This window comes from Panulirus ornatus, chromosome 5 (assembly GCF_036320965.1).
Source record: "Panulirus ornatus isolate Po-2019 chromosome 5, ASM3632096v1, whole genome shotgun sequence".
In the NCBI taxonomy this organism is placed as follows: Eukaryota; Metazoa; Arthropoda; class Malacostraca; order Decapoda; family Palinuridae; genus Panulirus; species Panulirus ornatus.
Genome location: NC_092228.1, coordinates 31,128,574 through 31,200,662, shown reverse-complemented (window position 1 = coordinate 31,200,662; position 72,089 = coordinate 31,128,574). Strand labels below are relative to the sequence as shown.

Sequence of the window (72,089 nt, the reverse complement as noted above, 5' to 3'; positions counted from 1 at the left end):
GCCCTTCACTGAAGTTCCCATTTGCTCCCTTGTCTTACGCACTTTATTTACCTCCTTCCAGAACATCTTTTTATTTTCCCTAAAATTTAATAATACTCTCTCACCCCAACTCATATTTGCCCTCTTTTTCACCTCTTGCACCTTTCTCTTGACCTCCTGTCTCTTTCTTTTATACATCTCCCACTCAATTGCATTTTTTCCCTGCAAAAATCGTCCAAATGCCTCTCTCTTCTCTTTCACTAATAATCTTATTTCTTCATCCCACCACTCACTACCCTTTCTAATCAACCCACCTCCCACTCTTCTCATGCCACAAGCATCTTTTGTGCAATCCATCACTGATTCCCTAAATACATCCCATTCCTCCCCCACTCCCCTTACTTCCATTGTTCTCACCTTTTTCCATTCTGTACTCAGTCTCTCCTGGTACTTCCTCACACAAGTCTCCTTCCCAAGCTCACTTACTCTCACCACCCTCTTCACCCCAACATTCACTCTTCTTTTCTGAAAACCCATACAAATCTTCACCTTAGCCTCCACAAGATAATGATCAGACATCCCTCCAGTTGCACCTCTCAGCACATTTACATCCAAAAGTCTCTCTTTCGCGCGCCTGTCAATTATCACGTAATCCGATAACGCTCTCTGGCCATCTCTCCTACTTACATACGTATACTTATGTATATCTTGCTTTTTGAACCAGATATTCCCAATCACCAGTCCTTTTTCAGCACATAAATCTACAAGCTCTTCACCATTTCCATTTACAACACTGAACACCCCATGTATACCAATTATTCCCTCAACTGCCACATTACTCACCTTTGCATTCAAATCACCCATCACTATAACCCGGTCTCGTGCATCAAAACCACTAACACACTCATTCAGCTGCTCCCAAAACACTTGCCTCTCATGATCTTTCTTCTCATGCCCAGGTGCATATGCACCAATAATCACCCATCTCTCTCCATCAACTTTCAGTTTTACCCATATTAATCGAGAATTTACTTTCTTACATTCTATCACATACTCCCACAACTCCTGTTTCAGGAGTACTGCTACTCCTTCCCTTGCTCTTGTCCTCTCACTAACCCCTGACTTTACTCCCAAGACATTCCCAAACCACTCTTCCCCTTTATCCTTGAGCTTCGTTTCACTCAGAGCCAAAACATCCAGGTTCCTTTCCTCAAACATACTACCTATCTCTCCTTTTTTCACATCTTGGTTACATCCACACACATTTAAACACCCCAACCTGAGTCTACGAGGAGGATGAGCACTCCCCGCGTGACTCCTTCTGTTTCCCATTTTTTAGAAAGTTAAAAAATGCAAGGAGGGGAGGATTTCTGGCCCCCCGCTCCCGTCACCTCTGGTCTATATATGGCTCTGAGTGGTCGAGGTGGTGTGCGAAGTGAGAGGGTTAGGGAGAATGATTTGGTAAACAGAGAAGAGGTAGTAAAAGCTTTGTGGAAGATGAAAACCGGCAAGGCAGCAGGTTTGGATGGTATTGCAGTGGAATTTGTTAAAAAATGGGATGACTGGTTGGTACGGATATTCAGTGTATGTATGACTCATGGTGAGGTGCCTGAGGATTGGCGGAATGCTTGTATAGTGCCATTGTACAAAGGCAAAGGGGACAAAGGCGAGTGCTCAAATCATAGAGGTATAAGTTTGTTGAGTATTCCTGGGAAATTATATGGGAGGGTATTGATTGAGAGGGTCAAGGCATGTACAGAGCATCAGACTGAGGAAGAGCAGTGTGGTTTTAGAAGTGGTAGAGGATGAGAAACTGGAAATAGTTTAGAGACGTTGTTAACTCAACAGGCTGCTTCTTACTGACACATAAACCTGAAGGTTTTCTAGAAGATAATCATTTGTTCACGTAGTCTCATACTCGTTATCTTATCTAGATGATAATCATTCGATCATGTAGTCTCATACTCGTTATCTTACTAGACGATAATCATTCGATCATGTAATCTCATACTCGTTATCTTATCTAGATGATAATCATTCGTTCATGTAGTGTTACATTCGTTATCTTATCTTGATGATAATCATTCGATCATGTAGTCTCACACTCGTTATCTTACATTTGCTCAAGTTGAATTTAAGCGACCATATGTCGTCTCAGCAGCAGATCAGAATATACTGACCGTGAGGCCGAGTGATATTAGGTTCATAAACAAAATGATGGCGAGTTTCGCCCTTAAGTCACTTTTCAAGAGGTGGGCGTGCAGAAGGCGCCGTCCAGGCAGCGAGGAGGGGGGATCAGCAATATGAGGGAGGAGACCCTCCCCCTCCAGAGAGATGTTTGGCCCATATAGGTTTATGGGAAACTAGTCTCAGCAGCACAGTGGGCAGACGTGGTATCTCCGTTAAACACCGCCTCAGCTGGCCTGCTGATACGGACGCTGGAGTAAAAACACCATAGGAATGTTAGAGGCAACATGGGAACTTGAATGAGTTATGTGGATGACGTGTTGGTTTCAATCCTAAGGAGAAACAACGCCCAAAGGACTCTGACCGCAGAGGAAAACATACATTTCAAAGTAAAAGAGAAAGACGACAACAAACTGCTGTTCTTGAACACACTCGTATGGAGAATGAAAACGGACCAACTCAGCTCACGACAGTGGATCAAGTCAGGCATGATGCTGTTTCTTCCAGTGGACACTGAGGATAAGCTGGACAGATATTTTTGGAGGAGTTCAAGCCGATAACGAAAGCCTTGAGGAACTTCAATATTCCTGGAATGTGTTGATGAAGCTGACGAACACAGGGAGAGTCATAAGAACAAGCAGAGACAGCGAAAGAAGAGAAGTGGCGAATTGAGAAGAAAAATATATAGTGGTTACGGGCGCTAGGGAAGCAATTCCCATTGGGAATTATTTCAGCGACGCTCCCTTAGACGTAGTGATAGGATCAAGAAGCACTAAGATGAGAGATATAGTTAAACACAAAAGCAAATAAAAGAGAGAAGTATGGTGTGCAGAACTCCGCGGGATGATGCAAATAAGAGAGGTGTAGGAGAGGTAAGTAGAGACGTGGGAATAAAGGAGAACATAAGAACGACGTGAGGAACGATGATACGAACAACGCAGTAGTGGTACATGTAGAACTAACAGGACATCTCCCTCCCCAGATGGGAGGAGGCACAAATTATCTAAGAAGGTTTGGACGTAGGAAAGAGAAAGACAGTGGAAGCAACCTGCATACCACTCAAGCACAACACTAACACAGTAGCAGGGAAGTGGTCAAAGGCAGCAGTTATACCTGTGGGCGTAGCTTGCTCGAATGTGAGCGAGCAGGCGAGAGGTACTGACCAGTCAGGGAGCGCCATACCACAGCAACCGGAAACCTGATCCAATACCATTGTACATACCCCCGTGTGAGACACTTACGTGTCATATTCCCCAGAGGGAAACAACTGTTGAGACATTGAGGATTAAATCCTAATTAGCAGCTTGCGTCTCACTGATACTGTCCTACTGATGTGCGAGAATGAACTTACTTCCCGACACTTGGGTGAGTGTTACATACTTTCCTGGTCAGTGGCTGCCAACTATGCGTATTACTTAAGCAACAGTAAGAAATGAATCCTATTTCTCAAAAAGCCAGTGAAGTGTTGTGAGCCAGGAATCCTTGGTTTTATAGCTCATGATACGTGTTTGATTCGTGTTTTTGTATTACTGTGAGAGAGTTTTACACTCGTGTTGCCACGTCTCTTCAGCTCATAAGTGCATATATGTACCATCTATGTATGTGTGTAAACACACTCCAGCATAAGCTAGGCTCCCATTTATCGACCAGTCCCGAGGAAAGCAGGAACACCTGGTGTGGGTGTAGGCCGACTGCCATACCAAAGGTTCGAACCCATGTGGGTTCGACCCCGGGCTGGCCCATTCATGGTCAGTAACGCCAGCCACCACACTGCGTACCTCCATAACTGTATGAGGGATGCTGTGCCCCTGAAGGCATACCTATTCTACATCAACAAATGTGTAAATTATACATACATTCAGAGAAAAAAAATCATATGGAATATGTTTTAATCGAATATAATGAACAGATCAAAGAACGTTTTTCTTTAGATAAGTTCTTCGTAATCAGATTATTAAATTATCCTTGTAACATAAAGAATAATGCTGTAAACAAACTTGATTTGCTGCGTTTAGTGGGAGATTTTTGTTCCGATTTCAGAAAGTAATACAAAAACAGTCAGATAAAACCAACACTGATACTGATCTTTAACACAGGAATGGTGGAGTACTGCCGTTCCAATACATGTATGTAGGCTGAGTGTATTTTTCAACAGTAATGCTGTGCTAACACCAGCAGTTTAGCTGTATCCAGTATCCGCACCTCCCTGTGTCCTCATTTTTCTCTGCAGTTTTTCCGCTAGTGTTGGGACTTTTCTGTAGATTGCCACGAGACTCTTGTATGTTCTCCCTTTACCATATAAATGATGCATAGAAACTGGAGATGATCAATTACCCACATCCCAGTAATGCTGCTAATTCTACTAAGATTTCTCTAATGTACCTTACCAGTAGATCTCAGAGCAGTAAATGGCTATTTTTTTTCAGTTACAATGCAAATATTGGCTGACGCGTAGATACAGAAGTCCGTCAGGTTACCACGTTGTAGACAAGGAAGGAAACAGTGCTTCTACAGAACCTTGGATGATATTTATGTCTTTATAATCCATATGTTCAGTGCAAACACAAATTGTACAAGTAGATGTACTTGATGTAGAAGCAGAAGTAGGTCATTCCAGAGGTTCACGTACTGGCTACGTTAAATGATGTAGGAGTAGAGGAAGACGGGCTGGTTGATGTAGTTGTAGCTGTTGTAGAGATGTTTGTGCTGGTTGATGTAGAAGCAGAGTTGATTGTTGTAGGATGAGTAATACCTATTCATGTGGAACCAGTGATAGTGGTTGCTGTTGTAGGAGGTGTGTTTGCTGAGGTAGATGCAGATGGGTATGTTGACCCAGAGGAACATTATGTATGATATGTTGTATTTGATGATGTATAACATACCATTGTTGTTACAGAAGGGGTCGCCCTGGATGATATGGAAGTAGATGTAGTTGTTACTGCAGGAGTTATGCTGGATGTTGTAGAAGCAGAAGTGTTTTCCTTTTGTTATAAGAGAATTCAAACAACAAACAGACAATGGGTCCTAACGAGGCTGTTTGTGAAAGTGGAAGACAACAGAAACTCATCAATTAGTGCAGTATGAATAGACAACTATCCAGATGTTTCACAGAGAAAACCTATATACTGTTCATGTAACTAAGTAGGTCTAGATAATGTCTGTCGTGGATTTGAAGCAAAATATGCACGAAGTCTCTTCTGTATCGTGACTATGGCACTGTCTTCTCAACTACGTACTCTAATTATTGTAGAAGGAGTCGTGATGGATGGCATAGAGGTGGATGTAGTTGTTACAAGGGTTGTGCTGCACAATGTAAAAGTAGATATGGTTGTTGCTGAGGGAGCTGTGCTAGATGGAGAAATAGATGTAACTGTTGTAGTAGACGGAGCACTGCTAGATGAAACCTGAGGTTGTGATTCTTGTAGAAGATGTGCTACATTATGTGGTTGTAGTTGTGTTTGTTGTGGAAGTTGCAATGGATGATTAAGAAGATCTAGACCTTTTTCTCCCATGCATCTTTTTCACAGTATGTCAAAATGTCATTTCCCCACTTTCCAAAATTGTCTGACTCAAATGTGCATTCCAAATAATATGATAACTGAAAATCTTTTATTCTTTCTATATTAGTACATATACATTTACTTGGATTATCTTTATAGTGGAGTTTTACAAATTTAATAGCAACAGAAAATGTTGATGGATTTTAAAACTTTAATAAAAGTATCTTTTTTATATTCATAACTAATTACTCAAAACATTAAACTGAAGCATAGTTCAATACACAAAAGTTCACATAGAATACTAGGTTATTGTAATTCAATCAAAAAAAAGTTCAATAAAATACCAAGGTATTGTAATGCAATAAACAAAAAGTTCAATACAATACTAGGGTATTGTAATGCAATGAACAAAACGTTTAATAGAACACCAGGGTATTGTAATGCAATCAACAAAAAATTCAATACAATACCAGGGTATTGTGATGCAATCAACAAAAAGTTCACATAGAAATCAGGGTACTGTAATGCAATCAACAAAAAGTTCACATAGAATACCAGGGTATTGTAATGTAATCAACAAAAAGTTCACATAGAATACCAGGATTTTGTAATGCAATCTACAAAAAGTTCACATAGAATACAAGGGTTTTGTAATGCAATCAACAAAAAGTTCACATAGAATACCAGGGTTTTGTAATGCAATCAACAAAAAGTTCACATAGAATACCAGGGTTTTGTAATGCAATCAACAAAAAGTTCACATAGAATACCAGGGTATTGTAATGCAATCAACAAAAAGTTCACATAGAATACCAGGGTATTGTAATGCAATCTACAAAAGGTTCAATATAATACCAGGGTATTGTAATTCATTTTATTCTGATGAACTTTACAGTCAATGAGAAACCTGTGATTGTCTTTTCTTCGCCAATTCTTAGATACGCGGAGGAGTGCGTGAAAGGGCACAATACATATCATTTTCAACCTCCAATATACCTCGTTGCTTCGTTTTCATTTGCAACAGTTGAAAAGCCTGACTCTCAAAGATATGTCGACACAAATTGAAGCAATGCATGGACGGCTCTTTCTGCCACTTTTGACTAGGAATCGCACATCGAGGGACACAATTCTGTGCATGATTTCTCATCGAACATATCTCTTGTGCTCCTAAATCAGTCTTCAGCTACAGAAATTCATCTTGACAATCATCAAAAACTTTTACAACTGACAATTTGAATGGGTTTCCCACTAAATCCAACTCATCATCGTTGAGTTCAGGAAAATATCGGTTGAAATTCATTTTCCAGTGCTGTCAAATGCTGCATAATTATTATTTTTTCTTCTTTTTTTGCAAATTAAGGAAACACTTGGTCTTCACCACCAGCAACAAGAAGTGATACCAGTTTCTCATACATCGCAACATTTTTTCATCTTGACCTTCCTCTTCCAATTTTCCAGCTCACTCATGAAAGCTTTCAAGGAATCCATGAATTTTATGATGTATTTTTTCTTTCCTTGCATCTGTGGCATTCAGTAAAGTGTGATGTCCTGCAGATTACACAGTGCAAGAATTTTTTTTTTTCTTAGTTCCTGGATGATAAGTGCTGTTTTCTAATTAACTGTATCTAAGATGTATAGAAAATGGCTATTATTCCCTTGAAACTTTGCTTTTGTGATCAGTACAGGAAAATATTTAAATAAACCCATTTTTCAGAACATTCCAGATAGATTCAGTGTTGTGTAACTGATACACAACTTTCTAAAAATTCTAGTCATATAGATAGTAGTCAGAGTGGGAGGAAGAAGCTGTATATCCAGATTACAGTGTCAGAGTTGCAGCTGAGGAGAGAAACCCATACTTCCCCAATCATAAAGACTTCAACGACTTGATCAGAGATCTTGGTCTCACAAAGTCCAATGCTGAGCTTATGACGTCTAGGTTCAAGCAGTGGAACTTGTTGGATGAAGGTGTACAAAGTGCACATCAGAGGAAGCCTCACCTGTTTGTATTCAGCTTCTTCACCCGTCAAGATGGACTCTGCTTCTGCCACAATGTAACCAGTCTGTTCCAGGTAATCGGAATCGCCCGTAACCGGGACAAGTAAGGCCTCTATATTAACATCTCATGCAGGAGCCTCAAAGCCGTGCTGCTTCATAACGGGAACAAGCACCCGTCACTTCCCCCGGCTCACTCGGTGCACTTCAAGAATACAACAATGTTAAGACCTTGCTGGACGCCTTGAAGTATGATGAGGACACCTGGGAGGTCATCGGAAACTTCAAAATGGTGGCATTCCTGATGGGTATCCAAGTTGGTTTTACCAAGTTTCCCTGCTATCTTTGCCTTTGGGACAGCAGGGACACAGGCGGGACTGGCCACAGCGGACCGAATTCTCTGTGAGGATGAACAGCGTCAAGTAGGAGCCACAGGTGGACCCCCGGAAGGTGTTGATGCCACCACTGCACATAAGATCAGGACTTATGAAATAATTGGTCACACCTTTAGATAAGGAGTCTGCAGCCTTCAAGTACCTTCAAGACTCCTTCCCTAAGTTGTCTGAGACAAAGGTCAAAGCCGGTGTCTTGGTGGGACCACAGATAAAGAAGATCCTGGAGTGCAAGGAATTCCCCAAGAAACTCACTAGGAAGGAGAAAGCAGCTTGGTACAGCTTTGTCTGACTGGTTCGTGGCTTCCTGGGCAATCACAAGACAGAAACCTATGTGAGCTGGTTGAGACTATGGTGAAGAACCGGCAAAATGTGCTGCAGGATGTCCCTCAAAGTCCATATCCTTGACGCTCATCTTGATCAATTCAAGGAGAACATGGCAGCGTATTGGGAGGAGCAAGACGAGCGCTTCCACCAGGATATACTGGACTTTGAACGTAGCTACCAAGGAACATATAACGAGAACATGATGGCTCATTATATCTGGGGTCTGAGTCAGGAAACGGATTTACATTACAATCGTAAATCTCGAAAAACTACTCAATTCTAAGTCTTTTGTGATCACTTTTGTTTAACAATAGTATAAATACAAGTTCATTTTGATTCATGTGATGTTGTTTTTCTGACTTTATGTCAATAAAAATATGCAAAGTCGCCCGTTGTCCAATCGGGAAAAGGTAAATTTCAGAATATCGCTGTCCTGGTCACAAAAGCAAAGTTTGAAGGGAATAATAGCCATTTTCTCTACTTTTCACACATAAGCAACTGGGAAATAACATTTACTACCCAGGAACAATAACTGTGTTATACAGTGTTATGTACAATCTGTGGAATTGTAGTTTGTAGAAAGATCAATATTCCAACATTCTGCCAATCTATGTTCCCAATCCCCCAACCATCCGAGTTGGAAACCCCCGTTGATGTACTTGTTGTGGAAGTAGTGCTGGATGATGAAGTAGATGTAGACGATGTACTGGATGATGAAGAAGTAGATGTACTTGTTGTGGAAGTAGTGCTGGATGATGAAGTAGCTGTAGACGATGTACTGGGTGATGAAGTAGATGTAGACGATGTACTGGATGATGAAGAAGTAGATGTCTTGTTGTGGAAGTAGTGCTGGATGATGAAGTAGATGTCTTGTTGTGGAAGTAGTACTGGATGATGAAGTAGATGTCTTGTTGTGGAAGTAGTACTGGATGATGAAGTAGATGTCTTGTTGTGGAAGTAGTGCTGGATGATGAAGTAGATGTAGACGATGTACTGGATGATGAAGAAGTAGATGTACTTGTTGTGGAAGTAGTGCTGGATGATGAAGTAGATGTACTTGTTGTGGAAGTAGTGCTGGATGATGAAGTAGATGTAGACGATGTACTGGATGATGAAGAAGTAGATGTACTTGTTGTGGAAGTAGTGCTGGATGATGAAGTAGATGTAGACGATGTACTGGATGATGAAGAAGTAGATGTACTTGTTGTGGAAGTAGTGCTGGATAATGAAGTAGATGTAGACGATGTACTGGAAGATGAAGAAGTAGATATGCTTGTTGTGGAAGTAGTGCTGGATGATGAAGTACATGTAGACGATGTACTGGATGATGCGGATGTAGATGTCTTGTTGTGGAAGTAGTACTGGATGATGAAGTAGATGTAGGCGATAAATTGGATGATGAAGTAGTAGATGTGCTTGTTGTGGAAGTAGTACTGGATGTTTACGTAGATATAGACGATTAATTACATGATAAAGTAGATGTGCTCGTTGAGGAAGAAGTACTGGATGATGAAGTAGATGTAGACGATGTACTGGATGATGAAGTAGATGTAGACGATGTACTGGAGGTTGAAATAGAATTACACGATTTACTGGTTGATGAAGTAGATGAGCTTGTAGTAGAAGTAGTACTGGATGATGAAGTAGATGTAGATGATGTACTGGATGACGAAGTAGATGAGCTTGTTGTGGAACTAGAACTGGATGATGAAGTAGATGTAGACGATGTACTGGATGAAGAGGTAGATGTGCTTGTTGTGGAAGAAGTACTGGATGATGAAGTAGATGTAGACGATGTACTAGATGATGAAGTAGATGTAGACGATGTACTGGATGATGAAGTAGATGTGCTTGTTGTGGAAGAAGTACTGGATGATGAAGTAGATGTAGACGATGTACTAGATGATGAAGTAGATGTAGACGATGTACTGGATGATGAAGTAGATGAGCTTGTTGTGGAAGAAGTACTGGATGATGAAGTAGATGTAGACGATGTACTGGATGTTGAAGTAGATGTAGACGATGAACTGGATGATGAAGTAGATGTAGACGATGTACTGGATGAAGAAGTAGATGTAGACGATGTGCTGGATGATGAAGTAGATGTAGACGATGTACTGGATGAAGAAGTAGATGTAGACGATGTGCTGGATGATGAAGTAGATGTAGACGATGTACTGGATGATGAGGTAGATGTGCTTGTTGTGGAAGTAGTACTGGATGTTGAAGTAGATGTAGACGATGTACTGGATGAAGTAGATATGCTTGTTGTGGTAGAGGTAGTGGATGATGAAGTAGATGAGGACGATGTAGTGGATGAAGAAGTAGATGTAGACGATGTGCTGGATGAAGTAGATGTAGACGATGTGCTGGATGATGAAGTAGATGTAGACGATGTACTAGATGATGAAGTAGATGTAGACGATGTACTGGATGATGAAGTAGATGAGCTTGTTGTGGAAGAAGTACTGGATGATGAAGTAGATGTAGACGATGTACTGGATGTTGAAGTAGATGTAGACGATGAACTGGATGATGAAGTAGATGTAGACGATGTACTGGATGAAGAAGTAGATGTAGACGATGTGCTGGATGATGAAGTAGATGTAGACGATGTACTGGATGAAGAAGTAGATGTAGACGATGTGCTGGATGATGAAGTTGATGTAGACGATGTACTGGATGATGAGGTAGATGTGCTTGTTGTGGAAGTAGTGCTGGATGTTGAAGTAGATGTAGACGATGTACTGGATGAAGTAGATATGCTTGTTGTGGTAGAGGTAGTGGATGATGAAGTAGATGAGGACGATGTAGTGGATGAAGAAGTAGATGTAGACGATGTGCTGGATGAAGTAGATGTAGACGATGTGCTGGATGATGAAGTAGATGTAGAAGATGTACTGGATGATGAAGTAGATGTAGACGATGAACTGGAGGATGAAGTAGATGTAGACGATGTACTGGATGAAGAAGTAGATGTAGACGATGTGCTGGATGATGAAGTAGATGTAGACGATGTACTAGACGATGAAGTAGATGTGCTTGTTGTGGAAGTAGTACTGGATGATGAAGTAGAAGTAGACGATGTACTGGATGATGATGTAGATGTAGGTGATGTGCTGGATGATGAAGTAGATGTACTTGTTGTGGAAGAGGTACTGGATGATGAAGTAGATGAGGACGATGTACTGGATGAAGAAGTAGATGTGCTTGTTGTGGAAGTAGTACTGGATGATGAAGTAGAAGTAGACGATGTACTGGATGAAGAAGTAGATGTGCTTGTTGTGGAAGTAGTACTGGATGATGTAGATGTAGACGATGTACTGGATGATGAAGTAGATGTAGACGATGTGCTGGATGATGAAGTAGATGTAGACGATGTGCTTGATGATGAAGTAGATGTGCTTGTTGTGGAAGTCGTACTAGATATTGAAGTAGATGTAGACGATGTACTGGATGAAGAAGTAGATGTGCTTGTTGTGGAAGTAGTACTGGATGATGAAGTAGATGTAGACGATGTACTGGATGATGCAGTAGATGCGCTTGTTGTGGAAGTAGTACTGGATGATGAAGTAGATGTAGACGATGTACTGGATGAAGAAGTAGATGTGCTTGTTGTGGAAGTAGTACTGGATGATGAAGTAGATGTAGACGATGTACTGGATGATGAAGTAGATGTAGATGATGTACTGGATGATGAGGTAGTAGATGTGCTTGTTGTGGAAATAGTGCTGGATGACGAAGTAGATGTAGACGATATACTGGATGATGAAGTAGATGTGCTTGTTGTGGAAGAAGTACTGGATGATGGAGTAGATGTAGACGATGTACTGGATGACGAAGTAGATATAGACGATGTACTGGATGATGAAGTAGAAGTAGACGATGTACTGGATGATGAAGTAGATGTAGAAGATGTGCTGGATGATGAAGTAGACTTGCTTGTTGTAGAGGAGGTACTTAATGATGAAGTAGATGTAGATGATGTACTCGATGATGAAGTAGATATAGACGATGTACTGGATGATGAAGTAGATGTCGACGATGTACTGGATGATGAAGTAGATGTAGACAAGGTAGTGGATGATGAAGTAGATGTGCTTGTTGAAGAAGTGGTACTGGATGATGAAATAGATGTAGACGATGTACTTGATGAAGTAGATGTAGACGATGTACTGGATGATGACGTAGATGTAGACGATGTACTGGATGATGAAGTAGATGTAGAAGATGTACTTGAAGAAGAAGTAGATGTGCTTGTTGTAGAAGTTGTACTGGATGATGAGGTAGATGTAGACGATGTACTTGATGATGAAGTAGATGTAGACGATGTCCTTGATGATGAAGTGGATGTAGACGATGTGCTTGATGATGAAGTAGATGTAGACGATGTACTGGATGAAGAAGTAGATATGCTTGTTGTGGAAGAGGTAGTGGATGATGAGGTAGATGAGGACGATGTACTGGATGAAGAAGTAGATGTAGACGATGTACTGGATGATGATGAAGTAGAAGTGCTTGTTGTGGAAGAAGTAGTGGATGGTGAGGTAGATGTAGACGATGTACTAGATGATGAAGTAGATGTAGACGATGTACTGGATGATGAAGTAGATGTGCTTGTTGTGGAAGAAGTACTGGATGATGAAGTAGATGTAGACGACGTACTGGATGATGAAGTAGATGTAGACGATGAACTGGATGATGAAGTAGATGTAGACGATGTACTGGATGAAGAAGTAGATGAAGACGATGTGCTGGATGATGAAGTAGATGTAGACGATGTACTGGATGAAGAAGTAGATATGCTTGTTGTGGAAGAGGTAGTGGATGATGAAGTAGATGAGGACGATGTACTGGATGATGAAGTAGATGTAGACGATGTACTGGATGAAGAAGTAGATATGCTTGTTGTGGAAGAGGTAGTGGATGATGAAGTAGATGAGGACGATGTACTGGATGAAGAAGTAGATGTAGACGATGTACTGGATGAAGAAGTACTGGATGATGAAGTAGATGTGCTTGTTGTGGAAGAAGTACTGGATGATGAAGTAGATGTAGACGATGTACTGGATGATGAAGTAGATGTAGACGATGAACTGGATGATGAAGTAGATGTAGACGATGTACTGGATGATGAAGAGGTAGATGTGCTTGTTGTGGAAGTAGTACTGGATGATGAAGTAGATGTAGACGAGGTACTGGATGATGAAGTAGATGTGCTTGTTGTGGAAGTAGTACTGGATGATGAAGTAGATGTAGACGAGGTACTGGATGATGAGGTAGATGTGCTTGTTGTGGAAGTAGTACTGGTTGATGAAGTAGATATAGACGAGGTGCTGGATGATGAAGTAGATGTGCTTGTTGTGGAAGTAGTACTGGATGATGAGGTAGATGTAGACGATGTACTTGATGACGTAGAAGTGCTTGTTGTGGAAGTAGTACTAGATGATGAGGTAGATGTAGACGATGTACTTGATGATGAAGTAGATGTGCTTGTTGTGGAAGTAGTACTGGATGATGAAGAGGTAGATGTGCTTGTTGTAGAAGTAGTACTGGATGATGAAGTAGATGTAGACGATATACTGGATGATGAAGTAGTAGATGTGCTTGTTATGGAAGTAGTACTGGCTGATGAAGTAGATGTAGATGATGTACTGGATGATGTAGTAGATGTGCTTGTTGTAGAAGATGTACTAGATGACGTAGAGGTAGATGTGGTTGTAGAAGTTGTACTGGATGACGTAGAAATAGATGTTGTAGACACTGTAGACACCGGAGTTGTGGATGTTGTAGAAAGTATGGTTGAAGATGTGCTACTTGTTGAGGAACCCATTGTGGTAGTGGAGCTGGTTACAGTAGTGGTTGATCCTACTGTTGTGGTTGGACTTGTTGTCGTGGTTTCTGCGTTCGTTGTAGCTGTGAATATAGAAGGCTTATTGTTATCTGCCACACAGTACAACCAACACGTTGAGAAATTGCAATAAGGTCAGCATGCACCATTATGCTGTCCAGTGGTTAAGAACTGTACTAAGGAGGCGAAATCTTGTACTCGAAATGTTGAACTACAGTGTAATCCTTAGTAGTTTCAAATGGCTTGGGGATTAAACTCAGTATTCAAGAAATTTGATTATTGTCCTCAAAAGGAATTAATGTCCTGAGGCAGTTCAAATGTCACACTGAAGGTGAGGAGATATATTACTGTTGCTGTGTAACAAGTTTACAAAAGCAGATCAACAACAATAACGTAGGAAAAACTTGAATGTCAGGTAGGCTGACGGTGGTAAACAAATATGCAAACAAGAATTGGCATAGTTAGAGATAATTTTATATAACATATTCACTAAGGTGAATAAGGTCATTAAACACGTAGTCAATGTTTTAGATGAAAACCAGAGTGTGAGGATGATAGGTCTATACCTGTATCTTCCTAATTCTTCTTTGGCTATTTTTGGTCACTTTCATCTCTATTTAATCTTACTCTTATTAAACCTGATCATCAGAAAGAACCATCTGGAATGGAAAACTGACAGTTTATGGGTGAAAGCATCTAACCCAGATGAAAACATGATTAATCTTTCGTCTGATTCCTTAACCACTTCCATGGTTCCATCCGCTGCCAGATCCACTCCCACATATTTAAAACACTTTACTTACTCCAGTTTTTCTTCATTCAAACTTACCTCCCAACATAATTGTCCCTCAACCCTGCTATACCTACTAACCTTGCTCGTATTCATATTTACTCTAAGCTTTCTTCTTTCACACACTTTACCAAACTCAGTCACCAACTTCTGCAGTTTCTCACTCGAATTAGCCACAAGCGCTGTATCATCAGCTTTGCGTAAGATGAAATCCGGCAAGGCGGCGGGTTTGAATGGCATTGCAGTGGAATGTATCAAAAAAGGGGGTGACTTTGATGTTGATTGGTTGTTAAGGATACTCACTGCATGTATGACCATGGTAAAGTGCCTGAGGATAGGCGGAATGCATGCATAGTGCCATTTTTGTACAAAGGCAAAGGGGATTAAGGTGAGTGCTCAGATTACAGAGGTATAAGTTTGTTGAGTATTCCTGGTAAATTATATGGGAGGGTATTGATTGAGAGGGTGAAGGCATGTACAGAGCATCAGATCTGGGAAGAGCAGTGTGGTTTCAGAAGTGGTAGAGGATGTGTGGATCGGGTGTTTGCTTTGAAGAATGTATGTGAGAAATACTTAGAAAAACAGATGGATTTGTATGGATGGATAAAATTCTTTATCGAGGCCAGAATGTAAACGAAATATAGAAATGCTAAAAAGATAGAAAAACAATAGGAAAGAAGAAGAATGTGATCCAGGTCTTCGAGTATAAAGCCCGGTTGTTTTTGAAAGGGTTACATTGTAGCTATCGGAAGAGGTATGAGAAGGCAAACATTTCCAAAACATGGCGCTCTAAATAAGAAAATAAACAAGATAATGGACCACACTTAAGTGTAGTCAGCATACTTACGAATACAGCATTGGCAACCATTCCCCTTACAGCCGTTATCGAGAACCTCGCCCTCACAGGAGGAGCCCGTAGCTTGACAGAAGCCATTCTTCCTCTCACAAGATGGCTTTATGGTGCAGTTTAGAGCTGTGTGAAAGACCAAGACAAGGTAAGTGAGTGCTGGTGATGGTGGAGTGAGGAACATAAGTGAAGGGATTGTAAATGTTCCACTCTTGGGTTCTGAACTATAACATTTGAAATTAAATGTTTGACTTTCTTTGAGACAAGAATCAAAATCAAATTGAAACTCTAGCATTATAATTCCCTCCATAAACTACAGCTAATTTAATGAATGAGTTTTGAAAGATACTACAATGAAAACAAGCGTATACACTTTAATCCTTGACCTCTCCACCCGTATGTACACGGTGTTCGGGTAAACTCTCCATCCGTATATACGCAGTGTTCAAATAACTTTTCCATCCGTATATACACGGTGTCTACGTATTTTCTCCACCCGTATATACACAGTATTCAGCTAACCTCTCCAGCCGTATATATACGGAGTTTAAGTAACCTAGCCAACCGTATATAAAAGGTGTCAGGTAATCTCTCCATCTGTATGTATACGGTGTTCACGTATGTTCTCCATCCGTATGTACGCAGTGTTTATGTAACCTATCCACCCGTATAAACACTGTGTTCGGGTAACCATTTCAACAGTATATACATGGTTTTCAGGAAACCTCTCCATCTGTGTATTCACGGTGCTCACGTAACCTCTCCATCCGTATATACGCAGTGTTCACGTAATCCCTCGACTCGTATATGCACGGTGTTCAGGTAACCGCTCCACCCGTATACACATGGTGATAAGGCAACCCTTCCACCCATATATAGAAGGTGTTCTGGTAACATCTGCACCCGTATATTCACAGCGTTCAGGTAACCTTTCTACCCGTATATATACGGTGTTCAGGAAACCTCTCCATCCGTATATCCAAAGTGTTCAGGTAACGTCTCCACCCGTATGTACACAGTCTTCAAGTAACCTCTACACCCTTATGTATACAGTGTTCAGGTAACCTCTCCATCCGTATATAACTTGTGATAAGGCAATCTCTGCACCCACATATACACGGTGTTTAGGTAACCTCTCCAACCGTATATACACGGTGTTCAAGTAACCTCTCCACCCATATATACACAGTGTTCAGGTAACCTCTCCACCCGTATATACACGGTTTCAGGTAACCTCTCTACCCGTATATGCTTGGTGATAAGGTAACCTTTCCACCCGTATATACACGGTGTTTCAGGTAACCTCTCTATCCGTATATAAACGGTCATTAAGAAACCTCTCCAGCAATATATAGACGGTATTAAAGTAACCTCTCAATCCGCATATACACGGTGTTCAGGCAACCTCTCCACCCGTATATACATGGTGTACAGAAGCTAAGATACCCAATAAATATATTTAACCAGTGTCAGAATACAGCAAGAAAAAATTTCTATAGTGGCCAAAATGATAAGCCAGAACGTGAAATTTTCCAAAGAATCCATGTTTTTCCCTTCCATGACAGCTCTCGAATGTGCTCACACTCTCAAAAAACTTCCTGTACAAGTCGCATCAAAATATCACAACACCATTAAGAAAGCCGTTATCAAAAATAGCCCATCAAATAACGAAGGCATTGTTTATAAAGTGCCATGTAAAGACTGTAACCAATTTTGTATTGGAGAATCGGGGAAAGATTTGGAGACTCGGATCTCACAACACAAGCCTAGTGTTAGAATAGCCCAACAGAACAACGGCTGATTTCAACATAAAGCTGCCTATGATCACCATATCGACTGGGAAGGAGCTAAGGCCAAACAAAAATCAAATTGTTTCGGCAAAAGAAATGTAATTGAATCATGTTCGACCTCCAGCACATTTGATCATAACGTAATTATGTCTTTTGGTCATTCTAAATGTGACAAACTGTTAACTAAAATGGTTATTAAGAACTATCCACCAAAATAACCCTGTCCACACGCCATATAAGGAGAGGAAGGTCAGATGTCAGGTCACACAACTAGTGACCACCCGCACTGCACGGGAACTAATGACGCTCCGCCTCACTGTTACCTCTGTGCTTTGAAGGACCTCAACACCTGTATCAGCCCCACTCAGTCTGAGGATGTAATAAACGAAAGTACTCACCGTTTATATTTCCTCTTTACAGTAGTGATGATTGTTGCATATATATTTTCAATTATTCTATTTATCATAGTTAACCACCATCTCCCGCGTTACCGAGGTAGGGCATGGAATCAGACGAAAGAATGGCCCAACCAAACCTACATACACATGTATATATATAAACGTCTACAAACGCACATATACACACCTATACAACTCAACGTATACATACATATACAAACACAGACATATACACATAAGCACAAAACTATCCATGTTTACCCCAGACGCTTCACATGACCTGGTTCAATCCATTGACAGCACGTCGACCCCGGTATACCACATCGTTCGAATTCACTCTATTCCTTGTACGCCTTTCACCCTCCTGTATGTTCAGGTCCCGATCGCTCAAAATCTTTTTCAATCTATCCTTCCACCTCCAATTTGGTCTCCCACTTCTCGTTCCCTCCACCTCAGACACATATACCCTCTTGGTCAATCTTTCCTCACTCATTCTCTCCATGTGACCAAACCATTTCAATACACCTTCTTCTGCTCTCTCAACCACACTCTTTAATACTACCGCAAATCTCTCTTACCCATTCATTACTTACTGTATCAAACCTCTTCACACCACATATTGTCTTCAAACATCTCATTTTCAACACATCCACCCTCCTCTGTACAACCCTATCTAAAGCCCATGCTTCACAACCATCTAACATTGCTGGAACTACTATTCCTTCAAACATACCTATTTTTGCTCTTCGAGATAACGTTGTCGCCTTCCACACATTCTTCAACGCTCCAGAACCTTCGCTCCCTCCCCCACCCTGTGACTCACTTCCGCTTACATGGTTCCATCCGCTGCTAAATCCACTCCCAGATGTCTAAAACACTTCACTTCCACCAGTTTTTCTCTATTCAAACTTACCTCCCGATTTACTTGCCCCTCAAACTTACTGAACCTAATAACCTTGCTCTTACTCACATTTACTCTCAGCTTTCCTCTTTCACGCACTTTACCAAACTCAGTCACCAGTTTCTCACCTGAATCAGCCACCAGCGCTATATCATCAACGAACAGCAACTGACTCGCTTCCCAAGCCCTCTCATCCACAACATTCGACATGCCCCACTCTCCAAACTCCTAAGTGAGAGGATCAGGGAAAATGATTTGGTAAACAAAGAAGAGGTAGTGAAAGATTGCGGAAGTTGAAAGCCGGCAAGGTGGAGGGTTTGGACGGTATTGCTGTGGTATTTATTAGAAAAGGGGAGACTGTGTTGTTGACTGGTTGGTGAGGATATTCAGTGTATGTATAGTTCATGGTGAAGTGCCTGAGGATTGGCGGAATGCATGCATAGTGCCATTGTACAAAGGCAAGGGGGATAAAGGTGAGTGTTCAAATTACAGAGGTATAATTTTGTTGAGTATTCCTGGGAAATTATATGGGAGGGCATTAAATGAGAGGTTGAAGGCAAGTACAGAGCATCAGATTTGGGAAGAGCAGTGTGGATTCAGAAGTGATAGAGTTTGTGCGGATCAGGTGTTTGTTTTGAAGAATGTATGTGAAAAATACTTGGGAAAAGAAATGGATTTGTATTTAGCATACATGAATCTGGAGAAAGCATATGATAGAGATGATAGAGATGCTTTGTGGAAGGTATTAAGAGTATATAGTGTGGGAGGTAAGTTGCCAGAAGCAGTGAAAAGTTTTTATCGAGGACGTAAGGCATGTGTACGAGTAGAAAGAGAGAAAAGTGATTGGTTACCAGTGAATGTCGGTTTGCAGCAGAAGTGCAAACCGACATGGTTGTTTGATTTGTTTATGGATGGGGTTGTTAGGGAGATAAATGCAAGAGTTTTGGAGAGAGGGGCAAGTATGCAGTTTGTTGTCGATGAGAGGGCTTGGGAAGTGAGTCAGTTGTTGTTCGTTGATAATACAGCGCCGGTGGCTGATTCGGGTGAGAAACTGCAGAAGCTGTTGACTGAGTTTGTTAAAGTGTGTGAAAGAAGAAAGCTGAGAGTGAATGTGAAGAAGAGCAAAGATATTAACCTCAGTAGGGTTGAGGGACAAGTCAACTGGGAGGTAAGTTTGAATGGAGAAAAACTGAAGGAAGTGGTTTTAGTTATATGGGAGTGGATTTAACAGCAGATGGAACCATGGAAGCGGAAGTGAGTCACAGGGTGGAAGTCGAGAACGTTATCTGGGAGAGCAAAAAATGGGTATGTTTGATGGAATAGTGGTTCCAACAATGTTATATGGTTGCGAGGCGTGGGCTATAGATAAGGGTGTGCGAAGGAGGGTGGATGTGCTAGAAATGAGATGTTAAGGACAATATGTGGTGTGAGGTGGTTTGACCGAGTAAGTGATGAAAGGGGAAGAGAGAGCAGAGGAGGGTGTATTAGATGGTTTGGTTACATTGAGAGAATGAGTCAGAAAAGATTCACTAAGAGGATATATGTGCCAAAGGTGGAGGGAACGAGAAGTGGGAGACCAAATTGGTGGTGAAAAAGATTTTGAGCGATCGGGGCCTGAACATCCAGGCGGGTGAAATGCATGCAAGGAATAGAATGAATTGGAACGATATGGTATACACGGGTCGACGTGCTGTCAATGGATTGAAACAGGGCATGTGAAGCGTCTGGGGTAAATCATGGAAAGTTTTGTGGGGCCTGGATGTGGAAAGGGAGCTGTGGTTTCGGTGCATTACACAGGACAGCTGGAGACTGAGTGTGAACGATTGTGGCCTTTGTTGTCTTTTCCTGGCGCTACCTCGCGCGCGCATGGGGGGAGGGAGTTGCCATTTCATGGTTGGCGGGGTGGCGACGGAAATGGATGTAGGTAGCAAGTATGAATATGTACATTTGTGTATATGTATATGTCTGTGTATGTATATGTATGTGTACGTTGAAATGTATAGGTATATGTACGTGCGTGCGTGGGCGTGTATGTATATACATGTATGTGTGGGTGGGTTGGGCCATTGTTTCGTCTGTTTCCTTGCGCTACCTCACTAACGCGGCAGACAGCGACAAAGTATAATAACTGAACAAATAGAATATATGTATTACTTTCTTCATGGTTGAAAATTTGATAATTGGTTTGTATGCTTATCCAATGAAGGTGTGTGTGACTTCACCACACTTCCTCATCTCAAAAATTCAAGACATTCCCATAAAACTGGCTTTCATCCCGCCATCGTTTATTTCAAGACTTGTTTCTATATGGCTGGCAAGGTAGATACCCACACTATGTGCAACCATCTTAGTTTATTGATTTTCTTTTAAACTTAAGTAGGCCTAATCAGGTCATTTTAAAGTCGGGACGGAATACTTTATTTTTTCTCTAACATCCTAGACACAGACGAAAGTCAACACCAAAGCCAGGCTTTACATGTATCATAAGAAAAAATCAAAGAGATAGAAAAGGAGGGACAGGTAAAAAACAATCTCAGAAACTTGAAGAAAATGAATGATATACTAGAGGTGGATCGAGGTTATTGGGAAAGACATAAGAAGGCAAAGCGCTCCAAATCTTGGCATTGTAGGAAAGAAAACATGCGTATATCACATTAAATAACACTGAAGCGTTCACAGCATACTTACGAAGACAGCATTGGCAACCATCCCCCTTACAGCCGTTAGCGAGAACCTTGCCCTCACAGGAGGAGCCCGTAGGTTGACAGAAGCCATTCTTATTCTCGCAAAATGGCTTTATCGTGCAGGTTAGAGCTGTGTGAAAGACCAAGACAAGGTAAGTGGGTGCCGGTGATGGTGGAGTGAGGAGAATAAGTGAAGGAATTATGAATATTACATTGAAAAAGATATATATATATATACATATATATATATATATATATATATATATATATATATATATATATATATATATATATATATATATATATATATATATATATATATATATATATATATATATATATATATATATATATATATATATTACTATTACTATTACTATCGGTGTCATCAGTGACAAGCCGTGCATCACAAAATTCCACACCCTTCCTTCCTTCACCTTAGGCAACCACACCAAAGACGCAGACACATTACTACTGCCTTGCTTGCCTGCACCACTTGACTACTACAGCCCTGCCTGCACGCGTGTATACATGTCATACGACAACATCAGTAGCAGCACAGAAAAAGAAGTAGCAGAAACACAGTACAGGGGCAACACAAAGATGTGCCAACAATGGGTGGCGGGTGAGGAGGAAGAAGAAGAACTTTGCTGTGATGATGCAGAGGACTTGGACACAAAATCAACAACACCAAAAGTAAGTCCAACACCACCACCACAACCTCCTTCACCTCGTCCAGTCCTGCGCCTGAACCCAGGCCCGCTTCCTGCACAGGCCCGACTGGCTCAATCCTCAGAGCCAATCCTTTTCCCGAAGTTACGGATCCCTGGGGATAGGGGAGAAAGAATACTTCCCACGTATTCCCTGCGTGTCGTAGAAGGCGACTAAAAGGGAAGAGAGCGGGGGGCTGGAAATCCTCCCCTCTCGTTTTTTTTTAATTTTCCAAAAGAAGGAACAGAGAAGGGGGCCAGGTGAGGATATTCCCTCAAAGGCCCAGTCCTCTGTTCTTAACGCTACCTCGCTATCGCGGGAAATGGCGAATAGTATGAAAAAAAAAAAAATATATATATATATATATATATATATATATATATATATATATATATATATATATATATATATATATATATATATATGTATATATATATATATATATATATCTATATATATATATATATATATATACATATATATATATATATATATATATATATATATATATATATATATATATATATATATATATATATACACATATATATATTTATTCATTTTGCTTTGTCACTGTCTCCCGCGTTAGCGAGGTAGCGCAAGGAAACAGACGAAAGAAATGGCCCAACCCACACACATACACATATATATACATACACGTCCACACTCGCAAATATACATACCTATACATCTCAATGTACACATATATATACACACACAGACATATACATATATACACATGTACATAATTCATACTGTCTGCCTTTATTTATTCCCATCGCCACCTCGCCACACATGGAATAACAACCCCCTCCCCCCTCATGTGTGCGAGGTAGCGCTAGGAAAAGACAACAAAGGCCCCATTCGTTCACACTCAGTCTCTAGCTGTCATGTAATAATGCACCGAAACCACTGCTCCCTTTCCACATCCAGGCCCCACAGAACTTTCCATGGTTTACCCCAGACGCTTCAGATGCCCTGGTTCAATCCATTGACAGCACGTCGATCCCAGTATACCACATCGTTCCAATTCACTCTATTCCTTGCACGCCTTTCACCCTCCTGCATGTTCAGGCCCCGATCACTGAAAATCTTTTTCACTCCATCTTTCCACCTCCAATTTGGTCCCCCACTTCTCCTCGTTCCCTCCACCTCTGACGCATATATCCTCTTGGTCAATCTTTCCTCACTCATTCTCTCCATGTGACCAAACCATTTCAAAGCACACTCTTCTGCTCTCTCAACCATACTCTTTTTATTTCCACATATCTCTCTTACCCTTACATTACTTACTAGATCAAACCACCTCACACCACATATTATCCTCAAACATTTCATCTCTTGCACTTTTCTCTTGACCTCTTACCTCTTTCTTTTATACATCTCCCAGTCATTTGCACTATTTTCCTGCATAAATTGTCCAAACGCCTCTCTTTCTCTTTCACTAACAATCTTACTTCTTCATCCCACCACTCACTATCCTTTCAAATCTGCCCAACTCCCACATTTTTCAAGCCACATCTTTTGCGCAAGCCAACACTGCTTCCCTATATACATCCCATTCCTCCCCCACTCCCCTTACGCCAGTTGCTCTCACATTCTTCCATTCTGCGCTCAATCTCTCTTGGTACTTCCACACACAAGTATCGTTTCCAAGCTCACTTACTCTCACCACTCTTTTCACCCAAACATTCTCTATTCTTTTTTGAAAACTTCTACAAATAATCACCTTCGCCTCCACAAGGTAAAGATCAGACATCCCTCCAGTTGCACCTATCAGCACATTAACATCCTTCACGCGCCTATCAATTGATACGCAATCCAATAACGCTCTCTGGCCATCTCTCCTACTTACATACGTATACTTATGTATATCTCTCTTTTTACATCAGGTATTCCCAATCACCAGTCCTTTTTCAGCACATAAATCTGCAAGCTCTTCACCATTTCCATTTACAACACTGAACAACCCGTGTACACCAATTATTCACTCAACTGCCACATTATTCACCTTAGCATTCAAATCACCCATCACTATAACCCGGGCTTGTGCATCAAAACTGCTAACACACTCACTCAGATGCTTCCAAAACACTTGCCTCTCCTGATCTTTCTTCTCATGTCCAGGTGCATAGGCACCAATAATCACTCATCTCTCTCCATCTACTTTCAGTTTTACACATATCAGTCTAGAGTTTACTTTCTTACACTCTATCACATACTCCTACAGCTCCTGTTTCAGGAGTAGTGCTACTCCTTCCTTTGCTCTTGCCCTCTCACCAACCCCTGACTTTACTCCCGAGACATTTTCGAACCACTATTCCCCTTTACCCTATAGCTTCCTTTCACTCAGAGCCAGAACATACATGTTCCTTTCCTCAAATAGACTACCTCTCTCTCCATTTTTCTGATCTGTTTACATCCAAACACATTTAGATACCCAATCTGAGCCTTCAAGGGGGATGAGCACTCCCCGCATGACTTCTTCTTCTGCTTCCCCTTTATAAAGTTGAAATACTATGAGGGGAGGGTATCTAGCCCCCCGCTCCCGTCCCCTTTAGTCGGCTTCTACAACACGCGGGGAATACGCGGAGAAGTATTCTTTCTTACACATCCCCAAGGGATTTTCGCACGAAAATAGTGCAGATAACCGGGAGATGTATAAAAGAAAGAGGTAGGAGGTCAAGAGGAAGGTGCAAGAGGGGAAAAAGAGGACAAATAAGAGTTGGGGTGAGAGGGTATCATTAAATGTTAGGGAGAATAAAAAGATGTTTTTGAAAGAGGTAGATAATGTGCGCAAGACAAGAAAACAAATGGGAACATCAGTGAAGGGTGCTAATAGGGAGGTAATAACAAGTAGTGGTGATGTGAGAAGGAGTTGGAGTGAGTATTTTGAAGGTTTGTTGAATGTGTTGATTGATAGAGTGGCAGATATAGGGTGTTTTGGTCGAGGTTGTGTGTGAAGTGAGAGGGTCAGGGAGAACGGTTTGGTAAACAGAGAGGAGGCAGTAAAAGCTTTGCGGTAGATGAAAGCCAGCAAGGCGGCGGGTTTGGAAGGCATTGCAGTGGAATTTATTCACAAAGGAGGAGTGACTGTGTTGTTGACTGGCTGGTGAGAATATTCAATGTATGAATGGCCCATGGTGAAGTGCCTAAGGATTGGCGGAATGCACGCATAGTGCCATTGTGCAAAGACAAAGGGGATTAAGGTAAGTGTTCAAATTTCAGGGGTAAAAATTTGTTTATCCCTGGGAAATTGTAAGGGAAAGTATTGATTGAGAGGGTAGAGGTATGTACAGAGCATCAGAATGGGGAGGAGCAGTGTGGTTTCAGAAGTGGTAGAGGATGTGTGGATTAGGTGTTTGCTTTGAAGAATGTATGTGATCTGGAGAAGGCATATGATAGAGTTGATAGAAATGTTTTGAGGAAGGTATTAAGAGTATATGGTGTGAGAGGCAAGTTGCTAGAAGCAGTGAAAAGTTTTATTCAGGATGTAAGGCATGTGTACGAGTAGGGAGAAAGGAAAGTAATTGGTTGCCACTGAATGTCGGTTTGCGGCAGGGGAGCGTAATGTCTCTATGGTTGTTTAACTTGTTTATGGATGAGGTGGTTAGGGAAGTGAATGCAAGAGTTTTGGAGAGAGGGGCAAGTATCCAGGCTGTTATGGATGAGAGGGCTTGGGAAGTGAGTCAGTTGTTGTTCGCTGATGATACAGCGCTGGTGGCTGATTCGGGTGAGAAACTGCAGAAGCTGGTGACTGAGTTTGGTAAAGTGTGTGAAAGAAGAAAGGTGAGAGTAAATGTGAATAAGAGCAAGGTTATTATGTTCGGTGGGGTTGAGGGAGAAGTAAATTGGGAGGTAAGTTTGAATGGAGAGAAACTGAAGGAAGTGAAGTGTTTCAGATATCTGGAAGTGGATTTAGCAGCGGATGTTACCATGGAAGCGGAAGTGAGTCACAGGGTGGCAAGGGGGCGAGTTTCCTAGGAGCGCTGAAGAATGTGTGGAAGGCGAGGACGTTATCTCGGAGAGAAAAAAATGGGTATGTTTGAAGGAATAGTGGCTCCAACAATGTTATATAGTTGCAAGGTGTGGGCAATAGATAGGGTGTGCGGAGGAATGTTGATGTGTTGGAAATGAGATGTTTGAGGACAATATGTGGTGTGAAGTAGTTTGATCGAGTAAGTAATGAAAGGGTAAGAGAGATGTGAGGTAATAAAAAAGAGTGTGGTTGAGAGTGCAGAAGTGGGTGTATTGAAATGGTTTGGTAACATGGGGAGAATGAGTGAGGAAAAATTGACAAAGAGGATATATGTGTCAGGGATGGAGAGAACGAGAAATGGGAGACCAAATTGGAATTGGAAGGATGGAGTGAAAAAGATTTTGAGCGATCAGGGCCCGAACATACATGAGGGTGAAAGGCGTGCAAGGAATAGAGTGAATTGGAACGATTTGGTATACCGGAGTCGACGTGCTGTCAATGGATTGAACCAGGGCATGTGAAGCGTCTGGGTAAACCATGGAAAGTTTTGTGGGACCTGCATGTGGAAAGGGAGCTGTGGTTTCGTTGCATTACACATGACAGCTAGAGACTGTGTGTGAACGAATGAGGCCTTTGTTGTCTTTTCCTAGTGCTCTCTCGCGCGCGCGTATGGGGATGGGAGTGCCGTTTCATGTGAGGCGGGTTGGCGACGAAAACGGATGAAGACAGGAAGTATGAATATGTACAAGTGTATATATGATATGACTATGTATGTATATGTATGTATGCGTTGAAATGTATAGGTATGTATGTGAGCGTGTGTGGGCGTGTATGTACATACATATATGTGTGAGTGGGTTGGGCCATTGTTTCGTCTGTTTCCGTGAGCTACATCGCTAACGCGGGAGACACCACCAGGGATCTGTAGAAACACCACTGGAAATGTTGAGACATTCAAACAGTGGCCACTCCTGAGTAGCAGTTCAAACAGCGGCCACTCCTGAGTAGCAGTTCAAACAGCGGCCACTTCTGAGTAGCAGTTCAAACAGCGGCCACTTCTGAGTAGCAGTTCAAACAGTGGCCACTCCTGAGTAGCAGTTCAAACAGTGGCCACTCCTGAGTAGCAGTTCAAACAGTGGCCACTCCTGAGTAGCAGTTCAAACAGTGGCCACTCCTGAGTAGCAGTTCAAACAGTGGCCACTCCTGAGTAGCAGTTCTCTGTCAGTTACAGGCTGGAACCCAATATGTAAACAGTGTCTTTTCCACTATGTTGACAGATTGTGCTTATGTGTACTCAAGTGTTGTGCTGATACCCCATCCACCATTATAATGCCCTGAAACTGTGTTGATAGTCTGGATTCTTTCTACTACATCTGCGATAAACTGACATTCATATTGCAAAAACGTTCCTTCACACTTCTCATCAACAAATGCTGTGAGCATTACTTTGGTTGTGAAGTGGGTAACCAGGATGAAAGTTGGGCCCCATATCTGTTGTGTTACTTGTGTCAGGCTTCTCATAACTTGGTCATAAGGTTCACCACAAATGCCTTTTGCCATTCCTATGTTTAGGAGAGAACTCGAAGATCACGCTTCGGATTGCTACTTCTGCAAGACAGATATAAATGGTATAACATCAAAATCCAAGTATACTGTTAAATTGTCTAATTTACCATCTGCTATGAGGCCAATACCTCACAGTTAGGAATGACCCATGCCAGAGCCTCCAAGAAACATGACACTGAGTGACGATGAGTCTGGTGAAGAGTAAGCAGACCAAGTAGAGGACATTGTGGATCAAACATTTGAAGCTGTTCTTCAAGTGACCCACATTTGCTGGGTCAAGGAAATCTTAATGATCTCGTAAGCGATTAAGATTTGTCTAAGAAGCAAGCCGAACTTTTGGGTTCCAGGTTAAAGAGTTGGAATCTTCTCCAGAATGAAACTAAAGCTTGTTTTTACCGTGATCGCCATGTCGTTTTCAATTTTTCTCCCTTGAAGATGGTTTGGTGTTTTGCAATGTTGGCCGTTCTGTTATGGAGGCACTTGGCCACAAATATAACACAGATGAATAGCGCTTGTTTATTGACTCATCCAAAATATGCTTGAAAGCAGTTCTACTTCACAACGGAATCGGGCTTACATGAAGGAATCGTATGATAACATGAAGTTTCTTCTGGAAAAAATAAGCACTGGGACTTTAAGTGGAATGTATGTGGCGACCTAAAGGTTGAGGCACTTTTACTGGGAATGCAACTTGTTTACACGAAGTTCTGTTGTTTGCTCTCTGAGTGGGACAACCGGGACAAGAAAAATCATTAAGCAAAGAAAGTGCGACCAAAACAAGCATCACTGACTCCATGAAAGAAGAATATCATCAGTCCTCCTCTTGTTGATCCTGAGAAAATTGATCTGCCTCCTGTGCATGTTAAGCTCGGGTTGATGAAGAACTCCGTCAAAGGTGTGGATAAAACTGGCCATGGATCCACATATTTGAGGAATAAATTGCCCAGAATCAGTGATGCAAAAACCAAGGAGGGTATTTTTGTGGGACCACAGAGCGGGAAACTGCATCGAGGTGAAAAGGTCAATGAAGAGCTGAATGAAGTTGAAAAAAATACATGTGTGTCACTTAAGAGAGTTTACAAAGATTTTCTGGGGAATCACAGGTCAGAAAACTATTGTGATGTCGTAAAAGATCTATTGACTTCATATAAAGTTTAGGGGTCCAATATAAGTCTAAAAATCCACTTTGTGGACTTGCACTTAGACTTTTTCCATAAAATTGTTGGGTCAGTCAGTGATGAGCACAGCGAAAGATTTCACCAGGACATTTTGGACATAGGAAAGCAGTACTAAGGAAAGTGGAGCCCCTCTATGTTGGCAGATCATTGCTTGGCTGTAAGGTTCTTGAGGCCAAATGTAGCCAAAAATCGTACACTTCTACATTTTAGACGAAACTTTATAAGTGTAATACCAGCCTTATTTATGAATGAGTAATATAGATCTGTATCAATCAATTGCTCTGTTACTTAAAAACTATGCCAAATAGAAACATTATAAAAACAGATTTGAATTCAGAGTAAAAGGTACTAAGGTCCACATATTCAATTCCGTAGGACAAAAAAAAAGAGACACAATTATATTTCAGGATAATTATATGGATATGGATTTTAGTCAACAGATGAATGATGAGGCTTAGAAACACAGAACATAATATTTTGTCTTACATAATGGCGCTGGAAAGAGTACAAAAGATTAATGTGTGTTTATGCAGAATATCTGGGAGTAAAGACGTATATGGATAACCACAGAAAGGAATCTTGCGAGGTGAATCTATTGCATTTCCTCTTAACAGTTTGACGATTTCAAAAGTCTTAGGCTGTGCACAGCAAGTGTCAGAGCTGGAGACTGACCAGTGCTTCATGTGAGCGCTTGAGTGAGGCTGTGTTGATACAAAATGCCGAAGTTTCCCACATTTTATATATACACTGTAGAGGGATTGATATAGACGACGAATACTATCATTTCTTTTTTTTTGTCTAAGGTTCCAATCATCAACACAAGTCCTCACCGAGACTTTGAATGAAACATGGAACGGGCGAATAAGTGAAAAAAGAAAAGAAGAAAATAATCTAAGAGTTTTACAGAAAATACAGACATCTGTTATTTTAAAGCAGGCACATACGTCATAGATGTTACAGATGTAGTGAAAAGACAAACAGTTCCAAAGCTTGGTGATGTAAAGAAGAAAACAAGTATCATAACGGACCTCACTTTAATGTTCTCAGCATACTTACGAAGGCAGCATTGGCAACCATCCCCCTTACAGCCTTTAGCGAGAACCTTGCCCTCACAGGAGGAGCCCGTAGCTTGACAGAAGCCATTCTTATTCTCGCAAGCTGGCCTTTTCGTGCAGGTTAGAGCTGTGTGAAAGATCAACACAAGGTAAGTGGGTTCCAGTGATGGTGGAGTGAGGAGTATAAGTGAAGGAATTGTAAACATTATCTGCTTAGGTTCTGGTTTATAATCTTGTTATTACGTACTTGCTCTCCAGTGATAAAGGAACGAATCATATTTCAGATTACAGTTGCGTAACCTTTTCATAGAATTAGATTTTAGTTTAGACTACCGAGTGGTAATTCACTCCGTGAAATACACCTGACGTGATAAAATAGTTTCCAAACAGACTTGGGAGAAATATGGTGACACACGTTAGGAACTAGCAAATATAGATATATTTCTTATCTAGTGATGACAAACTGTAAAAGCATAAAGCTGCTATACTCATAAACTATTTCACAATATGAAAACATATTGTAAGATAATTTAGGAATATTATATAGATATGGATTATAGTCAACAGATGATTTATGATGAGGTTTAGTCACAGACCATGATATTTTCTCTCACATAATGGTGCTGGAAAGAGTACAAAAGGTTAATGTGTGTTTATGCAGAATATCTGGGAGTAAAGACGTATATGGATAACCACAGAAAGGAATCTTACGAGGTGAATCTATTGCATTTCCTCTTAACAGTTTGACGATTTCAAAAGTCTTAGGCTGTGCACAACATGTGTCAGAGCTGGAGACTGACCAGTGCTTCATGTGAGCGCTTGAGTGAGGCTGAGTTGATACAGAAATGACGAAGTTTCCCACATTTTATATACAGTGTAGAGGGACTGATATAGACTACGGATACAATTTCTTTTTTCTTTCATTTATTTTTCATTTTCTTTATTTTCATTTTCATATTCATTTTTTTCTTTTTTCTTTATTTGTCTAAAGTTCCTGTCAGCTACTGTAGTCCTCAATGAGACTAAATGAAACATGGAACCGGCCAAATAAATGAAAAAAGAAACTAGTCTGATAGTTTTAAAGAAAATACAGACACGTGATTTCAAAGCAGGTGTGTCATAGATATTACAGAAAGAGTGAGAAGACAAACAGTTCCAAAGCTTGGTGATGTAAAGGAGAAAACAAGTATCATAACGGACCTCATTTTAATGTTCTCAGCATACTTACGAAGGCAGCACTGGCAATCATCCCCCTTACAGCCGTTAGCGATAATCTTGCCCTCACAGGAGGAGCCCGTAGCTTGACAGGAGCCATTCTTATTCTCGCAAGATGGCTTTATGATGCAGGTTAGAGCTGTGTGAAAGACCAAGACAAGGTAAGTGGGTGCCGGTGATGCTGGAGTGAGGAGCATAAGTGAAGGGATTGTAAACATTATCTGCTTAAGTTCTGCTTTATAATCTTGTTATTACATATTTGTTCTTCAGTAATAAAGGAACGAATCATACTTCAGATTACAAATTCTGAACCTTTTCATGGCATTAGATTTTAATTTAGACTACCGAGTGGCAATAATTCACTCAAATTCTCCTGATGTGATAAAATAGTTTCCAAACAGACTTGAGGCACCTTAGGAACTAGCAAATGTAGATATATTTCTTATCTAGTGATGAGAAAATGCAAAAGCATAAAGCTTATGTTAGAAAAAATATTGTAGAATATTTTAGGAACATTGTATAGGTATGGATTATAGTCAACAGATGATTATGAAGAGATTTAGTCACAGAACATAATATTTTGTCTTACGTAATGGTGCTGGGAAAAGAACAGATGATTAATGTGTGTTTATGCAGAATATCTGGGAGTAAAGACGTATATGGATAACCACAGAAAGGAATCTTGCGAGGTGAATCTATTGCATTTCCTCTGAACAGTTTGACGGTTTCAAAAGTCTTAGGCTGTGCACAGCATGTGTCAGAGTTGGAGACTGACCAGTGCTTCATGTGAGCGCTTGAGTGAGGCTAAGTCGATATAAAATGCCAAAGTTTCCCACATTTCATATACAGTGTAGAGGATTGATATAGACTACGGATCCTATTTCTTTTTCCTTTTACTTATCTTTCTTTTTTATCTTTCTATTTTCTTATTCCTCTTTTATTCTTTTTTTGTCTAAAGTTCCATTCAGCGACTTAAGTCCTCAGTGAGACTAAATGAAACATGGAACGGGCCAAATAAATGAATAAAGAAATTAATCTGATAGTTTTAAAGAAAATACAGACACTTATGTTTTTATAGCAGGTAAATACGTCATAGATGTTACAGAAGGTGTGAAAAGACAAACAGTTCCAAAGCTTGGTGATGTAAAGAAGAAAGCAAGTATCATAACGGACCTCACTTTAATGTTCTCAGCATACTTACGAACGCAGCATTGGCAACCATCCTCCTTACAGCCTTTAGCGAGAACCTTGCCCTCACAGGAGGAGCCCGTAGCTTGACAGACGCCATTCTTCTTCTCGCAAGCTGGCTTTTTCGTGCAATTTAGAGCTGTGTGAAAGACCAAGACAAGGTAAGTGGGTGCCGGTGATGGTGGAGTGAGGAGCATCAGTCAAGAGATTGTAAACATTATCTGCTTAGGTTCTGCTTTATAATCTTGTTATTACATATTTGTTCTTCATTCATAAAGGAATTAATCATACTTGACATTACAGATGCCTAACCTTTTCATGGCATTAGATTTTAGGTAAGACTACCGAGTGGCAATACATTTCGTAAAATACATCTGATGTGATAAAATAGTTTCCAAACAGACTTGGGAGAAATATGGTGACACAGGAATTAGCAAATGTAGATATATTTCTTATCTAGTAATGGGAAAATGCAAGAGCATAAAGTTGCTATATGAAAACATAATGTAAAATGATTTAGGAATATTATATAGATATGGATTATAGTCAACAAATGATTATGAAGAGATTTAGTCACAGACCATAATATTTTGTCTTACATAATGGTGCTGGAAAGAGTACAAAAGATTAATGTGTGTTTATGCAGAATATCTGGGAGTAAAGACGTATATGGATAACCAGAGAAAGGAATCTTGCGAGGTGAATCTATTGCATTTCCTCTTAACAGTTTGACGATTTCAAAAGTCTTAGGCTGTGCACAGCAAGTGTCAGAGCTGGAGACTGACCAGGGCTTCATGTGAGCGCTTGAGTGAGGCTGAGTTGATACAAAATGCCAAAGTTTCCCACATTTCATATATACACTGTAGAGGGATTGATATAGACTACGGATAATATTTTTTTCTTCTTTTTTGTCTAAGTTTCCAGTCACCGACATAAGTCCTTATCGAGACAGAATGAAAAAAGAAGAAATAAATCTTATAGTTTTAAAGAAAATATCGATATCTGTATTTTCAAAGCAGGTACATACGTCATAGATGTTACAGAAGGAGTGAAAGACAAACAGTTCCAAAGCTTGGTGATGTAAAGAAGAAAACAAGTATCATAACGAACCTCACTTTACTGTTCTCAGCATACTTACGAAGGCAGCATTGGCAACCATCCCCCTTACAGCCTTTAGCGAGAACCTTGCCCTCACAGGAGGAGCCCGTAGCTTGACAGAAGCCATTCTTATTCTCGCAAGCTGGCTTTTTCTTGCAGGTTAGAGCTGTGTGAAAGACCAAGACAAGGTAAGTGGGTTCCAGTGATGCTGGAGTGAGAAGCATAAGTGAAGGGATTGTAAACATTATCTGCTTAGGTTCTGCTTTATAATCTTGTTATTACATATTTGTTCTTCAGTAATAAAGGAACGAATCATACTTCAGTTTACAGATGCATAACCTCTTCATGGCATTAGATTTTAGTTTAGACTACCGAGTGACAATTTATTCCTTAAAATACACATGATGTGATAAAGTAGTTTCCAAACAGACTTGGGAGAAATATGGTGACACATCTTAGGAACTAGCAAATGTAGATATTTTTCTTATCTGGTGATGGGAAAATACAAAAGCATAAAGCTGCTATATGAAAATATATTGTAAAATATTTTAGGAATATTATATAGATATGGATTATAGTCAACAAATGATTATGAAGAGATTTAGTCAGAGAACATAATATTTTGTCTTACATAATGGTGCTGGAAAGAGTACAAAAGATTAATGTGTGTTTATGCAGAATATCTGGAAGTAAAGACGTATATGGATAACCACAGAAAGGAATCTTGCGAGGTGAATCTATTGCATTTCCTCTTAACAGTTTGACGAGTTCAAAAGCCTTAGGCTGTGCACAGCAAGTGTCAGAATTGGAGACTGACCAGTGCTTCATGTGAGCGCTTGAGTGAGGCTGTGTTGATACAAAATGCCAAAGTTTCCCACTTTGTATATATGCAGTGTAGAGGCATTGTTATAGACTACGAATACTATTTTTTTCCTTTTTGTCTCAGTTTCCAGTCATCGACATACAGCCTCATCGAGACAATGAAAAAAGAAATTAATCTCATAGTTTTAAAGAAAACACAGACACCTGTGTTTTTAAAGCAGGTACATACGTCATAGATGTTACAGAAGGAGTGAAAAGACTAACAGTTCCAAAGCTTGGTGATGTAAAGAAGAAAACAAGTATCATAACGGACCTCACTTTACTGTTCTCAGCATACTTACGAAGGCAGCATTGGCAACCATCCCCCTTACAGCCGTTAGCGAGAACCTTGCCCTCACAGGAGGAGCCCGTAGCTTGACAGAAGCCATTCTTCCTCTCACAAGATGGCTTTATCTTGCAGGTTAGAGCTGTGTGAAAAACCAAGACAAGGTAAGTGGGTGCCGGTGATGCTGGAGTGAGGAGCATAAGTGAAGGGATTGTAGACATTATCTGTGTAGGTTCTGCTTTATAATCTTGTTATTACATATTTGTTCTTCACTATTAAAGGAACGAATCATACATCAGATTTTAATTCAGGCTACCAAGTGACAATTCATTTCGTAAGATACATCTGATGTGATGAAATAGTTTCCAAACAGACTTGGGAGAAATATGGTGGCACACCTTAGGAACTAGCAAATGTAGATATATTTCTTATCTAGTGATGGGAAAATGCAAAAGCATAAAGCTTCTATATGAAAATATATTCAAAGATAATCTAGGAGTATCATATGGATATGGATTACAGTCAACATATGATTTATGTTGAGGTTTAAAATCACAGAACTTAATGTTTTGTCTCACATAATGGTGCTAGAAAGGGTACAAAAGATTAATGCGTGTTTATGTAGAATACCTGGGAGTAAAGACGTATATGGATAACCACAGAAAGGAATCTTGCGAGGTGAATCTATTGCATTTCCTCTTAACAGTTTAACGATTTCAAAAGTCTTAGGCTGTGCACAGCAAGTGTCAGAGCTGGAGACTGACCAGTGCTTCATGTGAGCGCTTGAGTGAGGCTGAGTTGATACACAAAATGACGAAGTTTCCCACATTTTATATACAGTGTAGAGGGATTGATATAAACTATGGACACAATTCATTTTTTCTTTCATCTATTTTCTTTTTTTCTTATTTTATCAATCATTTTTTTTCTTTTTGTCTATAGTTCCATTCAGCGACTTAAGTCCTCATCGAGACTGTATGAAACATGGAACGGGCCAAACACATGAATAATGAAATCAATCTGATACTTTTAAAGAAAATACAGACATCTGTGATTTTAACGCAGGTACATACGTCATAGATGTTACAAAAGATGTGAAAAGACAAACAGTTCCAAAGCTTGGCGATGTAAAGAAGAAAGCAAATATTATAACGGACCTCACTTTACTGTTCTCAGCATACTTACGAAGGCAGCATTGGCAACCATCCCCCTTACAGCCGTTAGCGAGAACCTTGCCCTCACAGGAGGAGCCCGTAGGTTGACAGAAGCCATTCTTATTCTCGCAAGATGGCTTTATCTTGCAGGTTAGAGCTGTGTGAAAGACCAAGACAAGGTAAGTGGGTGCTGGTGATGCTGGAGTGAGGAGCATGAGTGAAGGGGTTGTAAACATTATCTGCTTAGGTTCTGCTTTATAATCTTGTTATTACATATTTGTTCTTCAGTAATAAAGGAACGAATCATACTTCAAATTACATATGCTTAACCTCTTCATGGCATTAGATTTTAGTTTAGACTACCGAGTGGTAATTCATTCCGTAAAATGTATACCTGATGTGATAAAATAGTTTCCAAACAGACTTGGGAGAAATATGGTGACACACGTTAGGAACTAGCAAATATAGATATATTTCTTATCTAGTGATGACAAACTGCAAAAGCATAAAGCTGCTATACTCATAAACTATTTCACATGTCTTTTTTTCTTTCATCTATTTTCTTTTTTCTTATTTTATCAATCATTTTTTTCTTTTTGTCTATAGTTCCATTCAGCGACTTAAGTCCTCATCGAGACTGTAGTGAAACATGGAACGGGCCAAACACATGAATAATGAAATCAATCTGATACTTTTAAAGAAAATACAGACATCTGTGTTTTTAACGCAGGTACATACGTCATAGATGTTACAAAAGATGTGAAAAGACAAACAGTTCCAAAGCTTGGCGATGTAAAGAAGAAAGCAAATATTATAACGGACCTCACTTTACTGTTCTCAGCATACTTACGAAGGCAGCATTGGCAACCATCCCCCTTACAGCCGTTAGCGAGAACCTTGCCCTCACAGGAGGAGCCCGTAGGTTGACAGAAGCCATTCTTATTCTCGCAAGATGGCTTTATCTTGCAGGTTAGAGCTGTGTGAAAGACCAAGACAAGGTAAGTGGGTGCTGGTGATGCTGGAGTGAGGAGCATGATGAAAACATATTGTAAGATAATTTAGGAATATTATATAGATATGGATTATAGTCAACAGATGATTTATGATGAGGTTTAGAATCACAGAACATAATATTTTGTCTTACATAATGGTGCTGGAAAGAGTACAAAAGATTAATGCGTGTTTATGCAGAATATCTGGGAGTAAAGACGTATATGGATAACCACAGAAAGGAATCTTACGAGGTGAATCTATTGCATTTCCTCTTAACAGTTTGACGATTTCAAAAGTCTTAGGCTGTGCACAGCAAGTGTCAGAGCTGGAGACTGACCAGTGCTTCATGTGAGCGCTTGAGTGAGGCTGAGTTGATACAGAAATGACGAAGTTTCCCACATTTTATATACAGTGTAGAGGGACTGATATAGACTCCGAATACAATGTCTTTTTTTCTTTCATTTATTTTTCATTTTTCTATTTTTTCATTAATTTCATTTTTACTATAGTTCCATTCAGCGACTTAAGTCCTCATCGAGACTGAGTGAAACATGGAACGGGCCAAATACATGAATAAAGAAATCAATCTAATACTTTTAAAGAAAATGCAGACATCTGTGTTTTTAAAGCAGGTACATACGTCATAGATGTTACAGAAGGAGTGAAAGATAAACAGTTCCAAAGCTTGGTGATGTACAGAAGAAAACAAGTATCATAACGGACCTCACTTTAATGTTCTCAGCATACTTACGAATACAGCATTGGCAACCATCCCCCTTACAGCCTTTAGCGATAATCTTGCCCTCACAGGAGGAGCCCGTAGGTTGACAGAAGCCATTCTTATTCTCGCAAGATGGCTTTATCGTGCAGGTTAGAGCTGTGTGAAAGACCAAGACAAGGTAAGTGGGTGCCGGTGATGCTGGAATGAGGAGCATAAGTGAAGGGATTGTAAACATTATCTGCTTAGGTTCTGCTTTATAATCTTGTTATTACATATTTGTTCTTCAGTAATAAAGGAACGAATCATACTTCAGATTACATACGCTTAACCTCTTCATGGCATTAGATTTTAATTCAGACTTCCGAGTTATAATTCATTCCGTATGATACACTGATGTGATAAAATGGTTTCCAAGCAGACTTAGGAGAAATATGGTGACACACCTTAGGAACTAACAAATGAAGATATATTTCGTATTAAGTGATGGGGAAAATGCAAAAGCATAAACCTGCTATATGAAAACATATTATAAACAATTTCAGGAATATTATATGGTTATGGATTACAGTTAACAGATGATTTATGATCAGGTTCAGAATCACAGAACATAATATTTTGTCTTACATAACGGCGCTGGAAAGAGTACAAAAGATTAATGTGTGTTTATGCAGAATATCTGGGAGTAAAGACGTATATGGATAACCACAGAAAGGAATCTTGCGAGGTGAATCTATTGCATTTCCTCTGAACAGTTTGACGATTTCAAAAGTCTTAGGCTGTGCACAGCAAGTGTCAGAGCTGGAGACTGACCAGTGCTTCATGTGAGCGCTTGAGTGAGGCTGTGTTGATACAGAAATGCCGAAGTTTCCCACATTTCATATATACACTGTAGAGGGATTGATATAGATTACGGATACTATTATTTCTTTTTTTTTGCCTAAGGTTCCAGTCATCAACAAAAGTCCTCATTGAGACTGAATGAAACATGAAACAGTCCAAATAAATGAGAAAAAAGAGAATAATCTAAGATTTTTAAAGAAAATGCAGACACATGTGTTTTTAAAGCAGGTACATACGTCATAGATGTTACAGAAGGAGTGAAAAGACAAACAGTTCCAAAGCTTGGTGATGTAAAGAAGAAAACAAGTATCATAACGGACCTCACTTTACTGTTCTCAGCATACTTACGAACGCAGCATTGGCAACCATCCCCCTTACAGCCGTTAGCGAGAACCTCGCCCTCACAGGAGGAGCCCATAGCTTGACAGAAGCCATTCTTCCTCTCGCAAGATGGCTTTATGGTGCAGGTTAGAGCTGTGTGAAAGACCAGGACAAGGTAAGTGGGTGCTGGTGATGCTGGAGTGAGGAGCATGAGTGAAGGAATTATAAACATGATATATGTCTGGACACAGATCTATCTTATATGTTTACATGTCTCGATTTTACATATTGGTTTCCACTGATAACATGGTTAGTTATATTTCAAATTGCAAAGACCTGAACCTTTTGATTGCATTAGATTATAATTGAAAAGTTCTAATGATAAAACAGAGTTACACAGAATTTGGTGCCTGAGATATTTGACTTTTTAAAGAAAAATTTTAGTGGCTGATTCTAAATATGGCATCAGTTTTTCTCTATCAGCTCTGCTTATCGAGATATGATATACCCCCAATTGCTATGCATACGACAGAGCTGGCATAAGGACTGAAGACTACAAATCATTATTGTTGCCCTTTTCATAGAAAATGGCTTCATACAAGTAGAATTTGCTGATTTATGATTAAGTTACATCCATAGAATCAGATAATTGTGAAAGAAGCATAGAAAGTTATATATCACTGATACAATGTTCATTTACTCGGACATCACCGTTTCAAAGACTTCTTGTGGTGAGCTGCGCCAGGACAATCACGTTGAATGGTCCAGCAGTAATCCACCATCATATGGGTATCCCAGTGTCCCAGGTATGGGTATCCCAGTGTCCCCGGGATCTTTCTTCCACGGTTCTTAAATCTTGGTGAAATCGTTGTCCCCGTTCCTCACTTCGGTTACCAAGGTTGTCTGGCCAAGTGGGTGTGGAGGTAATGCACTTTGATGTTCATTTTACAGCCAAGTTGAGGGAAAGAAGATGGCAGGTTCTCCACTAGTTCAGGGTAGTTATCTGCTTTATGGTGACCAAGACAATTCCTTACAACCACAGTGAACGAAGACCATGCCTCTGCCTCAACATTGGTCATTGAATCTTGGAAATGTGGGTCTTTCATGAGTTCCATGATTTGTGACCCGTCGACAATACCTGCCTTCACCTTCTCCATGATCAGCGATGGACATTTTCTTCATATGTAGTCAAAGCAGAGTGTCCTTCATGGTTCCAAACCTTCACAAACTGTTTCATTAAACCTACTTTGATGTGCAGTGGTGGTACAATGATCTTATCTCTGTCAACCAAGAGTTATGCGATGAAATTCTTTTCTCCCACCACCAGGTTTTCTCTCAGAGGCCATTGTTTTCTCAGCCAGTGCTCATCCTCATCTCTACTATCCCAGAGACAGATAAATCAGGGCTACTTGTTGTACCCACTCTGCTGACCCAGGAGAAGAGTCACCATCTTAAGATCCACACACATTAACCATTGGTGATGGTGGTATGATATCTTGTGTAAGACAAGAGCATTTGTGTCCTACTGTTCAGTCATCTTAGTTGAGTGATCAATTGGGATTGATCCATATTTGTTGTCATTGTGTAGAAGCACAAAATTTTAAGTTCCGCTTAGAAGTATGTATGCTCATTAGAGGTACATTTATGTATTAGTGCATTATCTCAAACACTAGAGCTGCAAAAAGGAAATTAAGGTCATATTCATATTCACTGGCGTAAGTACACCTAGAATCAGGTCTAAAATCTGAGGCACTAATTTTTTTTTCTAATTTGTTCCCCTGTAATCTAAGAGCTTTAAAGAAAGGGAAATCTTACGTATATATTCTTTAAAGACAGGTCGAAGCTGTAACAAAAGGCATGACAAGGCAAAGAGTTCCAAAGTTTGATGATGCAGAGAAAGAAACAGACATCACAACGGACCACAGTACAGCACTGACAGCATTACTTACGAACGCAGCATTGGCAACCATCCCCCTTACAGCCGTTAGCGAGAATCATGCCCTCACAGGAGGAGCCCGTAGCTTGACAGACGCCATTCTTCCTCTCGCAAGATGGCTTTATGGTGCAGTTTAGAGCTGTTTGAAAGACCAAGACAAGGTAAGTGGGTGCCGGGGATGGTGGAGTGAGGAGCATGAGTGAAGGGATTGTAAATGACACTCTTTGCCTCTCGATTAGGGAGGGAAGGATACTATTTCATGTGTAGCAGGATGGCGACGTGAAGGGATGAAGGCAGCAAGTATGAATATGTGCATGTGTATACATATATATGTATGTGAATATGCATGTATGTATACGCTGAAATGTATATGTATGTATATATGTCTGTATGAGCGTTTATGCATTCTATAAAGAGAGCAAATGAGAGTTGGGGTGAGAGAGTATCATTAAATTTTAGGGAGAATAAAAATATGTTTTGGAAGGAAGTAAATAAAGTGCGTAAGACAAGGGTACAAATGGAAACTTCAGTGAAGGGGGCTAATGGGGAGGTGATAACAAGTAGTGATGATGTGAGAGGGAGATGGAGTGAGTATTTTGAAGGTCTCTTGAATGTGTTTGATGATAGAGTGGCAGATATACGGTGTTTTGGTTGAGGTGGTGTGCAAAGTTAGAGGGTTTGTGAGAATGATTTGGTAAACAGGAAAGAGGTAGTAAAACCTTTGCGGAAGATGAAAGCCAGCAAGGCAGCAGGTTTGGATGGTATTGGAGTGGAATTTATTAAAAAAGGGGGTGACTGTATTGTTTACTGGTTGGTAAGGTTATTTAATGTATGTATGACGCACGGTGAGGTGCCTCAGGATTGGCGAAATGATTGCATAGTGTCACTGTACAAAGGCAAAGGGAATACAAGTGAGTGCTCAAATTACAGAGGTATAAGTTTGTTGAGTATTCCTTGTAAATTATATGGGAGGGTATTGATTGAGAGGGTGAAGGCAAATACAGAGCATCAGATTGGGGAAGAGCAGTGTGGTTTCAGAAGTGGTAGAGGATGTGTGGATCAGGTGTTTGCTTTGAAGAATGTATGTGAGAAATACTTAGAAAAGCAAATGGATTTGTATGTATCATTTATGGATCTGGAGAGGTCATATGATAGAGTTGATAGAGATGCTCTGTGGAAGGTATTAAGAATATATGGTGTGGGAGGCAAGTTGTTAGAAGCAGTGACAAGTTTTTATCGAGGATGTAAGGCATGTGTACGTGTAGGAAGAGAGGAAAGTGATTGGTTCTCAGTGAATGTAGGTTTGCGGCAGGGGTGTGTGATGTCTCCATGGTTGTTTAGTTTGTTTATGGATGGAGTTGTTAGGGAGGTGAATGCAAGAGTTTTGGAAAGAGGGGCAAGTATGAATTCTGTTGTGGTTGAGAGAGCTTGGGAAGTGAGTCAGTTGTTGTTCGCTGATAATATAGCGCTGGTGGCTGATCATGTGAGAAACTGCAGAAGCCGGTGGCTGAGTTTAGCAAAGTGTTTGAAGAAAGAAAGTTAAGAGTAAACGCGAATAAGAGCAAGGTTATTAGGTACAATAGGGTTGAGGGAAAAGTCAGTTGGGAGGTAAGTTTGAATGGAGAAAAACTGGAGGCAGTAAAGTGTTTTAGATATCTGGGAGTGGATCTGGCAGCGGATGGAACCATGGAAGCGGAAGTGAATCATAGGGTGGTAGAGGAGGTGAAAGTTCTGGTAGCGTTGAAGAATGTTTGGAAGTCGAGAACATTATCTCGGGAAGCAAAAATGGGTATGTTTGAGGGAATAGTGGTTCCAACAATGTTGTATGGTTGCGAGGCGTCGGATATGGATAGAATTGTGCGCAGGAGGGTTGATGTGCTGGAAATGAGATGTTTGAGGACAATGTGTGGTGTGAGGTGGTTTGATCGAGTAAGTTATGTAAGGGTAAGAGAGATGTGTGGAAATAAAAAGAGCGTGGTTGAGAGAGCAGAAGAGGGTGTTTTGAAATGGTTTGGGCACATGGAGAGAATGAGTGAGGAAAGATTGATCAACAGGATATATGTGTCGGAGGTAGAGGGAACGAGGAGAAGTGGGAGACCAAGTTGGAGGTGGAAAGATGGAGTGAAAAAGATTTTGTGTGATCGGGGCCTGAACATGCAGGAGGGTGAAAGGCGGGCAAGGAATAAAATGAATTGGATCGATGTGGTATACCGGGGTTGACATGCTGTCAGTGGATTGAATCAAGGCATGTGAAGCGTCTGGGGTAAACCATGAAAAGCTGTGTAGGTATGTATATTTGCGTGTGTGGACGTATGTATATACATGTGTATGGGGGTGGGTTGGGCCATTTCTTTCGTCTGTTTCCTTGCGCTACCTCGCAAACGCGGGAGACAGCAAAAAAAAAAAAAAGATATATATATATATATATATATATATATATATATATATATATATATATATATATATATATATATATATATATATATATATATATATATATATGTATTTTTATTTATCTATTTATTTATATTTATTTATATATATATATATATATATATATATATATATATATATATATATATATATATATATATACATGTAAATATATATGATAGAGTTGATAGAGATGCTCTGTGGAAGGTATTAAGAATATATGGTGTGGGAGGAAAGTTGTTAGAAGCAGTGAAAAGTTTTTATCGAGGATGTAAGGCATGTGTACGTGTAGGAAGAGAGGAAAGTGATTGGTTCTCAGTGAATGTAGGTTTGCGGCAGGGGTGTGTGATGTCTCCATGGTTGTTTAATTTGTTTATGGATGGGGTTGTTAGGGAGGTAAATGCAAGAGTTTTGGAAAGAGGGGCAAGTATGAAGTCTGTTGGGGATGAGAGAGCTTGGGAAGTGAGTCAGTTGTTGTTCGCTGATGATACAGCGCTGGTGGCTGATTCATGTGAGAAACTGCAGAAGCTGGTGACTGAGTTTGGAAAAGTGTGTGGAAGAAGAAAGTTAAGAGTAAATGTGAATAAGAGCAAGGTTATTAGGTACAGTAGGGTTGAGGGTCAAGTCAATTGGGAGGTGAGTTTGAATGGAGAAAAACTGGAGGAAGTGAAGTGTTTTAGATATCTGGGAGTGGATCTGGCAGCGGATGGAACCATGGAAGCGGAAGTGGATCATAGGGTGGGGGAGGGGGCGAAAATCCTGGGGGCCTTGAAGAATGTGTGGAAGTCGAGAACATTATCTCGGAAAGCAAAAATTGGTATGTTTGAAGGAATAGTGGTTCCGACAATGTTGTATGGTTGCGAGGCGTGGGCTATGGATAGAGTTGTGCGCAGGAGGATGGATGTGCTGGAAATGAGATGTTTGAGGACAATGTGTGGTGTGAGGTGGTTTGATCGAGTAAGTAACGTAAGGGTAAGAGAGATGTGTGGAAATAAAAAGAGCGTGGTTGAGAGAGCAGAAGAGGGTGTTTTGAAGTGGTTTGGGCACATGGAGAGGATGAGTGAGGAAAGATTGACCAAGAGGATATATGTGTCGGAGGTGGAGGGAACAAGGAGAAGAGGGAGACCAACTTGGAGGTGGAAAGATGGAGTGAAAAAGATTTTGTGTGATCGGGGCCTGAACATGCAGGAGGGTGAAAGGAGGGCAAGGAATAGAGTGAATTGGAGCGATGTGGTATACCGGGGTTGACGTGCTGTCAGTGGATTGAAGCAGGGCATGTGAAGCGTCTGGGGTAAACCATGGAAAGCTGTGTAGGTATGTATATTTGCGTGTGTGGACGTATGTATATACATGTGTATGGGGGGGGGGTGGGCCATTTCTTTCGTCTGTTTCCTTGCGCTACCTCGCAAACGCGGGAGACAGCGACAAAGTATAATAATAATAATAATAATATATATATATATATATATATATATATATATATATATATATATATATATATATATATATATATATATATATATATATATATATATATATATATGAGTAAGTACCAGGAGAGACTGAGTACAGAATGGAAAAAGGTGAGAACAATGGAAGTAAGGGGAGTGGGGGAGGAATGGGATGTATTTAGGGAAGCAGTGATGGCTTGCGCAAAAGATGCTTTTGGCATGAGAAGAGTGGGAGGTGGGTTGATTAGAAAGAGTAGTGAGTGGTGGGATGAAGAAGTAAGATTATTAGTGAAAGAGAAGAGAGAGGCATTTGGACGATTTTTGCAGGGAAAAAATGCAATTGAGTGGGAGAGGTATAAGAGAAAGAGACAGGAGGTCAAGAGAAAGGTTCAAGAGGCGTAAAAGAGGGCAAATGAGAGTTGGGGTGAGAGAGTATCATTAAATTTTATGGAGAATAAAAAGATGTTCTGGAAGGAGGTAAATAAAGTGTGTAAGACAAGGGAGCAAATGGGAACTTCAGTGAAGGGAGCTAATGGGGAGGTGATAACAAGTAGTGGTGATGTGAGAAGGAGATGGAGTGAGTATTTTGAAGGTTTGTTGAATGTGTTTGATGATAGAGTGGCAGATATAGGGTGTTTTGGTCGAGGTGGTTTGCAAAGTGAGAGGGCTAGGGAAAATGATTTGGTAAATAGAGAAGAGGTAGTCAAAGCTTTGCGGAAGATGAAAGCCGGCAAGGCAGCAGGTTTGGATGGTATTGCAGTGGAAATTATTAAAAAAGGGGGTGACTGTATTGTTGAGTGGTTGGTAAGGTTATTTAATGTATGTATGATTCATGGTGAGGTGCCTCAGGATTGGCGGAATGATTGCATAATGCCATTGTACAAGGGCAAAGGGGATAAGAGTGAGTGCTCAAATTACAGAGGTATAAGTTTGTTGAGTATTCCTGGTAAATTATATGGGAGGGTATTCATTGAGAGGGTGAAGGCATGTACAGAGAATCAGAATGGGGAAGAGCAGTGTGGTTTCAGAAGTGGTAGAGGATGTGTGGATCAGGTGTTTGCTTTGAAGAATGTATGTGAGAAATACTTAGAAAACCAAATGGATTTGTTTGTAGCATTTATGGATCTGGAGAAGGCATATGATAGAGTTGATAGAGATGCTCTCTGGAAGGTACTAAGAATATATGGTGTGGGAGGCAAGTTGTTAGAAGCAGTGAGAAGTTTTTATCGAGGAATTAAGGCATGTGTACGTGTAGGAAGAGAGGAAAATGATTGGTTCTCAGTGAATGTAGGTTTGCGGCAGGGGTGTGTGATGTCTCCATGGTTGTTTAATTTGTTTATGGATGGAGTTGTTAGGGAGGTCAATGCAAGATATCTTAATCCCCTATCCCTGGGGATAGGGGATTAAGATATCCCTGGGGATAGGGGATTAGGATATCCCTGGGGATAGGGGATTAAGAATACTTCCCACGCATTCCTCACGTGTCCTAGAAGGCGACTAAAGGGGACGGGAGCGGGGGGCCAGAAATCATCCCCTCCTTGTATTTTAACTTTCTAAAAGGGGAAACAGAGGAAGGAGTCACGCGGGGAGTGCTCATCCTCCTCGAAGGCTCAGATTGGGGTGTCTAAATGTGTGTGGATGTAACCAAGATGAGAAAAAAGGAGAGATAGGTAGAATGTTTGAGGAAAGGAACCTAGATGTCTTGGCTCTGAGTAAAACGAAGCAAGAGGGTAAAGGGGAAGAGTGGTTTGGGAATGTCTTGGGAGTAAAGTCAGGGGTTAGTGAGAGGACAAGAGCAAGGGAAGGAGTAGCACTACTCCTGAATCAGGAGTTGTGGGAGTATGTGATAGAGTCTAAGAAAGTAAATTCTAGATTGATATGGGTAAAACAGAAAGTTGATGGAGAGAGATGGGTGATTATTGGTGCATATGCACCTGGGCATGAGAAGAAAGATCATGAGAGGCAAGTGTTTTCGGAGCAGTTGAATGAGTGTGTTAGTGGTTTTGATGCACAAGACGGGGTTATAGTGATGGGTGATTTGAATGCAAAGGTGAGTAATGTGGCAGTTGAGGGAATAATTGGTATACATGGAGTGTTCAGTGTTGTAAATGGAAATGGTGAAGAGCTTGTAGATTTATGTGCTGAAAAAGGACTGGTGATTGGGAATACCTGGTTTAAAAAGCGAGATATACATAAGTATACGTATGTAAGTAAGGGAGATGGCCAGAGAGCGTTATTGGATTACGTGTTAATTGATAGACGGACTAAAGAGAGACTTTTGGATGTTAATGTGCTGAGAGGTGCAACTGGAGGGATGTCTGATCATTATCTTGTGGAAGCGAAGGTGAAGATTTGTGGGGGTTTTCAGAAAAGAAGAATGTTGGGGTGAAGAGAGTGGTGAGAGTAAGTGAGCTTGGGAAGGAGACTTGTGTGAGGAAGTACCAGGAGAGACTGAGTACAGAATGGAAAAAGGTGAGAACAAAGGAGGTAAGGGGAGTGGGGGAGGAATGGGATGTATTTAGGGAAGCAGTGATGGCTTGCGCAAAAGATGCTTGTGGCATGAGAAGCGTGGGAGGTGGATTGATTAGAAAAGGTAGTGAGTGGTGGGATGAAGAAGTAAGATTAGAAGTGAAAGAGAAGAGAGAGGCATTTGAACGATTTTTGCAGGGAAAAAATACAAATGAGTGGGAGAGGTATAAAAGAAAGAGGCAGGAGGTCAAAAGAAAGGTGCAAGAGGTGAAAAATAGGGCAAATGAGAGTTGGGGTGAGAGAGTATCATTAAATTTCAGGGAGAATTGAAAGATGTTTTGGAAGGAGGTAAATAAAGTGCGTAAGACAAGGGAGCAAATGGGAACTTCAGTGAAGGGGGCTAATGGGGAGGTGGTAACAAGTAGTGGTGATGTGAGAAGAAGATGGAGTGAGTATTTTGAAGGTTTGTTGAATGTGTTTGATGATAGAGTGGCAGACGTGGGGTGTCTTGGTCGAGGTGGTGTGCAAAGTGAGAGGGTTAGGAAAAATTATTTGGTAAATAGAGAAGAGGTAGTAAAAGCTTTACGGAAGATGAAAGCCGGCAAAGCAGAAGGTTTGGATGGCATTGCAGTGGAATTTATTTAAAAAAGGGGGTGACTGTATTGTTGACTGGTTGGTAAGGTTATTTAATGTATGTATGATTCATGGTGAGGTGCCTGAGGATTGGCGGAATGCTTGCATAGCATCAGATTGGGGAAGAGCAGTGTGGTTTCAGAAGTGGTAGAGGATGTTTGGATCAGGTGTTTGCTTTGAAGAATGTATGCGAGAAATACTTAGAAAAACAAATGGATTTGTATGTAGCATCTATGGATCTGGAGAAGGCATATGATAGAGTTGATAGAGATGCTCTGTGGAAGGTACTAAGAATATATGGTGTGGGAGGCAAGTTGTTAGAAGCAGTGAAAAGTTTTTATCGAGGATGTAAGGCATGTGTACGTGTAGGAAGAGAGGAAAGTGATTGGTTCTAAGTGAACGTAGGTTTGCGGCAGGGATGTGTGATGTCTCCATGGTTGTTCAATTTGTTTATGGATGGGGTTTTTAGGGAGGTGAATGCAAGAGTTTTGGAAAGAGGGGCAAGTATACAGTCTGTTGTGGATGAGAGAGCTTGGGAAGTGAGTCAGTTGTTGTTCGCTGATGATACAGCGCTGGTGGCTGATTCATGTAAGAAACTGCAGAAGCTGGTGACTGAGTTTGGTAAAGTGTGTGAAAGAAGAAAGTTAAGAGTAAATGTGAATAAGAGCAAGGCTATTAGGTACAGTAGGGTTGAGGGACAAGTCAATTGGGAGGTAAGTTTGAATGTAGAAAAGCTGGAGGAAGTGAAGTGTTTTAGATATCTGGGAGTGGATCTGGCAGCGGATGGAACCATGGAAGCGGAGGTGAATCAAAATTCTGGGGGCCTTGAAGAATGTTTGGAAGTCGAGAACATTATCTCGGAAAGCAAAAATGGGTATGTTTGAAGGAACAGTGGTTCCAACAATGTTCTATGGTTGCGAGGCGTGGGCTATAGATAGAGTTGTGCGCAGGAGGGTGAATGTGCTGGAAATGAGATGTTTGAGGACAATATGTGGTGTGAGGTGGTTTGATCGAGTAAGTAATGTAAGGGTGAGAGAGATGTGTGGAAATAAAAAGAGTGTGGTTGAGAGAGCAGAAGAGGGTGTTTTGAAATGGTTTGGTCACATGGAGAGAATGAGTGAGGAAAGATTGACCAAGAGGATATATGTGTCAGAGGTGGAGGGAACGAGGAGAAGTGAGAGTCCAAATTGGAGGTGGAAAGATGGAGTGAAAAAGATTTTGAGTGATCGGGGCCTGAACAAGCAGGAGGGTGAAAGACGTGCAAGGAATAGAGTGAATTGGAACGATGTGGTATCCCGGGGTCGACGTGCTGTCAATGGATTGAACCAGGGCATGTGAAGCGTCTGGTGTAAACCATGGAAAGTGTGTGGGGCCTGGATGTGGAAAGGGAGCTGTGGTTTCGGTGCATTATTACATGACAGCTAGAGACTGAGTGTGAACGCCTTGGGACTTTGTTGTCTTTTCCTAGCGCTACCTCGCACACATGAGGGGGGAGGGGGTTGTTATTCCATGTGTGGCGAGGAGGCGATGGGAACAAATAAAGGCTGACAGTATGAATTATGTACATGTGTATATGTGTATATGTCTGTGTGTGTATATATATGTGTACATTGAGATGTATAGGTATGTATATTGTGCGTGTGTGGACATGTATGTATGTACATGTGTATGTGGGCGGGTTGGGCCATTCTTTTGTCTGTTTCCTTGCGCTACTTCGCTAACGCGGAAGACAGTGACAAAGCAAAATAAATAGATAAATACATATATATTGGAAAGGATCACAGTTTTGCGCGTGATCAAGATATTTCGATGAGTCCACGGGGAAAATGAAACACGATAAGTTCCCACTGCACTTTCGCTTAATAATCACATCATCAGTTTCCCCTGATAATGTGATTAATTCACGAAAGTGTCCTTGGAATCTTATCGTGTTTCATTTTCCTCGTGGACTCATACGAATTAATACATATATATATATATATATATATATATATATATATATATATATATATATATATATATATATATATATATATATATATATATATATATATATATATATATATATATATATGTGTGAAGCAACACTTACAAAGATGAATATGATGTTAAGTAACATCAAGTTACAATAGCTTACAATTTTTGATTTTATGTAATGAAAACAGTACCCTTTGAGTATTTATAGTAATAATCAAAAAATGTTTAACTGTTTTTCATAAATGGATGACTTAAAAACAGAAGTGGATCAATCACTAAAAATATGTGTGTTTTTAACTGGATGTATTTGGTTTTGAGGAATGTGCCATATTATGATCTTTTAGAAAAATTTTGTAAACATCTCGTCCCCATCACATCATTCAGAGCGATACCAGTTTGCAACAGCCTTCACTCCTGCCTGCAGTAGCATGCTTTCCGATTTGTTTCATGAGCTCCTCTTCGCCAACGGAACTACCTTGGCCCACCAGTGATGCTACTACGTTTGTGAATCAAGAACCATTGCAACACAAACCTCGCCAGGTGGTAGAGTGTCCCGCAGTGTATCGAGACAGACTTCCCCAGAACTTTTTTAAAGGGGAAGTAAATGTTTACTGGAGTGTTAGTTTTCATACATGGTGCTTTGACAAGAAAATAGTGAAATTGGAAAAAATGTAGCTTAGATATTGAAGCTTATTGATACAGTGGTTAAATTGATGAGAAATACTATTGACGTTTCCGTAAATAAATTATACATTTCCTTTTTCCATAGCCAGAGGTTGAAACATTATGTGACAGTCATTTTTTCATTTCATTTCAAGCTAGAAGTTTCAGTTTTCTAAATTGTTTCTTACATTTTTCATATGTATATATATGTATGTGTGTGTGTGTGTGTATATGTGTGTATGTATGTGTATGTGTGTGTATGTGTATATATATATATGTATATTATCCCTGGGGATAGGGGTGAAAGAATACTTCCCACGCTTTCCTCGCGTGTCGTAGAAAGCGACAAGAGGGGACGGGAGCGGGGGGCCAGAAATCCTCCCCTCCTTGTATTTTTTAACTTTCTAAAATGGGAAACAGAAGAAGGAGTCACGCGGGGAGTGCTCATCCTCCTCGAAGGTTCAGATTGGGGTGCCTAAATGTGTGTGGATGTAACCAAGATGTGAAAAAAGGAGAGATAGGTAGTATGTTTGAGGAAAGGAACCTGGATGTTTTGGCTCTGAGTGAAACGAAACTCAAGGGTAAAGGGGAAGTGGTTTGGGAATGTCTTGGGAGTAAAGTCAGGGGTTAGTGAGAGGACAAGAGCAAGGGAAGGAGTAGCAGTACTCCTGAAACAGGAGTTGTGGGAGTATGTGATAGAATGTAAGAAAGTAAATTCTCGATTAATATGGGTAAAACTGAAAGTTGATGGAGAGAGATGGGTGATTATTGGTGCATATGCACCTGGGCATGAAAAGAAAGATCATGAGAGGCAAGTGTTTTGGGAGCAGCTGAATGAGTGTGTTAGTGGTTTTGATGCACGAGACCGGGTTATAGTGATGGGTGATTTGAATGCAAAGGTGAGTAATGTGGCAGTTGAGGGAATAATTGGTATACATGGGGTGTTCAGTGTTGTAAATGGAAATGGTGAAGAGCTTGTAGATTTATGTGCTGAAAAAGGACTGATGATTGGGAATACCTGGTTTAAAAAGCGAGATATACATAAGTATACTTATGTAAGTAGGAGAGATGGCCAGAGAGCGTTATTGGATTACGTGTTAATTGACAGGCGCGCGAAAGAGAGACTTTTGGATGTTAATGTGCTGAGAGGTGCAACTGGAGGGATGTCTGATCATTATCTTGTGGAGGCTAAGGTGAAGATTTGTATGGGTTATCAGAAAAGAAGAGTGAATGTTGGGGTGAAGAGGGTGGTGAGAGTAAGTGAGCTTGGGAAGGAGACTTGTGTGAGGAAGTACCAGGAGAGACTGAGTACAGAATGGAAAAAGGTGAGAACAATGGAAGTAAGGGGAGTGGGGGAGGAATGGGATTTATTTAGGGAATCAGTGATGGATTGCGCAAAAGATGCTTGTGGCATGAGAAGAGTGGGAGGTGGGTTGATTAGAAAGGGTAGTGAGTGGTGGGATGAAGAAGTAAGAGTATTAGTGAAAGAGAAGAGAGAGGCATTTGGACGATTTTTGCAGGGAAAAAATGCAATTGAGTGGGAGATGTATAAAAGAAAGAGACAGGAGGTCAAGAGAAAGGTGCAAGAGGTGAAAAAAAGGGCAAATGAGAGTTGGGGTGAGAGAGTATCATTAAATTTTAGGGAGAATAAAAAGATGTTCTCGAAGGAGGTAAATAAAGTGCGTAAGACAAGGAAGCAAATGGGAACTTCAGTGAAGGGCGCAAATGGGGAGGTGATAACAAGTAGTGGTGATGTGAGAAGGAGATGGAGTGAGTATTTTGAAGGTTTGTTGAATGAGTGTGATGATAGAGTGGCAGATATAGTGTGTTTTGGTCGAGGTGGTGTGCAAAGTGAGAGGGTTAGGGAAAATGATTTGGTAAACAGAGAAGAGGTAGTAAAAGCTTTGCGGAAGATGAAAGCCGGCAAGGCAGCAGGTTTGGATGGTATTGCAGTGGAATTTATTAAAAAAGTGGGTGACTGTAATGTTGACTGGTTGGTAAGGTTATTTAATGTATGTATGACTCATGGTGAGGTGCCTGAGGATTGGCGGAATGCGTGCATAGTGCCATTGTACAAAGGCAAAGGGGATAAAGGTGAGTGCTCAAATTACAGAGGTATAAGTTTGTTGAGTATTCCTGGTAAATCATATGGGAGGGTATTGATTGAGAGGGTGAAGGCATGTACAGAGCATCAGATTGGGGAAGAGCAGTGTGGTTTCAGAAGTGGTAGAGGATGTGTGGATCAGGCAGGTGTTTGCTTTGAAGAATGTATGTGAGAAATACTTAAAAAAGCAAATGGATTTGTATGTATCATTTATGGATCTGGAGAAGGCATATGATAGAGTTGATAGAGATGCTCTGTGGAAGGTATTAAGAATATATGGTGTGGGAGGCAAGTTGTTAGAAGCAGTGAAAAGTTTTTATCGAGGATGTAAGGCATGTGTACGTGTAGGAAGAGAGGAAAGTCATTGGTTCTCAGTGAATGTAGGTTTGCGGCAGGGGTGTGTGATGTCTCCATGGTTGTTTAATTTGTTTATGGATGGGGTTGTTAGGGAGGTGAATGCAAGAGTTTTGGAAAGAGTGGCAAGTATGAAGTCTGTTGGGGATGAGAGAGCTTGGGAAGTGAGTCAGTTGTTGTTCGCTGATGATACAGCGCTGGTGGCTGATTCATGTGAGAAACTGCAGAAGCTGGTGACTGAGTTTGGTAAAGTGTGTGAAAGAAGAAAGCTAAGAGTAAATGTGAATAAGAGCAAGGTTATTAGGTACAGTAGGGTTGAGGGTCAAGTCAATTGGGAGGTTAGTTTGAATGGAGAAAAACTGCAGGAAGTGAAGTGTTTTTGATATCTGGGAGTGGATCTGGCAGCGGATGGAACCATGGAAGCGGAAATGGATCATAGGGTGGGGGAGGGGGCGAAAATTCTGGGAGCCTTGAGGAATGTGTGGAAGTCGAGAACATTATCTCGAAAAGCAAAAATGGGTATGTTTGAAGGAATAGTGGTTCCAACAATGTTGTATGGTTGCGAGGCGTGGGCTATGGATAGAGTTGTGCGCAGGAGGATGGATGTGCTGGAAATGAGATGTTGAGGACAATGTGTGGTGTGAGGTGGTTTGATCGAGTAAGTAATGTAAGGGTAAGAGAGATGTGTGGAAATAAAAAGAGCGTGGTTGAGAGAGCAGAAGAGGGTGTTTTGAAATGGTTTGGGCACATGGAGAGAATGAGTGAGGAAAGATTGACCAAGAGGATATATGTGTCGGAGGTGGAGGGAACGAGGAGAAGAGGGAGACCAAATTGGAGGTGGAAAGATGGAGTGAAAAAGATTTTGTGTGATCGGGGCCTGAACATGCAGGAGGGTGAAAGGAGGGCAAGGAATAGAGTGAATTGGAGAGATGTGGTATACCAGGGTTGACGTGCTGTCAGTGGATTGAATCAAGGCATATGAATCGTCTGGGGTAAACCATTTAAAGCTGTGTAGGTATGTATATTTGCGTGCGTGGACGTATGTATATACATGTGTATGGGGGTGGGTTGGGCCATTTCTTTCGTCTGTTTCCTTGCGCTACCTCGCAAACGAGGGAGACAGCGACAAAGAAAAAAAAAAAAAAATTATATATATATATATATATATATATATATATATATATATATATATATATATATATATATATATATATATATTTTTTTTTTTTCAAACTATTCGCCATTTCCCGCGCCAGCGAGGTAGCGTCAAGAACAGAGGACCGGGCCCCTTTCGGAATATCCTCACCTAGCCTCCTCTGTTCCTTCTTTTGGAAAATTAAAAAAAAAAACGAGACGGGAGGATTTCCAGCCCCCCGCTCCCTCCCCTTTTAGTCGCCTTCTACGACACGCAGGGAATACGTGGGAAGTATTCTTAATCCCCTATCCCCAGGGATATATATATATATATATATATATATATATATATATATATATAGTGCCATTGTACAAAGGCAAAGATGATAAAGGTGGGTGTTCAATCCACAGAGAAATTTGTTTGTCTAGTATTCCTGGGAAATTATATGTGAGGATATTGGTTGAGAGTGTAATAGCATGTACAGAGCATCAGACTGAGGAAGAGTAGTGTGGTTTCAGAAGTGGTAGAGGATGTGTGGATCAGGTGTTTGCTTTGAAGAATGTATATGAGAAATACTTAGAAAAACTGATGGATTTTTACGGAGCATTTATGGATCTGGTGAAGGCATATGATAGGGTTGAGAGCGATGCTTTGTGGAAGGCTTTAAGCGTATATGGTGCGGGAAGTAAGTTGCTGGAAGCAGTGAAAAGTTTCTACCAAGGATGTAAGGCATGTGTACAAGTAGGAAGAGAGGAAAGTGATAGGTTCCCAGTATAAGTCTGTCTGCAGCAGAGGCGTGTGATGTCGTCATGGTTATTATATTCATTTGTGGATGGGGTGGTTATGGATGTAAATGCAAGAGTTTTGGAAAGAGGGGCAGGTATGCAGTCTGTTGTCATCCGGATGAGAGGGCTTGGGAAGCGAGTCAGTTGTTGTTGGCAGAAGTTGGTGACTGAATTTGGAAAACTTTGTGAAAGGCGAAAGTTAAGAGTAAATGTGAATAAGAGCAAGGTTATTAGGTACTGTAGGGTTGAGGGACAAGTTAACTGGGAGGTAAGTTTGAACGGAGAAAAATTGAAGGAGTGAAGTGATATCTGGGAGCGGACTTAGCAGCGGATGGAACCATGGAAGCAGAAATCAGTCACAGGGTTGGGGAGGGGGCTAAGGTTCTGTGAGCGATGAAGAATGTTTGGAAGGAGAGAACATTATCTCGGAGAGCAAAAATGGGTGTGTTTGAGGGAAAAGTGGTTCCAACAATGTCATATGGTTGCAAGGCGTAGGCCATAGAAAGGGTTTTGCAGAGAAAGGTGGATGTGTTAGAAATGAAATATTTGTTTTGAAGTGGTTTGATCTAATAAGCAGTTAGAGGGTAAGAGAGATGTGTGGAAATAAAAAGATTGTGGTTGAGAGAGCAGAAGAGAGTGTATTGAAATGGTTTGGTCACATGGAGAGAATGAGTGAGGAAAGACTGACAAAGACGATATATGTGTCAGAGGTGGAGGGAACAAGAAGCGGGAGACCAAATGGGAGGTGGAAAGAAGGAGTGAAAAAGATTCTGAGCGATCGGGGCCTGAACATGCAGGAGGGTGAAATGCGTGCAAGGAATAGAGTGAACTGGAATGATGTGGTATACCGGGGTCGACGTGCTATCAATGTACTGAACCATGGAGAGGATTTTGGGGCCTAGATGAGGATAGGGAGCTCTGGTTTCGGTGCATTACATGTGACAGCTAGAGACTGAGTGCGAACAAATGTGGTATTTTTTGTCTTTTCATGGCACTACCTCGCTGAAGCTGGGGGTAGCGATGCTGCTTCCTGTGGGGCGGGGTAGCAACAGGAATGGATGAAAGCAAGTATGAGTATGTGCACGTGCATATGTGTATATGTCTGTGTATGTGTATGTATATATGTGTACATGTGTTTATGTTATGTATATTTATGTGTATGTCCGTGTATGTACATATATTTCAATTCTTCGGCTGTTTCCTGGCGGTACCATGCTGAGACCCTGCGCCCTGACACATTACACCTTGGGACCCTGCACCCTGTCATTCAGCACCCTGGTACCCTGCATCCTGACACCCTACACCCTAGGACCCTGCATCCTGGTCCTACACCCTGTGATCCTGAACTCTGGCACGGCACCCTACACCCAGGTACCCTGCATCCTCACACAACAAAACCCTGAGACTTTACAACCTGACACCCTAAAGTCTAGTACCCTGACACCTTACAAACTGGCACCTTAAAACCCTGGGACCCTGCACTCTGCTACCCTACACCATGCCTACTCCCTGAGTCTCTACACCCTGGTACTCTGCACGCTGACACCTTACACCTTGGCACCCTACACTCTGATACCTGCACTCAGACACTCTACAGCCTGACATCCTGCACCCCGACACCCTACATCCTGGGAATCTGCACCCTGGCACCCTACACCTTGGGAACCTGCACCCTGACACCCCAAAGTCCTGAGACCCTACAACCTGGAACCCTACACTCTGGGACCCTGCTCCCTGGCACCATAAATTCCTGGTAACATTCACCCTGACACCCTACACCCTGGGATCCTACACTCTGGCACCCTAAAACCTTAAGAACCTTCACCCTGCCATCCTGAGACCCTCCACCCTAATACTTTACACCCTGGGATCCTGCACCATGGCACCCTTCACCCCTGGAACTCTGCACTCTGACACATTACATCCTGGGGCTCTACACCCTAGCACCCTAATATCCTCAGACCCTGCACCCTGGCACCATGCACCCTGGGGCCCCACTCTCTGGCAACCCGAAGCCATTAGACCCTGTACCCTGGTACCCTATAACCCAGAGACCCTGCACCCTGGCACCCTATAACCCAGAGACCCTGCACCCTGGCATCATATCCCTAGGGCCCTGCACCCTGGTAGCCTATACTTTGGTGCCCTGCCCTCTGGCACCCTAAAACCCTGGGACATTTCACTCTGTCACCCAAAAACCCTGGGACCCTGCAACCTGACACCCCATACCTTGGGACCCTGCACCCTGGCAACCTAAAACCCTAAGACCCTGTACCCTGACACCTTGCATCCTGGCACCCAACACACTGGTACCCTACATCCTGGCATCCTACGCCCTGTTACCCTACACTCTAGTACCTTACACTCTGGGACCCTTTACCCTGTCACCGTGCACCCTGGCACCCTGCACCCTGACACCCTAAAACCTTGAGACCCTGCACCTTGGTACCCTACACTCTGGGACCCTACACCCAGACACCCTGAAACCATAGGAACCTGCACCCTGACACCCTACACCTTGGGACCCTACACACAGGCAACCTAAAACCCTGAGACCATGCACCCTGGCACTATATCCTTAGGAGTCTCCACCTTAGAAACCTGCACCATAGTACCTTGGGACCCTGCTTTCTGGCATCCTATACCCTGGTAACCTGCACCCTGGCACCCTAAAACCCTGGGACACCACCCTGCTACCCATGATCCCTGGGACCCTACATCCGGACACCCTACACCCTGAGACCTTGAACCTTGGCACCCTAAACCCCTAGTGCTCTGCACCCTGACATACCAAACCCTGAGACCCTGCACCCTGGTACCCTACAACCTGTTATCCTGATACCCTAAAATCCTGGTAATGTGCACCCTGACACCCTACACCCTGGGGCCCTACACGCTGGCACCCTAAAGCCCTGGGACCCTGAACTCTGCTACAACCTGGGACCCTGAATCCTGCCACCCCAAACCCTTGGACTCTACACCCTGGTACCCTGCACTCTTACGCCCTACACCCTGGCACCTTACATCCTGGTACTCTGCACTCTGACACCTTACACCATGGAACCCTGCACCTTTGCACTCTACTCCTTGGCACCCTGTACCCTAACACCCTCCATCCTGGAAACCTGCACCCTGACTCCCAAAACCCTTAGACCTTGTAAACTGACACCCTATACCCTAGCACCCTTCACCCTGGCGCACTAAAACCCTGGTAACCTGTATCCTGACACCTTACACCATGGGACCCTACACTCTGGCACACAGAAACCATTGGGCTCTTCACCCTGCCACCCTAAAGCCCTGGGACCCTGCAACTGACACATTACACCCTGGGACCATGCACCCTGGTACCCTACACCCTAGAACCAAACACCCTGACAACCTGAAACCACAGGAACCTGCACCACGATACCCTACAACCTGGTACCCTGCACCATGGCACCCTAAATTCCTGGGACCCTGCACCCTGGGAACCTATACTCTGACACCCTAAAACCCTCAAACATTGCACCCTGGTATCATACACCCTGGGACCGTGCACCCCAGTACCCTACATCCTGAGACCCTACACCCTGCCAATCTTATACCATTGGAACGTGCACCGTGACACCCTACAACCTGGGACCCTGCACCATAAAACCCTGGAACACTTCACCCTGCCACCTGTAGACCCTGGGACCCTGCACCCTTTCAACTTAAAACCCTATGACCCTGCACCCTGGTACCCTACATCCTGGCATCCTGCACCCTGAAACCCTGCATCTTGGCACCCTACACATTGGTACTCTACATCCTGGCTCCCTGCACCATAGTACCCTATACCCTGGCAACCTGAAACCTTAGGACCCTGCACACAGGCACCTTACACCAAGGGACCTTGCACCTTGGCACCCTAAAACCCTGTAACCGTACACTCTGACACGTAAAAACCTTAAAACCCTGCACACTGACACCCTACACCCTGAGACTCTGCACCCTGGCATCCTAAAACCCTGAGATCCTGCGTCTTGAAACCCTGCACCCAGGTACCTTATACCCTGACACTCTAGAACCCTTGGGATCCTTACGCTGGTACCCTACACGCTGAGACACTGCAATACGACACCCTATGACCCTGAGACCCTTCACCCTGGCACCCTGAAACCACATATTCTGCACCCTGACACCCTAGACCCTTGGACCCTGCACCCTGGCACCTTAAAACCACATATTCTGCACCTTGACACCCTAGACCCTTGGACCCTGCACCCTGGCACCTTAAAACCACATATTCTGCACCCTGACACCCTAGACCCTTGGACCCTGCACCCTGGCACCTTAAAACCACATATTGTGCACCTTGACACCCTAGACCCTTGGACCCTGCACCCTGGCACCTTAAAACCACATATTGTGCACCTTGACACCCTAGACCCTTGGACCCTGCACCCTGGCACCTTAAAATCATATATTCTGCACTTTGACACCCTAGACCCTTGGACCCTGCACCCTGGCACCTTAAAACCACATATTGTGCACCTTGACACCCTAGACCCTTGGACCCTGCACCCTGGCACCTTAAAACCACATATTGTGCACCTTGACACCCTAGACCCTTGGACCCTGCACCCTGGCACCTTAAAACCACATATTCTGCACCTTGACACCCTCGACCCTTGCACCCTGCACCCTGGCACCTTAAAACCACATATTGTGCACCTTGACACCCTAGACCCTTGGACCCTGCACCCTGACACCTTAAAACCACATATTGTGCACCTTGACACCCTAGACCATTGGACCCTGCACCCTGGCACCTTAAAACCACATATTGTGCACCTTGACACCCTAGACCCTTGGACCCTGCACCCTGGCATCCAAAAACCCTAGGACCCTGCACTCTGTCAACTTACACTTTGAAACCCTGCACCCTTACAACCTACACCCTAGAAACCTGCATCCTGGCACCATGCACCCTGGCACCCTGCAATCTGAAACCCTAAAACCTTGAGACCCTGTACTCTGGTACCCTGCACCCTAGGACCTTTCACCTTGACACCCTGAAACCATAAGTTATTGCACCCTGACACTACGCTCTGAGACCCTGAACCCTGGCACCCTAAAACCCTGACTCCCTGCACCATGGCATTCTAAAATCCTGAGACCCTACACTCTTACACCCTACAATCTGGAACCCTGCACCCTGACACGCTGCACTCTGGGACCCTGCATCCTGGAACCGTATACCGTGGCACCCTAAACCCTGACACCCTAAAACCTTGAGACCCTGCACCCTGTTGCCCTACGTCCTAGAACCCTTCACCCTGACACCCTGAAACCAAATGATCCTGCACCCTGACACTACGCCCTGAGACCTTGCACCCTGGCACCCAAAAACCTTAGGACCCTGCACCCTGACACCCTACACCTTGGGACCCTGCACCCTGACAACCTACACCTTGGGACCCTGCACCCTGACAACCTACACCTTGGGACCCTGCACCCTGACACCCTACACCTTGGGACCCTGCACCCTGACAACCTACACCTTGGGACCCTGCACCCTGACACCCTACACCTTGGGACCCTGCACCCTGACACCCTACATTCTGGGACCCTGCATCCTGGAACCGTATACCCTGCACCCTGACATCCTAAAACCTTGAGACCCTGCACCCTGGCACCTTACACGATGGGATCCTGCACCCGTGGCACCCCAAAACCTTGAGATCCCGCACCCTGAGACCTTAAACCCTGCACCTTGGCACCTTAAAACCCTGAAACCCTGCAATCTTGTACCCTAAAACCCGGACACCTTGCACTCTGGCACTCTATAACCTAGCATTCTATATCCTGGCACCCTATACTCTGGCACCTTGCACCCTGGCACCCTGTACTCTGAAACCCTGCATCCTGGTACCTTGCAACCTGGCACCCTATACTCTGACACCCTGCATCCTGGTACCCTACACACCGGCATCCTTCACCTTGGGATTGTGCATCTTGCTGTAGCCTGCATCCTGGCACCGTACATCGTGACATCCTTTACCCTGGCACCCTACACCCTGGTATCCTGCATTCTGGTACCCTGTACCATCGCACGCTACATCCTGGGACTGTGAACCCTATCACCATGCACCCTGGCAACCTGAATCCTGATACCTTACACCCTGGTACGCTAAATCCTGGCACCCTACGACCCTCGGACCCTGCGGCCTGACACCCTACACCCTGGTCTCCAGCACCCTGGCACCCTAAACCCCTGATATCCTGCACCCTGACACCCTACACCCTGGGAATCTGCACCCTGGCACCCTAAAACACTGAGATTCTGCACCTGACACTCTACACCGTGGGACCCTGCTCGCCGACACCCGAAGACCCTGATATCCTACAATCTAGTGTACTGAACCCTGGCAATCTACACCCTGGTACCCTCCACTCTGGCGCCCTACACCCTGGGACCATGCACTATAACAACCTACACCTTGGTACCCTGCATCCTGGTACCCTGCACCCAGGCACTCTAAAACCCTGAGGCACTACGCCCCGACACGCAATACCTAGAACCCTGGACCCATAAACTCTACACCCTACACCCTGGGAACCTGTACTGTAGTTCCCAGGTACCATGCACCCTGCACCCTGACACCTTGCACCCTGGAACAAATACCCTGGGACCCTGCATCATGACAACCAACACCCTACCACCCTCTAACCCGACACCCTACACCCTGACACCCTGACACCATACACCCGTGGACTCTGCAACATGGAATTTTGCACCCTGGCAACCTACTACTTTCCGTCCTGCAACCTAATACCCTGCGCCATGGTACTCTGCACCCTGAAACCCTGAACCTGACACCCTACACCTTGACACCTTACACCTTGGTACCCTTCACCCTGACACCTTGCTTGGTGACTACCTGCACCCTGTGAATCTGCACCCTGGCATCCTGTATCCTGGCAACCTGCAACCTGGTACCCTGCAACCTGGCATCCTACAACCTCGCACCCTACACACTAGTAACCTGCACCCAGGCATCCCGCACCCCATACCCTTCACTCTGGTTTCCTGCACCCTGGCACCTTAAAACCTAGTACCTTGCAGCCTGACACCCAACAACCTGGCACCCTGACCTGTTACACCCCGGTACTTTGCATCCTGGTACCCTGCATCCTGGAACCCTGCACCCTCGTACCCTGCACCTTGACACCTACACCCTGGTGTCCTGCGCCTTGACACCCTGCACCCTGACACCCTACACCCAGGTAACCTGCATCCTAACACCCTATACCCTGGCACCTTGCACCATGGGGTTCTGCACTCTGGTATCCTACACCGTGGTATTCTACACCCTGGCGCCCTGCACCTTCTCACCCTGCACTCTGTGATTCTTCACCCTGGCTCCCTGAATCCTGTCACCTTCACCCTGATGCCCTGCGCCCTGACACCCTGGACTCTGGTACCCCTCATCATGGCACCCTACACCCTGGCATCCTGCATTCTGGCATCCTGCACCAACGCACGCTACATCCTGGGACTATGCACCCTGGCATCCTAAACCCTAGTACCCTGCATCCTGGCACCCTGACACCTTACACCCTGGTACCCTAAATCCTGGCACCCTAAGACCCTCGGACCCTGCGGTTTGACACCCTACACCCTCGATTCCTGCTGCCTGACACCCTAAAACCCTGAGATATTGCACCCTGACACCGTACACTCTGAGACTCTGCACCCTGGCACCCTAAGATCTTGGTATCCTACAACTTAATGTCCTGCATCCTGGCATCCTACACCCTGGTATCCTGAATCCTAACATCCTACGCCCTGGTACCCTGTACCCTGGTATCCTAAACCCTAGGACCCTGCACCAAGGCACCCTAAAACCCTAAGACACTACCTGGGACCCTACACCCTTAAATCCTGCACCCTGGGAGCCTCTAACCTAGTTCCAAGGTGTCCTGCATCCTGGTACCCTGCACCTTGGTACCCTGCATCCTACGACACTCCACCCTAGCACCCTTAAATCCTACACCGTGGGACCTGCAACCTGGCACTCTACACCTTGGGACCCTTCACTCTGCCACCCTAAAACCCTGATACCTTAAACCCTGACACCTTTCACCCTCGTACCCTAAGCTCTGGCACCCTAAAACCTCTTCCCCTGCACCCTGCACCCTAACACCCTACACCCTTGTGCCCTGCACCACGGCACCCTAAAACCATAAGATCGTGCATATTGCCGCCTCACACTCTGACACCCTACACCCTGACACCCTATACACTTGGGCCCTGCACCCTGAAACAATAGACCCTAGCACCCTGCACCCTGACACAATGGACCCTGGCACCATGCACCCTAACACCCTGCATCCTGGAGCCCTACACCTGCTAACCCTGTGCCCTGGTACCATATAGTCTAGCCCCTACACCGTGACACCCTACACCCTAGAACCCAGGACCCTGACATCCTATATCCTGGTACCCTGTAACCTGACATCCGGCACCTTAGTGCACTGCAACCTCAACCCTGTAACAAGGCACACTAAAGCCCTGGGACATTATACCGTGACACCAAACATCCCGGTACTAGGCAACCTGCTAACCTAAAATTCTCGGACCCTGCACCTTGACACCCTATACCTGGTACCCTGCACCTTGGTACCCTGCACCCTAGCATACTGCACCCTGACAAATTAAAACCCTGAAATCCTACACCTTAAAATTTTACACCCTAGGGATCATACACCCCGGCACCCTAAAACCCTGAGATCCTTCACGCGGGCACCCTAAAGCCCTCTGGCCTTGCACCCTCTCACTCTACACCCTGATAACCTGAACCCTGGCACTCCATATCATTGAACCCGCACCCTGCCACCCTATAACCCTGATAATCTGCTCCCTGACACCTTTCACTCCGGTATCCTAATCCCTGGCACCGCAAAACCCTCGAAATCTGCACCCTAACACCAGACACTCTATTGCCCTACGTCCTGGTACCTTAAAACCCTGAGATCTTGCACCCCGACACCCTACTCCCCGAGAACCACACCCTGGCACACCAAAACCCTTAGATTCTGCACCGTGACATCCTACACCCTTGGTACCGTGATCAGTGACACCCTACACCCTGGCACCCTGAACCATAGCACCCTTTTTGCTGGAGCCTTGGACCCTAACATCCTGCATGCTGGCGCCCTACACCCTGCCATCGTACACCCTAGGAACCTGCACCATGGCATCATACACCCTGGGACACCACATTTGCAACTTGAACCCTGGGACCTTGCACCTTACACCCTAAAACACTGCACCTTGGCACCCTACATCCTGAGACCCTGCACCCTGAAACCTTACACCCTAGTACCCTGCGTCTGACACCTTACACCATGGCATCCAGCACCTTAACACCCTATACCCTGGTACCCTACACCCTGGCACCCTAAAACCCTCTGGTCCTGCACCCTATCACCCGACACCCTGACAACCTGCACCCTGGCACTCCACACCTCGGGACCCTGCAAAATGACACCCTACACCCTAAGACCCTGCATTCTGGCACCCTAAATCAGGCACCCTAAACTCTGACACCTTACACCCTAGAACTCTGCACCCTGACACCCTACACCCTAGAACCTTGCACTATGGCAGCCTACATCCTGTGACTCTGCTTATTTGCACCCTGGCATCTTACATCATGGCACCCTGAACTCTGGCATCTTACATCCTGGAACTCCCTGAAATCCTACACCCTAAGGGTCGTGCACCCTGGCACCCTACAGCCTGGAACCCTGCACATTTTCACCTTGAACTCTGGAGCCCTGCACCCTACATCCTGACACATCGCCACTGGCACTCTACACCCTAAGACCCTGGAGCCTGACACCCAACACCCTGGTATTCGGCAACCTGACAACATACATCATGGTACCCTGCACCCTAACGCCCAACACCCTGGCACTCTGCCACCCTACAAAGTGGCACCCTGCAACCTGGTATACCGCACTCTGGCACCTTACACCTTAGTATCCTGCACCCTGTCACCGTATATCTGGTACCTTGCGTCATGGCACTCTACACCCTGGGACCTTGCAACCTGACACCCTACACCGCGGAACCCTGTAACCTAGCACCCTGCACCCTGGTACCCTGCACCTTGGTACCCTGCACCCTAACACTATAAAACCCTGAGACCCTGTGCGCTAGCATTGAGAACCTGTACGCTAGCATTCTAAAAGCCTGGTATCCTACACCCTGGTACCCTAATTCCCTGGTACCTGCACTATGGCACCTTACACCCTGGTACTCTGCACCCTGGCACCCTACAACCCTGAGGCCCTGTACTCTGACACTCTACACACTGGTACCCTGCACCCTGACACCCTAAAGCCCTCTGACACTGTGCCCTTTCACTCAGCACCCTGGTAACCTGCACCCTATCACTCTACACCTTGGGACCCTGCACCCTAGCACCTAAAAGCCTGAGACCCTACACCTTGACACCGTACACCCTGGGACCCTACACCCTAAAAATCATACAACCTGGGATCCTGCACCCTAGTATCCTGCGCCCTAGTACCCTTCACCCTGGTACCCGAAAACCCTCAAATCCTGCACCCTAAAATCCTACAGCCTGGGACCCTGCAATCTGGCAGCCTAAAACCCTGAGGCCCTTCACGCTGACACCTTAAAACCCTGGCACCCTGCATCTTGGCACCTTATTCTGGCACCCTGCTTCATAGAACCCTGCACTCTAACACCCTACACCCTAAAACCCTTCACCCTGGCACCCGCACCCTGGAACCCTCACCCGTGGAACCCTCACCCTGGCACCTTCACCCTGGAACCCTCACCCTAGCACCCTGAACTCTGACACCTTACACCTTAGGACTCTGCACCCTGACACCTTACACCCTAAGACCCTGCACCATGGCACCCTATAACCTAGAACCCTGTATATCTGCACCTTGAACCCTGAGAACTTGCACCCTGCATCCTGACAACCTGCACTGTGGCGTCCGACACCCTGTAACTCTGCAAGCTGGCACCCTACACCCTAGCATACTGTACCATGGCATCCTGCACCCTGGATCCCTGCCCTCTGGGACCCTGCTCCCTGGCATCCTGCACCCTGGGACTCAACATCCTGTTACCCTTCACCCTGGCACCCTGCACCCTAGTCCCAGTAACCCTGGCACCTTGTACCCTGATACCCTGCACCCTGGCACCTTCACTGTGGGATTCTGGCACTATACACTCTGGTAACCTGCACCCTGGCACCGTGCACCCTCGTACCTTGCACCTTGACACCCTACACCCTAGACCCTGCATCCTGGTACCCTGCACTCTAATACCCTGCATCCTAGTACCCTGCACCCTGACACCCTGTAACCTGGCACACTGCACTCTGATACCCTGCAGTCTGGTACCCTGCACCCTGGTACCCTGCACCCTGCCATCCTGCACCCTGGTACCCTGCGCCCTGGCATTTCGCAGCTTGGTACCCTGCAACCTGGTACCCTGCACCCAGGTACCTGCAACCTGGTACCCTGCAGCCTGGTACTCTGCAGCCTGGTACCCTGCAGCCTGGTACTCTGCAGCCTGGTACCCTGCACCCAGGTACCTGCAACCTGGTACCCTGCAGCCTGGTACTCTGCAGCCTGGTACTCTGCACCCAGGTACCTGCAACCTGGTACCCTGCAGCCTGGTACCCTGCAGCCTGGTACTCTGCAGCCTGGTAACCTGCAGACTGGTACTCTGCAGCCTGGTACCCTGCAGCCTGGTACCCTGCACTCTGGCAACCTGCACCCAAGTACCTGCAACCTGGTACCCTGCAACCTGGTACCCTGCAACCTGGTACCCTGCAGCCTGGTACCCTGCAACCTGGTACCCTGCAGCCTGGTACCCTGCAACCTGGTACCCTGCAGCCTGGTACCCTGCAGCCTGGTACCCTGCAGCCTGGTACCCTGCAGCCTGGTACTCTGCAGCCTGGTACCCTGCAGCCTGGTACCCTGCAGCCTGGTACCCTGCAACCTGGTACCCTGCACCCAGGTACCTGCAGCCTGGTACCCTGCAGCCTGGTAACCTGCAGCCTGGTACTCTGCAGCCTGGTACCCTGCAGCCTGGTACCCTGCAGCCTGGTACACTAGTACCGGGCCAGGGGCAGCTTATCCCCCCACACAGCTGGCCAACTTACCCTTCTTTGTTGCTCTCTGTTTGTCCGCCATTTTGACCAGGCCGTCCGTCCTCTCCTGGTCATCATCTTTCCCTTGTTTCCCTAATCTTTCTTTATCTTCTTTCTTCTTATTATCATTATTCTTGTTCCTGCCATCGGACCTCTTCTCGCTGCCACCTTTGCTATTTTTGTTTCTCCTTCGTTCATTCTTCTTCTTTCTCTTGTCTTCTCGTCTCTTCACCTTGTTTCTTTCTTTCATTTTCATTCTTCGTTCATTTCTTCCACTTTTTACGTTGCCTTTCCCTACATTTGTCTTTGTTTGCTTCCTCTTCCCTGCTTTCTTTGTCTGCTTCCTCTTCCCTGCTTTCTTTGTCTGTTTCCTCTTCCCTGCTTTCTTTGTCTGCTTCCTCTTCCCTGCTTTCTTTGTCTGCCTCCTCTTCCCTGCTTTCTTTGTCTGCTTTCTCTTCCCTGCTTTCTTTGTCTGCTTCCTCTTCCCTGCTTTCTTTGTCTGCTTCCTCTTCCCTGCTTTCTTTGTCTGCTTCCTCTTCCCTGCTTTCTTTGTCTGCTTCCTCTTTCCTGCTTTCTTTGTCTGCCTCCTCTTCCATGCTTTCTTTGTCTGCTTCCTCTTCCCTGCTTTCTTTGTCTGCTTCCTCTTCCCTGCTTTCTCTGTCTGTTTCCTCTTCCCTGCTTTCTTTGTCTGCTTTCTCTTCCCTGCTTTCTTTGTCTGCTTCCTCTTCCCTGCTTTCTTTGTCTGCTTCTGCTTTCTTTGTCTGCTTCCTCTTCCCTGCTTTCTTTGTCTGCTTCCTCTTCCCTGCTTTCTTTGTCTGCTGCCTCTTCCCTGCTTTCTTTGTCTGCTTCCTCTTCCCTGCTTTCTTTGTCTGCTTTTTCTTCCCTGCTTTCTTTGTCTGCTTCCTCTTCCCTGCTTTCTTTGTCTGCTTCCTCTTCCCTGCTTTCTTTGTCTGCTTCCTCTTCCCTACTTTCTTTGTCTGTTTCCTCTTCCCTGCTTTCTTTGTCTGCTTCCTCTTCCCTGCTTTCTTTGTCTGCTTCCTCTTCCCTGCTTTCTTTGTCTGCTTCCTCTTCCCTGCTTTCTTTGTCTGCTGCCTCTTCCCGTCTTTCCTTCTTCGTCCTCCATTTTCATCTTGTTTAACTTGACCCGTCCGTCTCACTCCATCTGTCTTCCTCTGTCTCCTTCCACTGTCGTTCTTTATCTTATCCTTTTGTCTGTCTTTCTCCATCTCTGGTTTTCCTTCCTCTAACTCTCCTCCTGACGTCTTCCCTCCTTCCCTTCTCTTGCTCATCTTTCCTTCCTCACTTCCCTCCCTCATTTTCCTTCCTTTTCTCCTCCTTGTTTTCCTTCTTCGCAAATCACTCCCGTTTTTTCCCTCTAAACTCTTCTCGTCCTCAGTTTCCTCCGTCTTTCCCGCAGACGTCATATCCTTGGCTGCCTTCCTGGCCACATTCCTTCTTCCTCCCAGCTTGCTGGGCTCCGCCTCCTGGCCTCCCCCAGCAGGCCTGCTCACCCATTCCCTCTCTCCCTCACCTTTACTCTCTCCCCAGCCAAGTCTTGCTTCATCCACCCCTTTCTCCCCAGCCACCTTACTGGCCTCCCTGGCGGGCCTTCCTCCCTTACCTCCCACATCTCTCCCTACCCTTCGTCGGCTCCCTGGAAATAACAGAGATTGGTTAGTCATGTGCATGATGGTAGGATGATGATGATGTGCATGATGGTAGATGATGATGATGTGCATGATGGTAGGATGATGATGATGTGCATGATGGTAGGATGATGATGATGTGCATGATGGTAGGATGATGATGATGTGCATGATGGTAGGATGATGATGTGTATAATTCACTTATTCCTATGTATTTCATTATATCTTTTTTCATCTTCACTTAACTGACGTCATACGGAAATACACATAACGGAAATACACATCAGAGAAGAGTTAGTGGTGACCTGATCATAACCTTTAGGTTTTTAACTCCTTGTATTTAAATTTCTAAAATCGGAAACAGCAGAAGGAGTCACGCGGGGAGTGCTCATCCTCCTCGAAGGCTCAGATTGGGGTGTCTAAACGTGTGTGGATGTAACCAAGATGAGAAAAGAGGAGAGATAGGTAGTATGTTTGAGGAGACGAACCTGGATGTTTTGACTCTGAGTGAAACGAAGCTCAAGGGTAAAGCGGAAGAATGGTTTGGAATGTCTTGGGAATAAAGTCAAAAAGTTGGTGAGAAGACAAGAGCAAAGGAAGGAGTAGCACTACTCCTGAAGCAGGAGCCGTGGGAGTGTGTAAGAAAGTAAATTTTAGATTGGTGTGGGTAAAACTGAAAGTGGATGGAGAGAAATGGGTGATAATTAGTGCTTATGCACCTGGCCATGAGGAGAAAGATCATGTGAGGCAAGTGTTTTGGGAGCAGCTGAGTGTGTGTGATATTAGTTTTGATGCATGAGACCGGGTTGTAGTGATGGTGATTTGAATGCAAAGGCAAGTAATGTGGTAGTTGTGGGAATAATTGGTGTACATGGGGTGTTCAGTGTTTTTAATGGTGAAGAGCTTTTGGATTTGTGTGTTGAAAAAGGATTGGTGATTGGGAATACCTGATTTAGAAAGAGAGATATACATAAGTATACATATGTGAGTCGGAGAGATGGTCAAAGGGCGTTATTGGATTACGTGTTAATTGATACCAATGTAAAAGAGAGACTATGGATGTTAATGTGCTGAGAGGGACAGCTGGAGGGATATCTGATCACTATCTTGTGGAGACGAAGGTGAAGATTTGTAAGGGTTTTCAGAAAAGAAGAGAGAATGTTGGGAAGAAGAGAGTGGTGAGAGTAAGTGAGCTTGGAGAGGAGACTTGTGTGAGGAAATACCAGGAGAGACTGAGTGTAGAATGGCAAAAGGTGAGAGCAAATGACGTGAGGGGAGTGGGGGAGAAATGGGATGCATTTAGGGAAGCAGTGGTAGCTTGCGCAAAACATGCATATGGCATGAGAAAGGTGGGAGGTGGGCAGATTAGAAAGGGGACTGAGTGGTGGGATGAAGAAGTATATTTGTTAGTGAAAGAGAAGAAAAGGCCGTTGGACGATTTGTGCAGGGAAGTAGTGCAAATAACTGGGAGATGCATTAAAGACAGCGGGAAGAGGTCAAATGAAAGGTGCAAGAAGTGAAAAAGAGGGCAAATGAGACTTGGGGTGAGAGAGTATCATTGAATTTTAGGGAGAGTAAAAGGAAGCTTTGGAAGGAGGTAAATAAAGTGCGTAGGACAAGAGAACAAATTGGAACATCGGTGAAGGGGGCAAATATAGTGATGAAGTGAGATGGAGTGAGTCTTTTGAAGGTTTGTTGAATGTGTTTGATGATAGAGTGGCAGATATAGGGTGTTTTGGTCGGGGTGGTGTGGGAAGTGAGAGGGTCAGGGAAAATGTTTCGTTGTTAGACAAGTGGTACTGAAAGCTTTGCGGAGGATGACATCAGTAAGGCGGCGGCATTGGATGGTACTGCAGTGAAATTTATCAGAAAAGAGGGTGATTGCATTGTTGATTGGTTGGTAAGAATATTCAATGTATGTATGGATCATGGTGAAGTGCCTGAGGATTGGCGGAATGCATGAATAGTGCCATTGTACAAAGGCAAAGGGAATGAAGGTAAATGTTCAAATTACAGAGGTATGAGTTTGTTGAGCATTCCTGGGAAATTATATGGTAAGATATTGATTGAGAGGGTAAAGTCATGTACAGAGTATCAGATTGGGGAAGCGCAGTGTGTTTTCAGAAGTGGCAGAGGATGTGTGGATCAGGATTTTGCTTTAAAGAAAGTATGTGATAGATACTTAGAAAAACGAATGGATTTGTAAGTAGCTTTTATGGATCTGGAGAAGGAATATGATAGGGAAGATTTTAAGAGTATACGGTGTGAGACGCAAGTTGCTGGAAGCAGTGAAAAGTTTTTACAAAAGATGTAAGGCATGTGTATGAGTAGGAAGGAAGGAAAGTGATTGGTTCCCAGTGAATGACGGTTTGTTGCAGGGGTGCATGATGTCTCAATGGTTGTTTAATTTGTTTATGGATAGGGTGGTTAAGGAAGTGAATGCAAGAGTTTTGGAGACAGGGCCAAGTATGCAGTCTGTTGTGGATGAGAGGGTTTGGGAAGTGAATCAGTTGTTGTTCGCTGATGATACAGCGCTGGTGGAAAGGAAGGAAATTGATTGGTTCCCAGTGAATGACGGTTTGCTGCAGGGGTGCATGATGTCTCAATGGTTGTTTAATTTGTTTATGGATAGGGTGGTTAAGGAAGTGAATGCAAGAGTTTTGGAGATAGGGGCAAGTATGCAGTCTGTTGTGGATGAGAGGGTTTGGGAAGTGAATCAGTTGTTGTTCGCTGATGATACAGCGCTGGTGGCTGATTTGAGTGGGAAACTGCAGAGGTTGGTGAGTAACTGCAAAAGTTGGTGAGTGCGTTTGGTAAAGTGTGTGAAAGAAGAAAGCTGAGAGTATATATGAATAAGAGCAAGGTTATTAGGTTCAGTAGGGTTGAGGGGCAAGTTAACTGGGAGGTAAGTTTGAATGGAGAAAATACTGGAGGAAGTGAAATAATTTAGGTATCTGGGAGGGAACCATGGAAGAGTGAGTGAGTCATAGGGTGGGGAAGGGGACAAAGGTTCTGGAGAGAATGAGTGAGGAAAGATTGACAAAGATGATATATATGTATGAGGTGGAGGGAAGGGGAAGCGGGAGACCAAATTGGAAGTGGAAGGATGGAGTGAAACAGATTTTGAGCGATCGGGGCCTGAACATACAGAAGGTTAAAAGGCGTGCAAGATTTAGAATGAATTAGAACGATGTCGTATACCTGGGGTCGACGTGCTGTCATTGGATGGAGCCAGGGTAAACCATAGAGAGGTCTGTGGGGCCTGGATGTGGAAAGGGAGCTGTGGTTTCGGTGCATTACACATGACATCTAGAAACTGGGTGTGAACGAATGTGGCCTTTGTTGTCTGTTCCTGGCGCTACCTCGCTGGAGGGGGGGGGGATGCTATTTCTTATGTGTTGTAGGGTGGCGACTGAAATGGATAAAGGCAGCAAGTATGAATATGTGCATGTGTATATATGTATACGTCTGTGTATGTATATCTATGTATACTTTGAAATGTAGACATATGTATATGTGCGTG

General features: G+C 43.3%; 1 protein-coding gene and 1 long non-coding RNA gene across 2 annotated transcripts; both read right to left on the bottom strand.

Annotated features, from left to right (window-relative positions):
- Window positions 1-14,283: 14,283 nt before the first annotated feature.
- LOC139746846 (uncharacterized) lies at window positions 14,284-21,771 on the bottom strand. Its single transcript, XR_011712241.1, has 3 exons — window positions 21,646-21,771; window positions 15,869-15,994; window positions 14,284-14,296 (listed from the first exon to the last, which is right to left on the bottom strand). It is a non-coding gene; the product is annotated as an uncharacterized lncRNA (long non-coding RNA).
- A 15,344-nt stretch (window positions 21,772-37,115) lies between these two features.
- On the bottom strand, window positions 37,116-67,497 carry LOC139748798 (uncharacterized). Its single transcript, XM_071662232.1, has 5 exons — window positions 66,933-67,497; window positions 40,757-40,882; window positions 38,835-38,960; window positions 37,649-37,802; window positions 37,116-37,128 (listed from the first exon to the last, which is right to left on the bottom strand). The coding sequence occupies exons 1-5, from the start codon at window positions 67,174-67,176 to the stop codon at window positions 37,116-37,118; spliced, it is 663 nt and encodes a 220-aa protein (XP_071518333.1). The 5' UTR covers window positions 67,177-67,497.
- Between the last annotated feature and the right edge of the window lie 4,592 nt (window positions 67,498-72,089).

Excerpts from the sequence above, each read along its gene's own strand:
- LOC139748798 (XM_071662232.1), bottom strand. The coding sequence starts at position 67,176 with ATGAAAATGAAAGAAAGAAACAAGGTGAAGAGACGAGAAGACAAGAGA. Across the intron at positions 40,883-66,932 it reads ACAGAGAGCAACAAAGAAGG|CTCTAAACTGCACCATAAAG; the intron begins GTAAGTTGGCCA and ends TCTTTCAAACAG. Across the intron at positions 37,803-38,834 it reads TGGTTGCCAATGCTGCGTTC|CTCTAACCTGCACGATAAAG; the intron begins GTAAGTATGCTG and ends TCTTTCACACAG.